The 72089-nt window shown below is 43.0% G+C and overlaps 1 protein-coding gene and 1 pseudogene across 3 annotated transcripts; one reads left to right on the plus strand and one right to left on the minus strand.

Moving 5' to 3' along the window:
• Positions 1-7775: 7775 nt before the first annotated feature.
• On the minus strand, positions 7776-48203 carry LOC142971896 (outer dynein arm-docking complex subunit 2-like). Of its 3 annotated transcripts, XM_076112627.1 has the most exons (21): positions 47992-48203; positions 47528-47685; positions 47003-47189; positions 46696-46802; positions 46039-46175; positions 44725-44841; positions 40537-40754; positions 39813-39962; positions 39474-39623; positions 38025-38190; positions 31602-31748; positions 31014-31223; positions 29744-29977; positions 29309-29419; positions 28591-28745; positions 22621-22801; positions 22445-22506; positions 20017-20131; positions 16307-16495; positions 15822-16043; positions 7776-7955 (listed from the first exon to the last, which is right to left on the minus strand). In XM_076112627.1, exons 1-21 carry the CDS (start codon positions 48201-48203, stop codon positions 7839-7841), a joined length of 3345 nt encoding a protein of 1114 aa, XP_075968742.1. In that variant the 3' UTR covers positions 7776-7838. The 3 variants fall into 3 exon arrangements, with proteins under 3 accessions (XP_075968742.1, XP_075968743.1, XP_075968744.1); XM_076112628.1 differs by lacking the exons at positions 39474-39623; positions 39813-39962 and adding an exon at positions 40367-40400 and having other exon boundaries at positions 40508-40754; positions 46696-46803; positions 47004-47189; XM_076112629.1 differs by lacking the exons at positions 39474-39623; positions 39813-39962.
• Positions 48204-59269: 11066 nt separating this feature from the next.
• Positions 59270-64354, plus strand: LOC142971830 (phospholipase D1-like; annotated as a pseudogene).
• The last annotated feature ends 7735 nt before the right edge of the window (positions 64355-72089 follow it).

Consider the following 72089-nt stretch of genomic DNA (forward strand, 5'->3'; position numbering starts at 1 on the left):
TGGACCGGACCCTCTGTGATTTTCTTGCACTGGCAATCCAAGTTGAAGTAAGTCAGACAAAGCGTGCGTTTTGTGCGCCTAAGCCTTGCCAGAACTACTCACTCATGTTAGAATAACAAAGAGGCATATTTGACTCTTTGTCATTTATAATGCCAGTGTGAAAACTTCGGTGAAACCTTTCAGTTATTTCGAGTGTCATCGCCTCTATAATTCTGGTCGTGCAATCTTTGGTTGTTGAGTGTCCAGGTATTTTTGTTTTTGTGAGCAAGCAGTTGCAAAGCTCTGAAGTATTTGGGAGTGCTTGGGCGAAGCAAGACAGCAGTGAGCTAGACTGGAACGGGGTGTTATTTATGCATTGCGCGGTGGGAAAGGACATTTATTAATGTCAGAGTTAAAGCAGGACTTTGGAAACATTGGAGTTAAGGAAGAGAACGCCACAAAAAAGAGGATACAACTCCACACCAAAGCAGAAAAATGCATTTTGAACATTTGCCCAATCGACCACCTTTACAAATATTACTCTTAATTTTGTGAAGAAACTCAAGTCGGCAGCGTGTACCACAGTTTTGTACTTTGCGCTCATGCCTCAAAGCAGGCAATCAGCTGCAGATTAAAATAGGATGTTCTATAATGCCTTGCTGATGATTTGGTGCTATTCCCCCCAGTTGCATGTCTTCCCCTCAGGTCCAGAGTTGTGATAGCTTGATGAAAAGACTGTGATGAAAACTCTAGAATAATATAATTTTTGGTGGGGTGCCATACGGAGCTCTCAGGTTGGTTCATGATCCAGCAAGGGAAACCTGGCCGGGCTTATGGTTCACAGCTGTGCAGCCGGGAGCGTGTGCCAACTCATCACTGTCTGCTGTGTGAGGAACTTGGCATTTTTTAGCATCTTTACTCGACAATATCCTTTGTCTGCAGATTAATATAACTGCCTGTTGGCTATCAGTGTGCTCTCCTTTCCAGTTTAATGTAACTGCAAGAAGGAAAGGTCCAGAAAGGCTGCAGGTGATACAAAATCTTCTGTGAACACAAAGCTGAAAAGTACTATGAACATCATCACATGTGACATTACAAAGAAGGTTGCAGAGTGAGAAAGACAGTAAATCAGCATACAAAAAATAAATGCAAACATGTAAAAAAAAAAAAAAAAAGATGCAGTTACATTTTGAGGCCAATCAGTGTGATTCCATTAAGGCTAGAGTCATACCTTCCAAGTTTCATCAAATCAGCAGTGGTGTCTAAGATTTCACAATTTCCTCAATTTCAAGGTCAGGTACAGAACAAAAAGCTATGATCTGTTAATGTGGTTGACAGGCATATCCTAACCCCCCCTCCTCCACCTCACACTGACTATAACGAACGGACATCAGATCCGGTGAGTAAAGACTGTTTCATTAGAAATGCTTAGATGTTGAGTGCCGTAACAGGTCAGGATGAGCCAGGATGACTAATCTAACAGAAGTCCCGCATGGAGCCTCCTCCAATCTGCTCAGCCTCTTGCATTAATGGCTGGAAAATGTCAGCGTTTTGATAAGAAAAAAAGTTGCTTTTAGATGTTTCTGCAAATCAAGGCCCACAGTGCTTCTGGCCGTGTCAAAGCAGAAAGAGGCACAGCAAAGTTTGTCCCGGCGCCTTTTCAAAATACGTAGTTCTAAAAGCTTGGTGACGTAGTAACTAAGGGCTAGCTGGCAAACTACTTAGCTGGTGAGCTAACCGCTAATTCGCTAGCCTGCCTGGCTAGTTCTAGTGACTCACAGTGACACTCCAAGCTTTTTGTTCCCATGATTGTACACCATTTCATTAAATAAAGAAAACAAATTCTCTGAGCTTGCTAACTGTCATCCAGCATGCGACTCCTGTCTCAGTACTGTTTTGTGTCTAATGTGCTTACGCATAGCAAAAGCAAACACACGAATCAGCACAAAAGGGATTGTTGTTGGCATGTACAAAATACAATTATTGCGTGTGTAAAACATTGAAAACATAAAATCAGAATGGAATTCAGAAAGGTACGTTTATTACGAGCCTAATGCTTGTAAGGACCAGAAGCCATTATTCATATTTTGAGACCTTTTTGGACTCTAGCAGCCTTGAAATCCAACCCAGACCCTGTGGTATTTGCCTGCATATTTCTCTGTTTATTTATTGTCATAACAGCTTGTTATTTACACTTAATGGAAGGGAATGTCAGAATTGATTAGTGCAGAAAAAAAAGTGTTTAAAAACCACTGAGAAATTCACGGGGGATCTCAGGACATCACTTTGACCCCCTTAGGAGTGCAAAATTAGGGGATATTGTGAGCAACTGCTAGACGTAAACGAATGCAGAGAGGCAGCAAACAGCGTGAGAGCACGACATGCGAGGCTAACTGGAACAGACCCGGTGGTGTGAGCATGCTGTAATGATATTAAAGCTAATTTACAGATTGAGAACAGAAACTGTTTTCACCCCCTCATCCGCTACCAGAGAGCACTGCTCTGTGTTTGGATGGAGCTCTGAGAGGCCGTTGTGTACGTGCATGTTTTTAATGGCAACATCGCAAGCTAACCCTGTGCTGCAGTTTGGTTTTATATTAAAAACGGTCCTTAGACACTGAAGGGGACGGAAAGCCACTTCTAATATTTGGAAAGAACTTTTACTGGTCATTAGTTTCTTTTATGAAATATTGCTGCAGGACGCCTGAGGAGATGTGGGATCTTTAAAAAAAAAAACTTTTCCATCCATTTTAAAACAATTGAGCTAGTATCACAATACACAGCTCACTCTCTGAAGGACTGCCTGACTGTAAAAAAATAAGCCATATATATACTCTGTCGACCCAAAATGTGGACAGACAATTTTCACGACTGTAGAAAGGACATTTACACACGTAAATCTTGTGTAATGCATAATAGAGTCCTTGAATGTGGTTGCATACATCAGCCTGGCCTATGGGAAACCTCTGTGGACAGGGTGAAGGTCAGGTCAATGGTGAGACATACCAGCTGAGATACAGGGGTGTGGCAGATGCCAGGGCCCACACTTTCCCTCAAAACAGGAGCAACAACATCAGGGATGTCCCTCCACTATTTCCATCCCTTCCGTGAAGCGATGGGAAGCGTCAGATCTTAAATGGTGACCAGAAAGGCCAGAACCGGACGTAATTGCTGCCTGTGCCGAGGCATGGAGGCATAACCTCTAATTTCTCGTGAATAATGTCCCTGTGTCAAACTGCCAGGCAAAAAAAAGTGGCAGTCTCTGTTCCTTAGAGAGGGTTTGTGGCTCGGCTAATACACTCAACTGTGGCTTTATGACCAATGGGCCGGACAGCCAGGTGTCTGAAACCAACTTGCGACTTCCTTTCAGCGTCTCCCCTGTGCTCTACAAGGTTTAACATCAGGTTCAGAGGGTATTCAAGCACTGTTTCTTTACAACAAGAGTTGTAAATATTGCAAATCAAGCCTCAGCAAGTTTTGGAGACATGATAGAATGCAAATGTGCAGAGTTCTTCACAAAAGTTTCTTGTTTACATTACATTTGCAAAATCTGGTTCTAACTCACACAGGCTGCACCCTCTACTGTACTCTTTGGGTAATACTCTCCTTCAATCACAAGTACAAATTAATTTACATAAGCATAGCGAGCCAATCAGGGCGGGCCAACCCAAATAGTACCAACAGTATATAAAGCAGCACGCACTGCTGCCAGACTATCCTTTTTGTCTTTGTGCCACTGACTATACCACTGACTGCCTACCTCTGCTGCTTCAAGAACATTGTCAGTGCCCGTTGTTTCCTGGGACGGATCTCCACATCCTAAACAGGTGCATTGCCCACAAGACGTTCCATATGTTAGCCATCAAGTGGTTACTGAAACTGGTTCAGCCAGAGGTGGTTTCGAAACACAGGATATTCTTGCGTCTTGCCCAGGGGATAGCCTGGTTGTACAAGGGGAGCAGTATCTGGGGGTTATGCTGGGCGCATGCAGGCTGAGTCCCCTCTGTCAGACCACAGACATACGGCCCTGCTGCAAGCAGTCTGCAATTGCAACTTTTTCCCGAGCTGGGAAAGCGAAAGTGGGTCTGTTTGCCAACCGACACAACATCAACTGCCTGCTGTGGCCCTTTTTGGCACAACACTGCCCAATCTGGGCCGTCCTCTCCAGGCTGGGCTCCTGAGAGGGACAGGCTGAGGAGGGCTGGACTGTCTGTACCGGTGGTGCAGACAATCCAGGTAGCAAGAGCAAGATCCACCACTGTTACAGGGCAAGTGGTCAGGGTTTCAACACTGGTGTGAAGAAAGGAGGCTAGAACCTCTGTCCTATGCAGATGGTTCAAATGTGTTTGATGGATAGAGAGCCATGTCTTCCTGTCAGGAAGGGTTTTGGAAGGGTTTTGGCGACAGACAGGTCTTTGGTCGAATCTCGTAAAGCGGTTCTTTGAAGGGGTCAGGAGACAGCGCCCGTTGATGCATGCCTTCTCCCTGAAGTGGGAACGGCCATTGGTGCTCGAGGTATTGGTGAAGGGTCATTTTGATGCCTCTGGAGCACTCCTCTCTGAACGCATTGTCATTCAAGACACCTTTGCTGCTTGCACTGACCTCAGCTAAGAGAGTATGTGAACGAACCACACTGTTGATGCACCCCAGTTGCTTGATGCTTCACGACCCCAGCGGGGCTACCCTCAAACCATATCCCTTTTAAGGAGTTTTGTCAGGTCGAGGGTTATTGTCTTCCGCAATATGTAGGGTAAAGGGAGGCAAAGTAACATCTGTTTTGCCCAATTCGTGCATTTGCATTTTATGTTGAACGCACAACCCCCATCAGGGGAAATTAACATCTGTTCATGTGCTTCAGGGATGGTGTGACCAGTGAAGCCCTATCCAAGAAACACCTGGCAGGATGGCTTTGTGAGTGCATCTCCCAAGCTTACAAGCAGGTGGGAACAGACCCTCCCACTGTGGTCCACGTACACTCTACACACATTGTTGGCAGCCTTGTTTGTTGGGGTGAGTGTCAAGAACATACAGCGGCATCGTGGTTAGCACCTTGTCCATTCATACTGTTCTATCTCTTTGACATATCAGGCTCTTTTAAGGGTCTGGGCTCGCTGGAACGACACACTACTGGTTAAAAGGGTGGGCTGTGGTACATCTACATGCCCCTGTGTATTCATCGGGATCCTACCACTGTACCAATGGAGACTAGTAGAGGGATCCCAGTACTCCTCTAGCATCAACTATGGACGTTTCAGGGAAAGCATGTTAATATACACTCGTTTCACGCAGTGTCTTTTCAAAAGAAATGTCACGTCCTCACAGGACGTTTAGGTTTAGGCAACAAAACCACTTCCTTGACGTCCTTGACCACTGCATTATATTAACTTCACTGACTAACCGACTCAAATGACTAGCGAGCTAGCGACTCATGCGAGTCACACGACTAACAACCCTAACAACTCACATGACCAACAACCCACGTTACTAACGACTGACATCATAAATGTCAACGTTTTCTTATAGTTTCTCACGGGACACAAACTAGTGGGCTCCTTGACAAGTCTTTGTGCGTGTGTTTGTTCGACCCATCCATCACCCCTCCAGTCTCTCTGTGTGGACTATCTCACACTTTATAATACATCAGTTGCTTTGAGCAGGTAATAAGGACGGGGTTGTGTTTACATTGGAGTTAGTTGCAAGCCCGGTGCGTCGCATACAGACGATAAAGAGTGCCTCTGTGCGTCGTTGCTGAGGAGCACTGAACAAGTATTTGACGTATTGGGAGTGATAACAGGTTGAACTTGCATGGTTTGTTAAATAGTTTATATTTATTATAATACTTTACTACCAAGAGTAAGATGGGTGTTCAGTATGGGCCTCAAGTTACTTTCTGAAATTAATTCTTGGTCTTCTCTAAAAACTGTTTATTTGCAAAGAAATAGTTCCAATAGATAACTCTAAAACCAGTGTGTTTTTGGTAGCTTTAGAGGTGTTGCTAGGCGGATATTTTGACTTTGTTTCCCCCTGCTTTCAGTCTTAATGCTAAGCTAGCCTAACTACATCCACTCCAGCTCTGCACTTAACACATAGATGAATCTTCTCATCTCACTTTTGGAAGGAGATCAGATAAGCTATTCCCCGAAATGTTGAACTATTAGGAAATTAGCGGTAAAAGAGAAAAGGAGCTCAAATTAAGAAAAAACACAGCATGAAAAAAGGAAACTTTAAGCAGCCACTCAAGACAAAAAACAATGTTTTCCTCCTTGTTTGTTGAAGTGACTAAAAGCTTTTCCTTCAAACAGTATCAAATTTGACACTGAGCATGTCGCAGAGGTTATAAAGCTTGCCGCATGGAATTAAAGAGACATTAATCATTGTGAGTTTATTTGCTCTGAGTGGTTTGGAGTCAGTGGCTTCCTTCAGCTCCTAGTTTCATTTTTTTTGAAGGAAGTTGCTTCTTCAGAGTAATAAGCTCCCTCATCTACCATCCTCCTTCCACGCTCTTCCACTGACTCCCGCTAACAGCTGGTAGTGTTTAAACTTCAAAGAGTGATGAAGATTTTCAACCACATATTTTCAATGTTTTGCTAATTTTCTATTTTAGCACGTGGCGGATATTAATGATGAAAGTCCCATGAGATTTTGTGGCAGCCTCTGTGGTTGAGTGCTGAGCATCTAAGCTAACTGGGACCAGGACAGTGGGATCAGAGAGACAGAGAGGCTGACAGACATGCGAGGGGGGAACAGTGGTTCAGGCCAACGGTCTTTTACCAAAACCTGCTGCGCAAAAGGCTGTCAAGCCTGACATGGCCTGTTTGTAATAAACAAGAACAGAAGACCAAAGAATCAGACAAGACCGGATCAGCTGCAATGAGGTGCACACGCACACCATTACCGTTGTGTCTAAAAATGTACAATACTGAAAATGAAATAGCCTAGAAAAAAGATATTCAGCAAAAAATAAATAAAAAAATAAGTACTTTTAGGAAAGAACAGGGCAATTTGGTGCATTTTCCCAAATACCCTTCATTAGATCTTTTATTGTTGGTGCTCTCTATGTACTTTGGTGCAGAGATGATTCCAACGAGCAAAACATTTGAGCTTTTACTGACGAAAATAATGAGCTTGTCTGTAGAATATATTTTTGTATTTATAATAAATACTCCTACAAAATCTGAAATTACTATAAATCAATTCTGAGTAATGTGCAAAATCCTGCTTAAATTCATAATATCTGCGGTGGAGACACGGCACACTATTGTATTCCTGATTGTTATCGATTGTTCTTGTATTGATGTGTTCATATTGTAGTGTGGTATTTATACATCACGTTGGTGCAGATTCCAACAGCAAGTTACTTTGTTTGTCTAAATGTCTCTTTTGCAAGCGCAGAAGTATCCAGACTATAGAAAAGCATGTTGAGCAACCCTAAGCAGATGTGGATCTTGTTTAGATATTGCGGTCTCCTGTGTATTACTTAAGGAATGTTACTGCAGAGGACGCCGAGTGTTTCACGCTGAACCAACGTATGGGGTATTTGGCGTGAGATCAAACGTGAAGAAGAAGCGTTTATTTTTATCATCGCAGTCAGAGAGCGAGAAGAGGGCTTCCTAAAATGTTTGTACCAACTCCCGATGAGGTGGCTGATGGAAACGGGGGATAAAAGTTTGCCGCTAGGACGGAAGCAGCAGCTCAAATAAATAAAGACTCATCAATCAAGGTAAAACATTTTATTGAAACACTTAAAAGCATATTCAAACCACTTATATTTCAAACACCTTTCTCATAGATTTTATTTGAAGCTTTTTCTTTTCTCCCCAAACACATTTAAAAACAAACTCTGAAGCTCAATAAAAGGGTCAATGAAATAACTCAGCCTTCTTATTCGCCAGGGCCAGCAGTCGGATGTTGCGCACACAGCCGGCAGCATGTTCCTGGAGCATCTCGTCATCGGAGCCTATGACGTGGATGAGGGGCTGTCGGAGTACAAAGGACGGAGGTTACAGTTTGCAGCAGGAACAGATTCCCAAAGAATCATACATTTCCAACTGTGTGCTCATACACCTTACACCCCTCATCTAGCGCCCACACAGGTAGCTTGCTGCACACGTTGCCATGTCAGCAGCAGCAGCCAATGCACACTTCCACCAGCACGGCCTGCAGAGATATACAGTGGCTGTGAGGCGACAGTCTCAAGCTGCATGTGTCCCTGTGTGTGTGTTCAGCATGTGTGTGTGTGTGTGTGTGTGTGTCCCACTATACCCTTCTGTAGCACGCTCCCTGCTACACGGTGGGTCTGTTGAGCACAATGACGGCAGCACACGGTTAAATGACGGTTTGCAACAATGTTCTTTATTTGTAAGGAGTCGGCCTAGCTTGGCCGTGTGCTCTCCGTGCTCGTCCCGAGCTGTCCTCCTCGCCTCCGTCCCTACTGTTGATTAAAATACAGCTGTAAGAGACCTAATCAGGATCAGTTTCAGCTGCGCCTAATTAAGTCTCTTCCCGGCACCGTTCCCTGAACCACTCCCACACTCCGTCCCCTCCACAGCTGAGCCACCCACGCCCGCCACCACACCTTCCAAACCATGCCTCGGCAGCAAAGGGGTTGCAGCTGCGAGCACACATGCTGCTGTAAATTGGTTCGGATGAAAGTCGTGCAGGGCGGGCTTGACATTAAAAACCTGAGCATGAACCACACCACTTGACAGCCCTTCCGACGCTCCAAAGGTCAGATTATATAGTGTGTGTATAGTGTAAATGGATCCAGTTAGATCTCATTGCAGAACAAGGTTTTTTTTGCGCTCCAGAAATCTGGAAGTTTATTTTTTTGGGGGTTACATAAAACCGAACATTTAAAAGATTTTCGTACGCTCTAAGAGTTGCGTATTGTGCAGAAATGAGCGAAGAAGGGAACACACAGGACTTATGGAATACCACTGAGTGGCATGTGTTGTGGAGGGGGTGAGGTTTTCTTTTTCCTCTATTTTATCTGCAGCGAAATCACTACATTATGTTTGTGGGCAGCTGTGGGGCTGAATCAAAATAAAAGTAAATGCAAGCATAAATACTCTGGTGCAATGGACGAATCTAAATGTGTTCAATGTGTGCTCCTTGGGTAAAATCACAATGGAGTGCCACTGAGGTTTCCTAAGCCACACTTGCAATTATTTCGGATGGTCTTGTTTACATCCATAATGAACCAACGGCAACATTACATCCCTCAAGTAAGCACTTAAGGACTCCCCGCTCCTAAACATAATGAAGCTTTGATGAATACAGTAACTGCTGAGACGTCTGAGGCACTACTAAGCCCCGTATACCAGGGCCTCGTTCCCCACTGAATGAAACAAAGATCATGCTGCTGCAGGCTTACAAGTGTTGTTTGAACACCATCGGGATTGTTTCCCCTGGTTTCAGCGCAGCAATGCCACATCCCCGTTGATCCCGAGCAACACAGAGGACAATGTCGAATGACTGTCGCTGTTAAAAAAAAAAAAGGAAATGATCCAAGAACTAAGCCCCCTTTACAACCTACAAAAGAGCCACTGATTTAGATTTAGTTAAAGGCAGCAGAATGATTCTCAAAGCTTCTGGCATATCTCCATTTTCGCAATTTCTCTCTTTCTTATTCAAAACCTCCCCATCCTGTTCAGCACTGGCTCGGCATATCAACATAGGAAGTGATGGGATTCCTCTGTCGGTTTCACACAAATGAAATGTCACTCTCAACTTGTGGAAACATTTTCAGTAAAGAAATGTGTGTGTAGACACTGACCTAGTCTCTATCCAGCTGATCCAAAACGTTCTCACTCGCAACTCGTCAGATACGGACGCTTGGTCGGGACCCCTTGGCGTCACTTTTTAACACTGGGTTCCCCTTTAGCGTCATTAGTTTAACATGCAGGGTAGTCCTGATAGACTTCAATGTTGTGAATTCAAACACAACTACTTAGTTAGCTTTAGGGGGGGGGGGGGGAAATACTTCATGGTTAGGCTTTAAAAAAGTGTGTTTAGAACTTAACTTAAGTTACGTAAGTAAGTTATGTATGTGACGTAAGTTAAGCGCCTTACCTAACCTAAAATAAGTCCATGTTGACTCCACAGAGGACAACAGCGGTCTTCTGGGTGAAAGTCCTGTGTTTGTTGACCCATCCCTCCATGCCAACCTCCTCCCGATTCCGACGTTGTTGCTCTTTAAACTGCGACACCTGACTTCCTCTTTTACTCCCGTCATAATTACTACGGCCACTAGAGGCAGCCCTGCACAGGCAGAACTGACGCTAGAGGGGTATGTAGAGCGCCACAGTTTGATGCGCAGGGCCATTGAACGAGCATCCGTATGTGACGAGTTGGGAGTGGGAACGGGCCGGCTGATCAGCGCCTATCAGGCAAACCTGAGATCTGTTTTCCTCCCAGTCACTACTGTGTTCATAATGCATGTCATAGAAGAGCCGAGGCCGACCCTGACCCCTCTCCACGTCACATTCAAACTTAAAAACGCCGCTCCGCACGTTTGTGTGGCTAGCAAACAGCCGGAGAAGCAGAGAGAAGACATTCCCAGTGCAAAGATAAACAGCAAAAGGAAAACAGATGAAAGATGATGTGAGCCAGCTTGTGTGTGTGTGTGTGTGTGTGTGTGTGTGCACGTAAAAGGGCTGTGAAACTACAGTACACGTCCAGTTTCAAAACTGAGAAAATAATATCCTTCCTCCTGATTATAATCACATTTTGTGGGGAATAAATTCTCCCAGCCGTCCAAGATGTCGGCTCCTCCTCAATGCGATGTGAAACATTTGCCCGCGGGTTTTATATGATTTTTTAAAAATAGCATCCAAAACACCTCCAAAAGCAAACTTGCATCCACCGGCTCCAGAAAACATGCAGCTCGCTAAACAAGTCTCTTTTGTGAAAAGAGAGGATGCCTGAGGCGGCGTTTTTTGCCAACCTCATAGCATGTTATTCAGACGACGCCAAATAAGGTCTCCCGAAAGCGCACGGCTAGGCTAAGATAAGCGTGTCTCTCTTCGCTGCTTTTCTCCCGAGCTTGCTCTTTCCCTCCCAGCTGGGATCTCTAGGAACATAATACGCCACTTGTTGGATATTGCCTGACCGTGGTAACATGAACACTTGCCCCACGTTTGAAAAGCTGAATCGTGAGTTTTTGAGGTTTTTTTTGCACTTCAGAGAGCTCCAGAAGAGTCCTGACCTCCAAGAAGGGAGCTGGGGAAGGGAACACGCCCCCCCCCCCCCCCCCGCGCTTGGCCTCCCCCCTTGGCTGAGGGGGGAGGGGGAGGGGCGGGCGTACCAGTCTGACAGGGCTGCACATATTGTTGCATTTGCACACGCGCGCACCTTATCGCACACGGAGGTGTCATGGTGTTAAGTGCGCTCTGTCGGGCCGCGTCTGCCTGCAGGAGTTTTCAGGTTTAAATTCCCCCTGTGCGGGTCTGACAGCCATTACGGCTCCATCAACCCCCCCCCTTCTACTCAAGCATCCCCATGTTTTAGACTCCTCTGTGGAGGGCAAACAGCACAAACAGACAGCAGTGTTTAGCTAGGGCTGAGGGGAAGCTGGTGAGGGAAGTCAAGGTAAACAACATTCCCTGCAGCCTCCAGTGAGCCAGAGACTGTTAAGCTGCTTTCTCTGTGTCTCTAAAGAGGAAAAGGAAAAAGGAGGGGAGGGCCGCTTTCAAATCAATGACTTTGAGGGGAAAGTTTCAGCCTGAACTCCTCTGAGCCCCTGCAACCAGGAGAACATGGCGGGGAGAGAGGCTTAAGGTCGAAAAGGCTCTGAAACTTTATGCTCCATGGACCTCAAAAACACGGTAGTCATAACAGAGCAGGCAGCACACGGCGCGTGTGTCATCTGCTCACCACACCCACAACCTGAAGTCGTGTTAAAGCAACGAGGAAACTGAAGAAGTAAACGCTGTGATGCTCGGCTTGGTTTTTATTCCTTCACCTCACTTTTGATGTAATGTGTGTCGTCCCCCCCCCCCCCCCCACAACGGACGTCCTGGCCGTGTAAGAGAGAGAGAGAAATAAAACAAACGGGGCAGAAGTGTGCTCATGCAAAATACATACAAGGATCTGGCAAAAGCTTGCACTCTAGCATACATTGGCTTGAAAATTACCATCCGCATTTTGTCATTTTCATCAATTTACTTCACAGAGTTTTTCTCATGAAAGAGCCTCTTTAATACAAATAGCCGGCTGAAGCTGTCTACAAGGATTTACGATCTCGGCAAACAATCCCCCAGTCCTTTTGGGAGCGATGTAAAGCTTGTTGATTTTGTACCTGACACGAAATGAAGCACATCCGTATGAAACTGCGAGATACCAAGGGTGTATGTCAAATGGAACGGCGAAGGGTGATTCGCCTCTCAGGCTACAAAGTTCTCTCTTCTCCTGGTATGCATCTCCTGTGAGAGCGAGCACCTGAACAAGGTCCGATCTGAGGGGGCCGGCAGGAAAATATGTTGGCAGAAGATTTACACGAGAACTTGTGAATGACTGCAGGTCGTGTCCAAAACAAATCCAAAGTGTTACATTTAAAGATGTTTGATACTATAGAATTGAATTGATTCCGGACCATATTTGAAGGCTTTGAAAAGGGGTGAACTGAAAAAACTGAGACGGGTCAGTAATGTGTTTTCCAGTGTGAAATACTTTCTCTTCTGTGCTTGATTTCCCCCTGTGAAGCTTAAGGGACTGGGCCATACACCATTAAGTGTGCTCGAGAGGAAAGTTACTTTGGAGTAAGAGAGACCTTCGCTCGTTCGAAATCGTATACGACACGTGGGTGAACATGTTTTGAGAGCTTCTCAGTGGCACAGAAAAGCTCTTTGAAATACAGTTGCAATAACAAAAGAGGTAGTTCCAGATTTTGACACGGGGCTGTAAATTAGACACAGGGCGCTGTATCAATCCTCGATAAACCCTCTCCAAAGCTATTCAAGAACTTTTGGGGATATTGTTTTAACACATTCTCTCTCACAGAAGCCTGTATATCACGGAGCAGAACACTGCAGCGCACACTGAATCCAGGAGATCGACAAGCTCTCACACTGTAATGTTTCCTCCGGGGTCAGGCAGGTAAGTTTGCGGGCCTCCCTCCTCAGACCGGCTGAGACCGAGGCCAGACTGAACAATGAGGCAGCCTGTGTTGTGTTTCCATGTCTGAGATTAAGAACAACTGCAACGCTGGTGCAGTTACGTGGCCTTCGGTGATTAAGCTCTTTAAAAGTCCAAAAATACATTATGGAGTAGTGTTGCAACTCTCAACTGGTACATTAATAAGGGCAAACACAGAGACAGATTAAAAACGGTGGCATGTCACACACACTCACGCCCCTACACATGCAGAATTTCAAATATAGACACACACACACACACACACACACACACACACACACACAAAGAGGGCATGTCCAGTTTCTGTCATGGCTCGAACTACAAAAAGCATCCAGCTTAACGACTTTTGTAAATTGGACACAACTCTTTCGGAACACCCAATGTTCAGTCCAGCTACCAATTATAGCTAGTGTTGAACCACATACACTGTAACGGCAGATCAAGCTAAAGTACACCATTTAACCTCTTAAGCCCTGAGCCGTTTTTGAGGTCTCTGAGCGAAAAAGCATAGCCCTACAAAACTGACCATAGTTCTGTAACTACAAGGTCGATTTTAATAATTCTTGTTGATATAATCAGATCACAACACCTGTGAGATAGTTTAGATAGGTAATATTGTGTATATGTTGCTGGTTAATATAGGAAAATAAGAAATTACACAGCTGAAATTGAAAATATTCAGCTTCGCCTGGAAAAATGCACTTTCATTGATAAAAGGTTATTGAAATAATGCAGTATAATCCCTAAAAACGTTACCAAGTCATAGCATAACTGATCAGTAGTTATTACAAAATGGTTAAAGTGGAATAAAGTGGAACAAAGTGAATAATAAGAGGTTTTAGTCAGGCGAGGTCATCATTTTCGAACCAGCTGTTGCTGCTCTTACATTGTACTTTTATACACTATATAACTATATATTTCACTTTCTTTATCACTCATATGATTCAATACATCCAAATACAGATAATAGGAATCATATTCATATTCATAACATCATCAGAGCCAGTTTTGGCTGTCATCTGTAGGATTTTCTCACTTCATGTGTGTGTGTGTGGCTGGATCTCAGCCTATCCTCGGTCGATTTCCAAAAACAACCCCTCCTTAGACGCGTCACAGGCTTAGGAAGACTCATGCCAAATTCGGTGGTGATCGTCAAAAGATTTCGTACAATAAAGTTGCCAGAAGTGAGGCGTGTACCCCGGCGGAAATTTCCGGTCGCCGGCAGTCTGACCACTCGCCCAAGCCCCCTTGACCGCTCTTATTCTGGAAACAAGTCGGAAGTCAACAGTATGCAGTTGGCAGCAATGACTACAGCTTTGGAACGGAAATTCCGCGACGTTATTATCCATATTTTGAGAAAACTTGGGCGCATACCCACGATTTTCTTCGGCGAAGTTCAGCATGAAGGTACGTTTGATCGCCCACCACGGTTTAGTGTTCGTACGGATCGTAAAAAAGAAGTTAGTTACGTGTTCCGCCACGTGTGCTAATGCTAATAAATGCATTGCATGACTTGGTAGCCGTTAGCATGAGGGTACAAACATTGATTTACTGTACTCATAACGCCGATTTCGGGCCAGGATTTGGTGCGTTTATGCCACGATATTTTTCTGCTTATATGAGTACCCTATATCTGTGTTGGGAGTGTGGCAGAAGTGACTTATATGATGTTGTTGTCCACACGTTGCTCTTTCATCGAAAAAAAAAAATTAGCCACATACATGCTACTGGCTAATAATCATGCTATTTTCCGCATTTGAGTTTTGAGGGGTTCTGAGCCCCAGAACCCCATTTGGGGTTCGCTCGGGCTAAAGAGGTTTGAACATGGGAAAAAAACTATCTGGCTGCAGTGGCATAACCACTTCATAATTTATGTCGCAGTTGTTATTTAGGAGGGGGAAAAGGATTTAAACTGGCTGCGGCCACAAAAAGATTTCTCATGTGAAAGTCCTTCTACGTGAAACTACAGAGGGAGATAACAGTGTTTTTACCCCAAAATGCTGAAATACGGGCACATGATCATCTGTGACAAGACATCAATTACAGCGTAATCTCCACATCACGGTCAGAGACGAACATAAACAGGCCCTGGAGCTGAGCATGGAAACAGCCAGACAGGCTCAAATGTTAGACAAAACAATGCTTGTTTCTTTTTTGGAGGAGCGCTACACAACTGCAACTATGAAGAGAGCTGGCGGATGTAGCTTTACAGGGTCGGGGGTTTGTGTTGGGGGGGGGGCATTGTTTATTTTAGCCTTCAACAGCTCTGACCCGACTCTTTGGCGTGAACCATATCGCCGCTGCATTCTGCCCTGATGTCCAGGAACCGACCTTAGCAACAGTTACCCCCAGCTACAGCCCTTTGACTTGTGCTGTAATGGCATCTAGGGTCTACCGGAGAAATGGCACTGAGCACACACTGAGCTGTTTGCGTTTCTGAATTCCCATGACGGCTAGAAAGCGGAGTCATGTTTCCGCCGACGAATAAAAACCCACTTTGTTTCTGCTCCATCGGTCAAAGGCTCTGAAAATAGTCACAGCTTTTCAAAGTTTATTACTCTGTGTTTTTCACACATGTCTAAAACAAGTGGGGCGGGAGGCCAAAGGGGCATTTTCCGTAATTATGCCAAATGTAGTCTCAAAAGCACCAAATAAAGCAGATAAATAACTACTTTGTAAAAAAGTATGGCGCCATGAATCCAGCTTACCTTGACCACCCCTCTCTCGTACATGGTAATAATATTGTTGGGGTCCAAGGACAGCTGGTACAGGGCCACAGTCGTGCTCTTGATGACCGCCTTGTCCTTTGACTTGAGGTAATGCACCAGGGGGGCCACGGCCCCGGCATCACCGAAGGACGCCCTGTTGCTGCCCCACATGCAGCAGTGGCCCACGGCCTCAGCCAGGTGGTGACGGAGCCTGTCGTCTGTCTGTGGAGAGGAGAACAGGAAGCTATTGGTCCCCAGCGGCCTGTCTTTACAATGCAGAGAATAACAAGCTCCGCTGCAGCTCTGCAAGAGACTCTTGGCAAAATCTTCTATGTTCTTCTCATTAGCTGGGTTTATGCAGCATTGAGGAGGAAAAGGCCAACTAAAATCCATTGTAAAGACAGTCATTTGTATATGGACAGTAACCACAGTGTTTTTTAATAGTAAAGCCTTGTTGTTTCTCTCCAGCAGTGAAGTGTTCTTACCGTGATCATCAACTTGGCCAGCAGCTGGACAACCCCGAGATCAGTGAGGATCGCCAGATTCCCCTCGTCTCTGGCTATGTTGGCGATGGCGGCGCAAATGCTTGCCAGCACCTCGTTGTTTGTTGACTTCAGCAAATGAACAATCAGTCCCAACCCACCGATGAGGGAGCGCACCATTTCCCCTGCATCCTACAATCAAAGAGTCTGTTACTAGCCGGTGCTCTGTCAAAATGAACGAGGAGGATGAAGAAGAGGGGAGGTTGCGTAATGACTGAGGAAAGAAGGAGATGCCCCGCAGGCATCTTTAAGCAAGGCAGACAAAACAAAGGACACTAAATAAGTACAAACAAAGTATTTCCATCAGGCAACAATCAAAGTCCCATCAGTGGAAAGCGACCAGCAGAACTATCTTCATCTGTGTAAAACAGATGCTTTCAGAAATAACAACACTGTCTCCTACACCAGAGCTGTGTTGTGGATCTGGGGCGGACAAAGCAATAAGTTTGACATCTCTGTCAACCTCTCTCCTCCTGTCAGCCTAACTTGTCATAATGAAGTCGGCAACATAGAATTTAGAGCTTAGGGGTGACGTTTAAAATGTTTGCCTCGGACTGAAACACAGTGTAGACTCGAGGCTTCATGGTTTGAGTTCATGGCACCAGCTGGCACCACAGGCCTCTCAGCCACTTGCGGGGCGATGCCCACCAAACCAACGAGCTCGCAGGGAGCGCTGGGGGAACCACAGCGGAAGAGCCGGCGGAGACGCCGGCTTGGCACATCAGGCCACTGTTTTAAAGTCACGACTCCAACGCATCGCCAGCCACGGGAGAACACATCAAGGTGACCCAAGTCTGTAATGTTCAGCGCTTTGAAAATAGAACAGGAAATTTGTCAAAGGGGGGGGGGGGTGCCGGGGCCAGGAGCTGACCCCCCTGACACACAGGAAGCCCTTCCTCAGGAATACTGATGTCGGCTGGCCCGGGAGTCCCTGCGACAGAGGAAGCTCTCTCAAGCCACCAGCTGCGATAGACTAGCCAGAATCTCTTTCATGGCCTGGACGGGCCCCCAGATCTGAAAACCGCAACATTATGAGGCTGCACACGGAAAGGCCTTCCTCGCTATCCTCTCCCTCTCCCCTCCTCTTTACCCGGGATGAAATGAAATAGAAAACACATTATCTGCTGTGCGTGATCTCAAGCTGAGAGGAGGCATGCCAAAGTTGGGAACTGACCCTGACCTCCTTCTCCGGAGCAATCAGACTTCTATAACGTCCATGGCTATAATGTAAAAGGAAAAATAAATCAAGCATCTAAATGCGACTCCGTGTCCGGGCAAATTAATGATACACCCCATTACGTGCGACTGGGAGGGTTGTACTTCCCTGATTGGAGAAAAGAGATAATTGAATGATTCACTACTAAGTCTGTACGGTACTTGTATGGTACTAAATGAGTTTAAGTTGTGGACCTGTGGGCACAGAGCAGCAGCACTGTATGGAGCATCCAGCAGATGCATTGATACCACGTCTCTCTCATAAATCCACGATGGAACTGCTAACACGAACCACATGGGGTTTTTATCTAAATAACGACTGCGCCGAAGCAGCTGTATCAGGTTCCTCAACTCCACGGGCCGAGAGCACTATTTAGCTCTTGTCATTGCCCCTGTCCCAGGAAAATCACCCAAAAAGCATGTTCATGAATTTCCCTCAAAATTGGCACACTGACGTCCAGACAAACATTGTCAAACTTTGTTAGCGCTCAATGGAGGGTCCGCAGTCGTCCCCCGCCCCCTTCTCGCTCCATATGGTTGCCATGCATCATTTTCGCTACACTTCTGGGCCAGAGAAATTCCAGCCAGAAAAAAAAAAAAAAAAGAGAGAGAGAGAGCTTCACCCCCAAAGACACCTGTCTGGGCCCAATATGTCTGTTTAAACTTAACCAGATTGTTCCACTGACAAGCTGTTTACCTTAATCACAGCGATAATCTAATAGAACAACATTACGTTTGTCGTTGGAAATGATACAAGCGCACAGCGGATCAAAGACCTGTTAATGTGGAACTGGAATGAGAGTTGACTGACAACACTGCTGAGTAAGATGATGCTGAAGGCTTGTGACAACGGCATAAAGGAGTTTTTTATGTTTTAAAACAGTACTACACCGATTTAGCATTGCACTCTTATAACAAGATATCGTCTAGCCTATTCCTACTTATCCTGGCACCTACATTACCCACAATGCAACCTGACCACTGACAGTAAAGTCTGAGATAATGTTGTTTCGATTTCAATATCGGCGAGTTCACGATTCTATTCACTGATCTGATATCACTTTATCATATTCAGCTCCTTTACGCTGCACAGGAACAACAACACGCGTCACTCACGACCTGATCTGAACATCCTGCCCAATCAGTAATGCACATATGCATATTAGTACTACACATCTGTGGTTAAACACTGTCGTGCAGCCTGTTGTTTCCCTGATAATGCTGCATCGTCAACAACAAATCTGCGTTGAAATCGTCAGGAGGAGAGCTAGCTAACATTAGCTCGTAGCAGTCGGTGGGCAGCCCAGTCCTGCTTGGCTACATTAATATGCATTCAAGCTCTATTCAGCATTGGGTGAAGGTAAAATGTATCTTGCTGCAGTGCTAAAACTGCGCGCAGTTGGCAACGTTACAATCACTGAGAGCAGCCTCTCTAAACATTTAGGTAAATCATTAAAGAAAACAGTGATACGTCAATACAATACATAACTACTAGGAACTAGTAGAGGAACTAGTACTAGTACTACTAGGAACTAGTAGAGGGGGAGTGAAACGTCCATGCAGGTCTCTAATTCAGAGAAAAGAATTCAGTCTGGGGGGTGGTGGGTGGATGATTTACGCGTACATGTGGATTTGGATGACGTTAGAGCTGATCCGTACGATCGGTAATTGGTAACTGACGATACACAAGTTCGGGTATCCGAATCCGTATCGGAACATCTCTAGTCTGGGTGTGTTAGATAATTTAGATGAGGAGTGGGCCAGCTCCCACTGGAGACACAAAAGACTTATATGATTTTACATTATGAAATAGTACTCACTAAGACTTACAAACAGGCAGTGGTGAGGTTTTCTTTAAAGAAAATGCTTCCTGTTGATGGACCTCCAAACGTTTAATTGTATTCTACGCATTTCCAAAACTCTGTAAGTGGTATTCATGACCATGTTGTGCGTTTCTCTGCAAAGCATTGGAGCAGTGTTTTCATTAGGGAAGTGGGTTCACAGAAACTATCTGGTACCCTGTGCTCTGTGTGTAGATTGTGTCTCTGTAACTAGTAGCATGTTGAGGGAAGTTTTTCAGCGAGGAAATCAGAAGCCACGGCACAGGATATTACTCAAGTCTTTCTCCCTGCCCTGCTTCCCGATTGGCCAATGTCAGTGTGCCAAGGCGGCTTCTCTGCTTCGTATTAGCCCGGGGTTCATGTAAGCCCCCTCTGACACAGCCCTGCCCCTGCTAACCTCCCAGCAGCAGCAGGTTGGAGGGAGAGCTTAGGAGACAAGCATGGTGATATAAGCAGGCTTCTGTTTTGCGAGTGGGATAACCCTTCATCCTGAAACGACACGAACCCCGCAGACCTCTTTGATTTAGGGGCATTCTATGTGCCTTTGGTGTGCTTCGCTCGCACAGGACACAGGACGGAGGCAGAAGACAAATGTACCTTTGCATTCTTGATGCATGGACAAAGGGCCCATGCAGCACTGGCCTGAACATCTGCACTGGGGTTTTTCAATAAGGACCACACCAGACGGACTCCATCAAGCTCGTCGATGATCCTGTAGGGAGAGAGGGACAGAAAGTAGTATGAGGTAAAATAGAGGGAGGGATGAACAAGGAAAGAATAAACAGAACTACATTATGATTTCATTCAGATAAAGCATAATTATCTGCTTGAACGATTTAAGAGGAACTCATTTGATCATGTTTGTTTCCCGTCTGGTCCAGCGGCAAGACAAAAAGCGTCGATGGATTTCAGCATTTGTTTTTCATCACAACTTGCCTTCAGTCCTTCTCAGTTCCTCTCCAGACCTGAAACTCACCCACTGTCTGCTCACTCGAATCACTCTCCGTGGAAATGCTCAGCATTGCCAGGGCCAGAGGATAGTGCTTCATACACAGATGTATAAATAGAAAGTGAGACAAACTTACACTTTATGTCGGTGGCTTGTTTTTCAACCAGAGCCAAAAAGAGGACCTCTTTCCAAATCAAACAGAGCCAGAGACAGGTCGCTCTATATTTCATTGGGCCCTGAGTGAAGTTTAATTAGGCATGAACTTTATTTCATGTCGCATACATGACTGTAGTCAAAAGTGCAGTCAGGGTCTGGGAACCCAAAGAATTACGCCACAGTGCACCCGTTGTCTGGTATAAATAACATGTAACGTGTTCCCCATGTGTGCTTCCACCAACAAGGCCGACATTGAATGCTGTCATAATTACTTAAACACTCCCTAATCACAGTATCTCCGTGACTGGCAACGAGCGAATACTCATCAGGGACGTCCCCTGCGCCATCTGTCTTCCCTTCGCACATAAATCAGTCTACAGGGATCATAACATCAGATTCCAGTCCACAGGGCCTCCTAAATCCAGTCCCGAAAACAAAAGTGAAGCGTCACATCATCCGCCAAAACAGCTCCGTCTTCCCATGAAGCAGGTATGAAACAGATTAGCAATGAAGTTGCAGCTGACAGTGATGGATTAGAGGAGGAGGCCGCAAACCCGGGAGGCATTAAACAACGTGTGTTCACTCTTGTAGCTACACAGGATCCTTTGGGGGAAGCGCTATGTCATTAACCGCACACTGCCTACTGGTTAAGAATGAAAACAAACACATGAGTATTTCATGGAAAACTTGAAAGCGATCAGCGTTTCTTTCTCTTTTTTTGGGACTTTCAGTAGTTATGGATGACCTGCATCAGAATGACGACGAGGGAATGATTGTGCTGATCAACAGAAGGCGGTATAAGAGGAAAAAAATGAAGTCATGTTAACTGGCAAGAATGTTGTAGCTGACTGTGTGGTGTACATCATCATCATATTTGTTGGCTCGCCAAATACCATCTAATTACTGGGGTTCTGGAAAAACAGGGTTGGAGCCGGAAACAGAGTTATGTTAATTGCTCAGCAAACTACTGTACACATACATGTCTCAAAATAAGCCATCGCCACAAAACATACACAACGCACAAGCGGCCGTTGAAATGAGAGCTTTCTGTTTACAGCCAAGTGTGAAGGCTGAAAAATGACACGCTCCGGCCGTCATATACATAACGTGAGAAAACACGGAGAAAGCGGCGAGCCGGCGTGAAACACTTCGCCTCTTGTGTGAAGTTCAGTGGCTTTATTTTGACATGCTTCGCTGTTTTATTGAACCCCTTGGGTGTTTCCTCTGAACAAATGTAATAGGCTCGCACGGCAGCATTAACAGCTAAGTAACAATGCAAAGTCAGACATTAAGTTGTGTTTGTGTCCAGTGCTAATTAAGAAGGATCTCGTAGTCCATAACAGCCTTGTAAAAGCAATGAGGCACAGATGGAAGCTCCACAATGTTCTGCAATATCGAGGGTGAGGTTAAATGAACACAGAACAAAGACTGCTCTGGACTGTGGTTCACTGTGTTGTGTTTTTTTATTCCCAGCCATGTAGTCTTGGACAGGGTAGGGCGTTAGGTATGCCTGTCTGTCCAGCTCAAGTCCTGACAGTGACCACAAAGCTATAGTAAAGCACTGGGAATTACACCACAACCATATTTAACACAGCAGGTACAATAAACAAAGCTTTTAAAATCTGTCATTAAGCCGAGGATGAAAGGGAAAATTACCTGGATAATTACAATTTAAAAGAACATAGATTTCTTTAAGCATCAGCCCATGACAGGTTAATGATACTGTGTTTAGATCCTGGAATTGGTGTCATTCCCTTATCAAAACATATGACACAAGAACATGTGTTTTTGGAGGTGATTCAGTAATGGCGGTGCGCAAGCCACTAACGATGTTTTAAGAGACACCTCACATGTGGCTGTTTGCCTTGTGTAAACTGTACTCTGAATGTCAAAGGCCGCGTTAGCTGGTTGGAGACTTACGCCATGTTGTCCATATCAGTAGCACAGGCACCCACCGCCTTGGTTACATTCACAAGCAGCGCCTGGTAAAATGACACAAATAAAAAGTACATGCATTCGATCAATAAACCCTATTAGACGTGTGGGTTGAAGATGAGATGAATCTTTATGCAGCAAGAGAAAAAAAATCAACATGCCTGGTTTCTTCCAATCAGCAGGTTAACTAGCGACTTGATGCCTCCACACTTGCGGATGGTGGCCTTGTTGGCAGGTATCTGGGCAAATTCTCCCACGGCTCCGACTACATTTACCAGAACTTCTTCGGGCTGATCAGTCAGGAGGCCAACCAGGGTCTCCAGGGCTTTGTACTCCTGAAACCTGTGGAGAAGAGGTGCAGGCGTGATATTGACTAATCGCTTCACGTTGTTTGGTTTTATTTCTTACATCAACTGATGGAACAAGAAAGAAGAGTCTACAGCTGTGCTGCAGGCCCAGCGGTGCTTTGAGCTAAATGCTAACATCAGCATGCTAACAGTGACAATGCTAACATGCGGCTGTCAAGCAGGTATAATAGTGATTAGGTTCACCAATTTAGTTCAGTGTGTTAGCGTGCTAGCATTTGCTAATTAGCAAACACAACACAAAGTACAGCTGAGGCTGATGTCTTTCCTGGTGTTTGGTGACAAATTGAAAAGTTGACCTCATGATGGAGCGAAAGAAAAGGTTAAAGGTTAACACAATTCATTCTGAGGGGGGAAATGAGTGCATGTACCAAATTTCATGTCAATCCAACCAACAAGTTGTGAGGACATTCTACTCAACACAACAAATGTCAACGTCATGGTGACGCTACGTATGTGAAAAGGTTCGGATATATCCACTGGGCACCATGAATGCCTGTTTCAAATTTAGTGAAACTTTGAACGTGGTGCCAGATGAACAGTCAGGGCATCATCAAAGTCATTAAGATTCATCCTCTGGCGACCACGAATGTCAGTGAAACTTCTCTGGCAATCCATCCAATAATTGTTGAGTTATTTCAGTCTAGACTCGAAGTGGTGGACAGACCAACAGACCGCCAATATAGCCATCCCTAGAGCCACACCACCAGTGTGACTAAAGATGCTATTAGCTGTAGCAGCTTCAGTGCCCTCAGCCACATGGGCATAGAGCTCTCACTGTGACCGGCACTTTTCCCACGGCTGCTCACAGTTGTCCCCTGTACGTACTTTGCATAACCAAAGCTTTGCTGCGGCTTGGAAACTCTCCCTCCCTCTTTTATTGTGATTTTTCCTTGTTTGCCAGTGCTATAGAGTGGTAAACTACAGTAAACATTTAAAAGGGATATAATGCGGTTGCAAAAAAACCTCAACAAACCTCTGATGTACAGTTAAGGTCTACGACTGTTTTTATTCACAGCTACGGTTGCTGGCAGCACGGGCCGTGAGCTATTGTAGATGGCCACGGTCATTTGGTTTTTGGTGAGTGTCCACCGACACACAGCCTATTCTAGCGAGTGAAAACACTGCTAATGAAAAGAGGAGCTGCCAACGTTAACTTCAGTGATGTTTCACCATAAAGGAAAACAATGGGTTTCCTATGCCATCACCGAAGTGTCATCCGCAGTTGACTACAGTAGAATTATCTTGTTATCGCAGTCAAAACTTTTGATAGATGAACGGTAAGTCGTGAGGATTTTTTTATGTGAAAACCAATCCCAGCCGGAGTAATTACGTGATGGCAAGAGTAACATCACACAAGGCTGCCTGAAGCGGCTTCTACTGCAAACACTGAGCTCCACACAGCTCGCTAAGGCCTGTCGGAGGACGAAGCAACCACAGTGGGGCTTCTGTGCAGCAGATTTGTTGATTGATTGTCTGCCTTTTCCTTCTCCCATTCTTCAATGCTAGTCACACTCGACTAAGTGCAGAAAGCCAAAATGCTGCCTTTTGTACTAACTAGGGCTTTGAGGAAGGCCCAAGTGAAAGTAACACATTTTAGAGACCCAGCGATGACAATGAAGAGAGAGATAGCTGCTCGTTCAACCTGAAATTGAACGGACAGATTGATCCATTTCATTTGAAAGGAAACTTAGGCTGAGCACAGAACTTTTGTGAGGTAGGGAGAAGTATCATTTGGAAGGGTAATTCTGGCTCATCATAGGTCTGGAGCAGAGGTAAGATGGTGGGGTAGTCAGGAATTGGAAGCGAAGCTCGCAATCTTCACCCCAAACATTACTGCGATGGCAAATTCAGCTTGAGACTTGGCAGTCGTGACTTTCCATTGCGAAGTTCTTCCCTCACTCTTTTACAGCATTTTTGTGTGACCATAGCACCTCGGTATACGGGCTCGAGGGACAGCGTATCAATGTGTCCATAAATCTGCTCAAAATAATGTTTCAGGGTTTCCAAGCAGGACTTTTGCAAAGGCATTTTCATGGCACACATAAGCTTGGCAGGTAAAGACCTCTCTGTTATATTCTATAAAAAAAAACACTCGCTTATGTGGTCTTTAAACAAACACACTTTAGTTATAAATGTAATTATATTTCGGGGCATCAATCACCTCTCATTTTGATGCATCATTAATCAGGAAAATGGTTAACACATGCTGCTACTTGTCTCGAGTGGAGGTCCCCGGACCTCTATACTGTCCAGACCACGCAAATCATCAGCGACATGAAAGAAAAAATGATGTTGTTTGCAACGGGCCACGAGCTCTGTTTCATTTGACTGTGTACTTAATGAAAGAAAGAAAAAATTCCACTCCTCTCCCTCTCGCTGTCGCTGTAGCAAAATATATTCCGAAATGATTTTCATTTCAGCGCAGCGCTCAGCTTATGATTGATTCTGAAATGAGCGCATGGCCCCCGAAACCCTGTTACCATTAGCCGCCTTTCCTTTTTGACAGTAATGACTCGGTCACTTCATCCCGAGCTTTTGCCTGACCTCGACATTCTAAGTGATTTAAATAAGCCTGAGAGAGTACGAAAAAAACAGATCCACTTACACATTCAAGTGTGCATTAAAAACATTCGCCGTGCATCATGCCGGTTTCCTCCGGAGGAGGTGGCCACCTTCACTCACACTCGACTGCCCACATCGTCCCAAAAAAACCGAAATGAAACATAACACACACACACACACACACACACACACACACACACACACACACACACACACACACACACACACACACACACACACACACACACACACACACACACACACACACACACACACACACACACACACACACACACACACACTGTTTTGTAGTGTTTGTAAATGAAGTGTCACTAAATGTGGTTTACATGTGACTAATGGCATCATCATAATTATTTCTGTTATTATTATTATCAGTAGTAATAGAAGTATTTTACATAGCAACAGTGTGACAAGTCATTACATATGGCAGAGAGCCTGTACTGGCAGCAAGTGTTTTAAACTGCCACATTAATCATGACAGTGTAGTTCACTTTTATCTCCACGCCAAGCTGCAGTCAATAGGGTTCCCTATCTGTGCCAATTCTGTTGTTTTTTTAAGAATATTTGATGTTAAATAAATATTACAAAGCTTGATTTGTGTACCGTCTTCAGAGTAAAAGACATGCCATTGGCTTTAATCATTTAAAGATAATAATGTAAACGCACAATATGTCTTTGGGGTAGCGAGGGATCATGGGAGTTGTTGTCTTCACCGCCATTGTCAGCGTCTCCCGGTCAGGATTCCCTCTGTGTTCATCGTTTAGGAGCTTTTTAACGGGAGCTAAATTATCCACAGGGCCCTCCTTCTCTCCAAAACAACGGCGCAGGTGATTAAAACCTGATAAAAACACTGAATAAAACAGTTTCACGTTAAAATTCAGCATTTTTTAGATGCTGTTTGACGGACAAAGGTCGCCCCGGCTCAGCTTGTTTCTCTGATAACTTAAGATCCAGATGTTTGATGACTAAAATCCTTCATCCGGTTAAAATGTATAGTTTAAAACAAGCAAGATCGAAAAAATAAATGGTCAAAATGTTCAATTAAAAATCAATTAATGACAGCTTCTGGAGGACAACCACGCATGTGCAAAGGGGATATGACGCTATTGACAGGAGGCCAAATGAAACGTACCATTACCTTTATTAAAATAACACCTTTCTCTGGGTTTGAATATTGTTGAACACATTCGGGATAATGTGAGTACACAATAAAATACATACAACTGGTCTTGTGGTTTTTTAGATATTCTAATGCTGAAAAGTGACATATTATACCTTTAAATAAATTAAATTCCCCTCATGATTTTCTCTGATGACGTGAGTTAAATAGACAGTGATCTGGTCGGATCCATCTTGCCTTAAAGGAATGTTATTGTCATGCTTCTGCTCCTGTAAAGGAATCCTCTCTTAACTCGATGTGGCAGCAGACTCTCAGTTCCAGTTGGGAGGACTTAACTTAGACTTTAAATGTAGGATATCATTCTGTCAGTTACGATATATGAAGTGAAGACAGATCCTCCTGAGTTCTACTGCTCCTTCTTGTATTTTTAGGATTCCATCACATTTTGAACTAAGCGGCGTTTGTGAGTCAGAAGAAAATCATTTTCACATAATCTCACCTCAGCGAAAGTACTCAAAAATGATTCAAAGACAATGTATTATCAGTTTCTTGGCTACAACGGGGAGAATAGGTTTTGAATTGATTCACATGTTACCAAGGTGTTAAATTACTGCATGTGGGTTATATATTATGTCCCCTGGCCTCACACTAAATAAGAAAATAAATACACCTAAATCATTCTCTCAAGGAGCACTAGTGGAAATGTATGGGGCTGCCAGGGCACGGTCCCCCGGCATTATTTATTTTAGAGGGAAAATGACTGACTTAAAAATCATCTGACACTAAAGTACAAGTCAAAAGACATTCCAGAGGTGTCACTGCCGAATGAACCAAGCCAAATGACACTTAAATAAACCTCTGCTTTACATGACAAATGATTAAAGGCTCCGTCAGCCTGCGTCTTCTGACATTAGAAAATCCCCATCTCAGGGCTGATTATTTCGACATGCCTGTGTTTGGTTCGATGCTAACAGGCCCCGACTAACGCATCACCGAAGTCTATAAAATCAGCGCGTTGACTTGAGCCTTCGCTAACGGGGGAAAAGACTGAATTCGACTCGCATAAAAGATCAAAGCAAAAAGAATCCGTTCAAAAACTTTACATTTCACGCAAGTAATCACTCTGACCAGAAACAATGGTAAAGAAAAGGCAGATATGACAGCAGCATACAATGAGAGTGGAAAAAGCGACACAGCCAGCCGTGAACGAATAAGAGCCCCCCCATAAAAGTAACATATGTGCTGATGGCATAACGACCATAATGCACGCAAGTCGGCGGAACCCTTTATTGGTGTTCTGTTTTCACATACTGCAAGACTGCTGTTAACCACATCATCTCAGGAAACATATTTTCCACAAGTTCGATTGGTACCATCCCCATTTCCAAACTTCGTTATGGTTAGAAAACGTTTCTTGGGAAGGACGTAGGCACTTTGCACCTTGGCTGCAACACAGAGGCAAAGGACCCCAATGTCCTGATGATGTGGTCGAGATCAGGATTGGAGGACCTGGTGGGGTTACAGGGAAGCCCGTATACAGCCCTGGGTGTCCATGAGGAAGTCAATTGTCAGACTACTTTGGACACTCAGTGAATGGATCTCTCCAGGACCCTGAGGGACATGTTCATCTCTGTGACCCTCAATTTCCTGCAAATGTATGTCGACTCCCCCCGCATCCATCCATTGTTACTGCTGGCCTCTCGCACCTGCAGTTCACTAAGGCAATGGATAATCGGGCAGAGACTTACCTGCAACACATGGAGGATCTGGCGGGATATGGTTCCGTCACGATCGAGAGCTTTGCACAGGACTTGGCCTAAAATGCCTCATTGCTATTAACCCCCTTTTACACTGGGGCTCATTAGACTGTTGATCCTGTGGATAATGATTGATTTATCTCGGGCACACTAATCTGTATTAACTAATTACAAACACATCCCAAAAGATATGGCAACAGTACGTTTTCTGTATCTCTGGTATGTTAAGTGTGGGCGTTAATATGTGTGTGTGTGTATGTGTTAATAAGATGTAATAAGTTGAGACCCTGAGTCCCGGCATACTTAGCCATGTTCTCCATACTGATGGAACACTTCCAGATGGCTCCGGTGGCGGCGGCCAGGAGCTGCTTGTTGTCCGCCTTGCTCAACAGCGAAACCAGCGGCTGCAGACCTGAGTACTTGCGCACCAGGTCACGAGTTAGTTTGTCCTCTGCACACTGCAAGGCAAAAGAGAGGGTCAGGATCTACATTAAGTCATCTAGAGACATAGTGTATGAAAGATGATTTTCCTTTCTCCTTTCTCCTTTTCTACGGAAGCCCTTCAATGGAAAGTGAGAGAACAACATTTCTGGTGATCCATTTTCTAAGTGTAATCTAAATTGCTTTCCCTCCTGTGTTTAAGACTTAAGAACGGGAAAAAACGGTTTTGACAGGATAATCATTCCTTTTTTTATTTTTTTTCTCCGTGAAACAGGAAATAGAGGCTGAAGTGCAACACTACCCCGTGTTCTAAAAGGCACTAAAAGCAGTCTCTGATTATTATCATTAGAAAAATGATCATCGCGACTGCTTTCTTTATCGCCTGTTTCACAGAGATGAAATGTCTTTTAAGAAACTTAGAAAGATTGTCCAGACAAAACCTTTTCACAAGGATCACCAGAAAATGGATCACACACACATTCATTTTTCGGGGGTTTCCGTAATTTTCTCTAATTTCTGTTATAGACTTTAGGTCGATGAAAAAATTGTCTACAAGCACAGAAGTGTGGAAAACAATTACCTTGAAGATTGCGCTGGCACAATGCATTTGTAACTCATCGTTGTCACTCCTTAGGTTTTGGACCAAGTCCTTGATCATGCCCTCAGTCTGAATGGCAACCCTGAAGCTTTCCTATAGTGACAATTAGCAGACCACATGAACAACATGGACTAATCTCATGTCACATATGTACCGGTGCTGTTTTTTATGATTCCAATGTTCTCCTAATTGGTTTCATATGGCAAGTATCATACTTCTCCCACCCTTAAATATTTCATAATTTTATATATTATCTTTAATAATAAACATATTACATCTCTTTTATATGCACCATTGTTGGGATTCTGCTCACCCTGCTGCAATGGCTTTATGATAGTTTTAAGGATAAGGCTGTCTTGTATCAGACTTGACAACTTGTTCCACATTCAACAACATAGAGTATGTGCCCCCTCTCACCTCAGAGGCACACTCCTGCAGGGTGCCCACCACAGGAATAAGCATGTCCTCATGTCGGGACTTGAGCAGGCGTCCCAGCAGAAAGACGCCCCCGGCCTTACGGATGGCCTCCTTGTTCTTGGTGCTCTTGCTGCAGCTCCACAGCGCCAGAACCCCAAAGCGAGCCACTTCCACGTCCTTCTCCTGGTTTGCAGTCAGGCTGGCTAAGTTGGGGACACAGTCCAGCAGCTTTACCTGAGAAGAGAGAGAGACAAAGACTAACATGTGGATGGGTGGATAAAAACATGTGCAAACAAGCAGACAGACCGCACATGTTTTAGCAAAAAAAATACTCTTCCATACAAGCAGTTACACAAACTCAGTGAACTTGACATCAATTCAAGGACTCTGAAAAGTCGATTGGAGTAATAATGGAGGGCTCCAGATGAGAATCGCAAGTTGTTGGCCGTGATTAAGGGTGTAATTAAAATTCTATTACCACTGAGTCTGCGAGGATGAAACAGCCAGGGATGCTAGGAATGGAAAACTGTCAGGATAGATGTTGATGTTAAGCCTGAAAAGCCCAGTGTGACGGTTTATGGCCATCATTCAGGGTTCTAATCCATAGTTCCTGGCCAGTGAGACAGAGCAGGCAAAGCTATTACACACAGTGCAGTTCAAAGGTGGTCTCATAGCGTGAAATTAATCTGCCTCCGTGAGTGACTTGCACATGAGAACATCCGATTTGGGGCCGAGGAAAATATACAAGGCATGGAGGCTTTAATCACAGATCTCTCTGTCAACAAACATGGATGCAGGTCAGAGGATGTAGGGGACATTCTATCTGTTTTACCACGGCACCCACTCTGCTCTGTTCAAAGACCGGGTGAAAAAGGACGGATGGGCCACTATCTGGAAAGTTGCGTACAGTGTGAAAAGGGAATGAATTTAAATTGCTGTGCACCAAAAATGTAGTTCAGCAATCTGGATATGTGTTTTACACTTTGAATAAATAAGCAATGGTAATATGTGGATCAAATCGAAATAAGGCAGCATCCTGTTTTCCCAAAGGTTCCAACGTGTTTGTGGTTTAGCACAAAAAGTTTTCAGAAGTGTTGTAACGGAAAATCTGCAATCGTAGGACACAACGTTTTTATAACATCAATACAGAAAGATCAGGTTCTGGTCTGCAGTTTTCTCTCCTGCAGCTCTTCATTTTAGGATTACAGAGACTTTTGAGTACATTTTTATAGAATAACCTTAGTTTATGATGGCCTTTGCTTATGCTCACCAGTTTTTTGATACCGTCATAGCGCCTGACGGTTCTCCTTGCTCTGCGGAACCTGGCCACGTTAGCAATGGTCTCAGCAGCTAAGGCCCTGAGGTCCTTGACTGGCGAGTCCAGGATCTTCACAATTCTCTGCAGGCCTCCCATGTCGACAATGGTTCGACGGATTTGCACGTTGTGACTTATCTTCCTCAGGATTTTCAAAGATCCAATCTAAAAAAAAAACACACACACACACACACACAATAAACTTTAACACTCAGTAAGATATTTGAAAAAATGATTTATGGAGAAGAAACTGTTGTGTCTATGCCAACATGAGGCCTCCATCTGTGCGAAGGGTACATACAGCGATATCTAGTAGCCAAACATTCACCCACATTACTACTAAAAATAGACAGGGCGAAAAGCCACAATAAAAGCAGGTTTAAAAAGCGCCCACAAGTCATTTGGCGCGCTGGAGAATAATTGCTACCCTGTGTCTTTAAAGGCATCCTCTCGACACAGCACTAGCGTTTCTGTAACTAAAACACACACGCCTCTGTTCATGCCCGCAGGCCATCCAGGTCCAGCTTTGGCACAGCTACTTACTTTGCATTTGACTTCATCTGTATCCAGCAAGTTAATGAGGACTTCAAGGCCACCTACGTCCCGGATGGCCAGTTGGCACGTCTCCTGCATCAAATTAAAGTCCATCATGGCGCACAGAGTGAGCACAGTGGCCGTCTGGTCGCCTACCTTTTGCCAAACATGAATGAAACATGAATGAATGAAAAAGGGAGACAAATGGGAAGAGAGGAGGACAACATTAAACAGTAAGCATTTGGAAAAGGGAGGAGGATACAAGCCTCCCCCACTCCCCCACCCTCCCTCTCCCTCTGTTGTTTCCCCCCCGTAATACCACTCCTGCTGGGGCCTTTTTGTCTATACCACATCCTGGTAAGTGTTTGGCTTTGTGTCAGTAAACACTGATGGAAAGAAACAACTTGCTAACAGACAACAGCGCCAAGACATTGCCCCGAAGATGAAAACGAACACTATTAGCGCTGGAACCCTGTAACTAAGGATGAATTAGCATTTAAAAAAGCAGATTATCTTTTGACAGTAGTTATATACACACATATCATGTTAGACCTGCACCCCAGCAATTAGAAACAGTAGCTACAACACTACTAAGTCAACAAGTTTTTTGAGGGCGGGGGGGGAATCTGATCGTTGATTTAAAGTCAAGTCCCTGAAGCAGAAAACAGATTTTTTTTGTTTTACTGCCACACTATGTTCACTAAAAAAAGATAAACCCAAAGATTTTAAATTGCATGTGTGGGCAAATCCTGAATCGGACTTTATCTTAGTGTTTTCTCCTAAATTTAGTGTCCAAATACATGTTGTCCTTTTTCAGATTCCCCTCACAAGTCATAAATCCACATAATGTCCCAGCTGTGGATGGATGTTGACAGCATTACGGCACTTAAAATACCAGTCTTCGGGTTGGTGCTTTGAGATGGTTCAAATACCTTCCAGGCAGGCAGCAATGGTGTTTTTATATCACCATATTTAGTCTGTATCATGCATAACAAACTTTGCTGACATCCAATGGTTTTGATCATGAGATGGGATGGGGAAAAATAATAAATCGGTAGTCAGATAAAACAGAAGCTCGTGACACGCAAAAGCAACAGTTAGCTGCTGTAACTCTAGGCCTGCTACATGGCTTTGATATGCGACACTGAAACGTCCAGTCCAAAATCTCCTGGCAAGTAAACAATCAAATATTATCCCTTCCCTGCAGTGGTTTGAATGTGCCACAGTTAGAGTACTCATCCAGTGGATTCAAGGCCGCCTCTACCGTTCCCAGCTTCAGAAGCCTTTATTAGCTGCACACTTTTGCAAACAATTTGAGCCGTCAGGACCGCCCTAAGTGGATTATTTCAAGCGAACATAAGAATGTAACACGTCCTGCTATCAGCTACCCATATGAGTAGAAAATAGCCCGTCACTATGTAGAAGGCTGGGGCAGTAATCTGTTTCATGCAGCTGTTGGAGGGGCCAGATCATCAGTGTAGACCTATGTCTGAAGTGGTGTTTGATCATATCTCACTGGCAAAGCAGCGCTCCGACAACAGCAGGATAACGGCCACATGTGTTCTCCATATCACGGCGCTATAGCCTAAATGTGAACCATTTGCCTATTAACAGCAGTGGATCTACGGCTTCCTTTGTCTCCTCCATTCTCACTCTTCAAAGGACTCGGCAGGCGAGGTTCATACCTTGTAAAAACAACCGAGAAAAAAAAAAAAAAGAAGCTATGTTTCGGAGTGATAGCTGGGAGAACAGAAAACAGATCATGTGCTTTCATTTTTGTTGGCTTTGGTCTTGAAGTATTGTCGACATTCTTTAAAACATTGACAACATCTGACAATCTTTTATGGTGAAAGATCTTTCACTCTCTGAGCATGATGGGGCAGACAGATGCTCAAAGTGGAACCAATTCAACCACTATGTTGATGAATGTTTTGGTAGGTTTTTCTGGCTATTCTGACCCACAATCCTTTACGCAGATGAGCAAGGGGGTCAAAGTTCAAGTTACTATGTTATGAAAAAGTAGTGTGTCGCAATTGAATGCATACTGCATGCAACTTTTGAACTAAAAGTAAAAAGAAAAAGTATGCGATTTGGAACGCAGCTTTAGCTTAACCTGTTGGCATGCTAACATTTGCTAATCAGCACTGAGCATATCAGCTGAGGGTTACACAACTGTCCACATTTGTAACAAATTTTAGAGCAAATTATCCAAGAGTTGTCGAGACATTTCACTCTGAGCCAAAAACACCAACCTCATATGGTGATTCTAAAGTAAAAGACAGTGGATCACCAAAGTCTTAAGGGCTCATCCTCAGGAAATCATGAATGACAAGCTATTTCCATAAAAAAGTGAAAAAGTTGACTTGCTAGTGGCACTAGACGAAAAGTCAGAATATCACCAAAGTCATTAGAATTTATCCTCTGAGGACCTTGAATATTCGTATCAAATTTTGAAGACTGCATCGATAGTTGTCAAGATATTTCACTTTGAACCACAGCCTCATAGTGGTGCAAGAGGAAAAGTTAGGGGGTCACCTAAATCTACTCTGGGGACTATGAATGTCTGCACAAAATGTCATGGAAATCTATCCAATAGTTATTGAGATAAGAAAGTCTGAACGTGTGGATAAATGCAAAATACTAAAGTAGAAGAAGTGACAGAAAATGAATAGCTAATGACAGGGTGTATTGCAAAATATATCCCTAAATAGCAATACTTATGCTACTACAGTCACCTCTACAATAACACATCCCATTAAGACAATTCATAGGAACACCGCTATGGAATTTGCAGCATGCTATTTATGACGATAATACTCATTACTCACAAGTTTAATGGCAGCTCATCTAGTAATGATCAAAGATAGTTGTCTGATGGAATGACACAATAAAAAAATGGATTTAGAAGAATTGAAGCAGCGTGAGGGATCAAATTCCATTCAAGAGGTGAACTCAACATCAGCCACTTAAAGATGCTTTACGCATTTTGTCTCTTCCTTTACTGCAGGTGTCTCGGCCTGACCTACTAAATAGCCGATGCATTTCCCACTACTGAATGGAGGTCTTATTCTTGTCTGGTTCCTCTGGAGCTGCAGACACAAGCTGCCCTGCATGAGCCACTCCAGGCCTATAAATCACAGCACTAAGCACGTGGGAGCAGGGATGGGGTTAAAAGGGCTGTCAATGGTACCCGGGTGACCTCAGGCCCTTTTTTCTGAGTACAGGGTTTTTTTTTTTTTTTTGGTCTATATTTTATACGTGAGTGTGTGTTTTGGCTCGGACTACATGCCAGCGGGGCTAAACGTGCATATTGAGTATAAGTGCTCAGATATATAAGAGCGCATGTCTGCAATGCTGGACTGGTGACAGGTGGACTCGGGCCACTGCCAGAGCTTAGTGTAAGAGGGAAGTAGTGGCGTCTTGGCAGAGGTCGAGCCAGAGAGGATGCATGAGGTTTCATACGTCTCTGCAGTCTGCAGCAGACTTAGAGGGAAGGCTACTAATGACGAGAACAAACCCAATCTCCTGCTCTATAATGGTAAAAGGTACTGTAGGGATATAATGAATGATTACTGGTTGCTCCTAGCTTCATATTTGACATAGGATCTCCTATAACATAAAACTTGATCACTTAATAGGCCTTTCTGTCATAAAATGCGTGCAGTGCGCGCTGAGCAAACGTCTAGTCGGGTCCTTGGATTGAAAAGTGGCTTAACTCATGAGAACGCAATGATGCAATTATTCTCCAGATTAGACATGTTGTAAATGCATCACAGGCACTAAAAATCTAATGTTTTAATTGAGTGCTGTAGTTGTTAAAACAAGTATCAAAAAAAACTACATAATTAGCTTAGAAATTCACTTCTGTTGAGGAAGTGAGCCAGTACTGGCTCTTGCACACTGGAGACAGGATTAGTTTTAGTGTCGCAATTAGCAGAACGGTTCTCATGAGGGGGGGGGGGGGGGGGGGCAGGGCAGTAGTACTGTGACTGCCCAGCAGAGGGGGAGCAACCTTAATGAGGGTTGAACTCAATACCATGTGTGTCAAGGGCCCAGCTCAGCTTGTTTAGCTGCAGCACTTTTACATTTGAGGTAAATGTACAGCAATAGAAACACAAACTTAAAGCAATGGAGAAAGGCTCCGCTCACAGGGACACGCTTTAAAAAGCAGTCTGCTGAATTATTTCATTGTGACTGTTCAAGAAAAAGAGGATTAAAAAGTCATCCGCTCAGTAAAAAGAAAATAAATCAAACTATGAACACTCGGTATTGGAATGTTTCATCAGGTAAGTAGTAACATATTGTGTATCAGACACAATATTTACATCTGCGAGAATATGAAAATTGTTTTCTGTTGAGAAAGCCACAGGCCGACCTAACTGATAGCAGCTGGAGAACGTTTCCTTTTATTTGAAATGACACAAAATACTCAAATAACATTTTGTGGCTTGGTTGCTCAGCTTACCGCTTGAAGTGATTCAGTCCTGAGCAGTAAAACAGCTCTTTATTCTCTTTTAGCAAAGCTGTCCTGTAACTTGTTTCCAGTCTGGTTTATTGAAGGCCTGCATGCCGTACGTATATATCTATATTTACAGAACACGGCCTTTAAAATGTATATAGCTTCAAATATAAAAGTATGACCAAATGTTTGCTTGTACTGTGGCACTGACGCATTACAGACTGGGATTAGGAGGATGAATTATGTTATGTCGGTGTGTTACAGACACACACATGTAAACGCATGCTTTCCTAGACACAGACTCAAATCTGCATGCTGGAATTTTTGCGTGCGACCATGTAAACCGTTTTACAAGCACAGATCTCCAGTCATACGAGTACAAAAACAAACACATCGGAACCCTAGGCAAACATTCCTCCATAAATATCATTAAAACACAAAACAGAACATCCGTGTGTCGCTTTATGAAAGTGTTCGACTTCCTAGAGTAAAGACGGCTGTCTATAGAGCGAGGGGAAAGGGGAAGGGGGGGGGGGGGGGGGGGGGGAGATCTCCTCCTAAAATAAAACAGATATTTAACTTGGCTCATGGTAAGTTTCAGAGTCTGATGGTAATGATATTATAAAATGACTACTGGACAAACCCCATAAATAACTCTGCTGTGTGGTTTCCAGACAGATAGAACGCTGGGACATGTTGGTTACTGCAGGGCTGCATATCATTGAAGCAGGAACACACACACACACACACACACACACACACACACACAAGCCTAAAGCTCACACCACAATCCTGCTGAAAAGCACAAAATATACAAACCAGTGAGGTTTTTTTTTTTTAAATCTGAATTTGCCTCTTTCATATCATTTACATCTTCTATTTTCCCTCTCTGGAAAGCAGTAGCTGCATGCTTTCAGAGTGGGAATTTCCTCCCATTATATTCTATTTTGCTAAGCTATAAATATCTATCTGGAGATCTTAAACTTTACAGCGGTGTAAGATTTACTCTGAACGATCCTATTTGAGCCACAGAACACAAATCTGCTGGTGATATCAAGAAATCTCGTACTGTGTGAAGATATGCAGTGCGGACTACTATTACATGCTGAAATAACATCAAGCAATTCAATTTGAAGCAGCATTTAAGGTATTTTTCGCCGTTAAATAGAAGGGGACAGCTTTGCAACGTGCGAAAAAGCAGATTCCTGTCAAAATAAAGTAAACGCAGTCTGTTTTAATAAAATCGGTCTGAACGACACTGTCCAGATAAATAGATAATAGTCTCACTGAGTGAGTAAGGACGGACGATCTCGAAGTCAAGTGATCGGAGGTGTTCCCAGCCAGTCTGGGTCAGTGGCGTTTTCCTAAATTTGCTTGATCCTCTTTTCTTTTCCTTCCATGTTTTGACACATTAATATTCACCATATGCCCTGTCAGACCTATCACAGGCGTGCTTCATTTCCATGCTTCTGCGGTGTGGGCAAACAGTGCGTACAGCTGCTCCGGTGCCGTCAGACAGCTCTTTCCCCTGCGCCTTGGCTCACATTTGCAACCAAACAGGCCTGTGTCAAAAAAAACAGGAATCCACGAGCAGAGCCAACCACTTCAATAAGCATCTCCCTACGAAGCGCCGCTTAATAGAATATATGTACTTTATCTGATCTGACATCCTCTTTTTTTTTTTACTGAGTGGCACCTAGATATGACTGAGGTTTGATTGGAAAATGATACCAGCTGTTCAAAGTTTTCCTGCATTGCAGCTCTGAAGAGGTTTTTGAAATTTGAATACTGACTCGGGACAGCATCAAAACTGTTGAACAGACGACTGGAAAAGAGCATGGACGTTACTGCTTCCTGTCAGCTGTGGCCTGCCGTAGCCCGCATCTGTACGGCTCTCTGTACGAATCACTATTTTGGGGTTGCAATTCATCAAGAGGAAGGAAACAGTGGTGTGCCAGGTAACGTTCCCCTACCTTGAGGTACTTGACCAGTTCCTCGATCTGCCAGTATTCAGGAGTCAGGTCTGTGTTACTCTCTGCACGGCGCTCTGGCTGCTCCTCCTCCTCCTCCTCCTCCTCCTCACTCTCAGCTGAACTCTCGCTGAAAGCGTCCACTGGCACGGATGCTGCTGGGGTCTTACTGCAAAACAATACATAAAAAGAGCAGATAATAGTACACTTTCGACCGCAGATAACGATCCACAAAAGTGTGGGATAGTGTAATGAGTAAGACAATACATAACCGGACAAAAGGAGGGAGTATGATATTGTTAAATCCCTTTTCCGGTGTTTTTAATGGGAAAAACAGCATGGTCATCCCACACAACGAGACCCATTAACGATTTTGAGATTCAAGTGTCAAGTTTGAACTTCCTCACAATCTAAGCAGCAGGAAAATAAAGATCGTAATAATGTCATGGGAGGACTGGAGCCGTCATCACATACAGAGGGCCATTGATGCAAACAGAAGTGCAGATGGCTTTTCCGAGCTGCTCGGGCCACTTGGATAACAGTATGCTGAAGGTCGGGAGCTGTGGAGCAATGAAATTTGGTATATACATATTCAGATGGGGCCGCTGAGAGACAGTTCCCATGTACGCACAAATAGCATTTCCAGGGGAGCGTAGTATCAGAAGGAGCCAGCCCGGTACGAGGGAGAAACATGAGAAACACCGGACACCGAACGAGGCCTACGCTCTGTCCCGGGTGGTGTGCAATTCACATTCACTGTGACTGAGTGAATGAGCCCCGGGGGTCTTTACTGCGTGTAGGCTAACCGGTGAGCACCAAAGAATGCTATCGGTGAACAGCGGCTATGAGTGGATTTATGATGCTAGGAGCCTGTATGCATTGGCAGACGCAAGTGTGGAGACAGCTGAGGAGGTGTCGCTGCCAAGAGCCAGAGGAAGAAAAGACCTTTACACGGGTTCTTCATCAGTACAATGGTTAGTGTGAATGCAGGTTACACTTTCAACAACAAAACTTGTAAAATGACACTTCCTATCAGTTCCTAAATCTTGTATCCCCCCCCCCCTGTAGAAAGTATTCCTTACAGATTGTGATAGACTGCTTTGGGACACTTACATTTTGTGGGAGGACTGGCGTCCAGGTAAGGAGGACACAGAGAAGTCTGCTTTCATCTTGCCCTTGGCTCTCGCTCCCAGCTTTCTCTTCTGTATTTCACCAGACTTCTCCTCTCCGGAGCTCTTACTCGCTTTCTTTTCCTCTGCTTCACTATAATGATGTGAAATAACGAGTCATTACGCCTGCTTCTATGTTGAAAATGGTTATTTTTCTAACATAATCATTATTTAACAAGCACATGTGACGGAGGCTTTGGCATCGCCGTCGTTTGAGGCTCATCTCCTCAACAAGAGGAAAGTATTCCTTACAGATTGTGATAGACTGCTTTGGGACACTTACATTTTGTGGGAGGACTGGCGTCCAGGTAAGGAGGACACAGAGAAGTCTGCTTTCATCTTGCCCTTGGCTCTCGCTCCCAGCTTTCTCTTCTGTATTTCACCAGACTTCTCCTCTCCGGAGCTCTTACTCGCTTTCTTTTCCTCTGCTTCACTATAATGATGTGAAATAACGAGTCATTACGCCTGCTTCTATGTTGAAAATGGTTATTTTTCTAACATAATCATTATTTAACAAGCACATGTGACGGAGGCTTTGGCATCGCCGTCGTTTGAGGCTCATCTCCTCAACAAGAGGAAAGTATTCCTTACAGATTGTGATAGACTGCTTTGGGACACTTACATTTTGTGGGAGGACTGGCGTCCAGGTAAGGAGGACACAGAGAAGTCTGCTTTCATCTTGCCCTTGGCTCTCGCTCCCAGCTTTCTCTTCTGTATTTCACCAGACTTCTCCTCTCCGGAGCTCTTACTCGCTTTCTTTTCCTCTGCTTCACTATATTGATGTGAAATAACGAGTCATTACGCCTGCTTCTATGTTGAAAATGGTTATTTTTCTAACATAATCATTATTTAACAATTCGTGACAAGGGTTCAGCGGCATTTTTTATTTTTTTTTTAAAGCAATTGAGATACTTTTATCGTGAGCCAGTTTCTCCTCAAATGGGTATAGTTATCACAAGGTGCAGCTGCAACAGCTCAGCCCTCGCTAGATCTATTTATCAATCAAAGACCATATGTGACAGATCTTTTTGGGGATTGTTTCTAAGACTTTTTCCCAACATTTCTGTCTGTAATAGGGCAGAAAGGGTTTCCACCCTGTGAACGTATCCATTAACGTAATCATTGTGTAATCAGGAACACTTTCACTTGCCCTTAAAATATGAAAAACCATATAACGGTCTCAGTGTAATGTGCGACTGCTGGCAGACACGGCGAGCACATGTGACGGAGGCTTTGGCATCGCCGTCGTTTGAGGCTCATCTCCTCAACAAGAGGGCCCCCCCCCCGGTACGCGGTAGCCTGAAGATATTTCAGGGCACATCTTAACGGGAGGAATCATCACATACCCGCACAGAGACACGAGACTCAGATTCTTCCACCACGGACATAGTTCATATTTCTTCCCGCCGCCCGCCTTGTTCGGCGCATGCTGTTGCCTCGCCTTCTCGTGCACATTCTTTTCCTGTTGCTCGTAAGACCTCTGGGGTTGGCCCTGTTCCTCCGCATCAACCGGTTCCACATGCTGGATCTTTTGCGTTGATGGAAGTTCTTGAACTGCAAAATCCTGTTGGTAAGTGGAAAAAGACAACGACCGGAGAATGAGAGGGGGGGGACCTCTTTCAATTTGCACCGAAAGTCTAGCTGTGAGATGTACAATACATGATTGTTTGTAAAAATAAACGTTTGTGCCCCGGTTGTGCATTTCTCTGAATGATGCTTATTAAAAGTAAATACTCATTCTGAATGTATTTTCCACCTAAAACCTGGCAGCTTGGCACAGACAAAGCAGTGCCTTTGTGTCACGGTTATTCACTTCTGATTTGATTTTATTCTGACGTCTTGAAGGTCTTTGTACCAAACTTTACAACCTACATACGAATGCCAACAAGACACATATGAATGGTTTGCAGGCGGGAGAATTTTTAATCACAGACACCTGCTCAGCAGAAATAGCTTGTGATTTGTTATTAGGGGGCTCAACCGTTTTTAAAGGGCAGGGAAAAAGAATTAGGAGTTAAGTATTTATATGGCTCGTATCGCCAAGCATGCCCGAAGACTTGTTTTTCATAAAACACAAAGTGACCTGCCATTGGAAACATACAAGTCAACTCACCGCAGAGCCACAGTCTGACTTTATTAGCCAAAGCGACCTTCTTTAATTCTACTGTATGGGACTCCATGCGCTCACACAGAGGGGAACATTCCTTGACATGCCACGGTAAAAAGTCCTAATACAGGCGCCTCTCTGCTTCTGAAAACACTCCAGGCCTGGACAGAAATGCTTGGACGCCTACATTTGTAAACTCAAAAAAACATTTTAATAGCAGGTGATATTCAATCCCTGGCACTTTTCTTATTTCTTCATTTGACTCCTAAAACATAAACTCCAACTATTTACATGTGCTTGTGGCTCGACTAGATCTAATTACTTGATTCGCACTGATGGAAAATCAGCCGGGCAGCAAATGTGAAGCCACCGGCCACAAAACATCTGTCAGTGGCGAGATTCAAGCGGCCTCTGCTGACTGACAGTGAGGCGGTCTATATTAATTTCAGGATGTGAATAACAAAAACAAATCTCTTTTTTTCGCTCTTCAGTGAGCGTCTTGTGCATGCAAATACGCCGCATGTCCAATTCCCAATCACGCCGCCATGTCAAAACAAATCCACAACACCGAACAGAGAGGGCGAGTCTGCTTCCTCCCCGTGTTGCAGGCCTCGGCTCCTTTTGGCTCGTTTGATTGAGGCTGTCTAATCTAATAGAACTGTTCAAAAAAAAAAAAAGACCTGCTTCCTCACTTTGGAGTCGAGCAGATACGTTTGGAGATTAGGTGTTGTTATCTTTGGCTATCGCCTTCCACGCTTTGCAATCAGGGAACTGAGCCGGAGTCATGCGAGGTTGTGTTTCTGACGGACACCGCCCGCTGTCGCTCTCCCTGGAATTAAAACTGGAATGGATCATGTCCACGAGAGCGACCGCAATTACTTAATATCTCGGACGCGGGATGCACGTTTGCGCCGTCTGATTGCTGTCGTCAGCAATCAATCAAACGAGTTTCAAAGCGCTGCGTTTTCCCCCCCGTTGACCCCCATCATGTGAGGGTGATTAGCTCGAGTGGAGGCAGGGAGAGTGAAACAACGTTTACGGGACACAGCGAGCCACATATCAAAGGAGTTTGAAGAATCCAGAAGAAAAAGATCTCGACAATGATTTGTGCCCCCACAAACTGGTTCGCAGCGATTTTTACTGCGGCTGTCCGTCATTTTTTTTTGATGGTTCAGACTCGAGGCATCACTCTTCACACAGTAGGGCTCGTAAAACATAAAAGCCTCAGTGTGTTTTTTTACACGCTTCAGCCTGGCACTACTCATTGGTTTATTAAAGGCTTCACTAGCCCCATCCCAGCTTACTGTACCACGGACCAATGACAACTTCACAGATACAATGGAGGCGCTATTCCACTGTGTATGCTGCACAGTATAATCTTCGTGAAGCTTCACAATCACTCCTTGTTCACTCAGTCACTATTCCCATAAGCTAGACACTCAATAGGTTAAGGGTCATTTTCTCATCCATAAAATAAAGAGCGTAGCAATGTGGAATTGTCAGCTGAAAGTAGTAGTACATGGTAAATGGACTTGTATAAAGCTTTTCAAGTCTTGCGACCACTTAAAGCACTTTAATACTACATCTGAGCCAATGCTCAATATAACACTAAAGCAACAGCTTTGTGCTGCGTTTCAGACTAAATTAAAGCTGCATAATGCACAGCTTTCCTCATTTTGTTTTTGTGTGATCAACCTGCCACATACATGCCATGCACACTACTTTATTTTCTGTCCATATGGTGCTTACATGGTGGATGGAAGTGCACCATGCAGTGAATAGGAAGTGATTTCGGACACTAAGAGTCTACAGCCACGTTAGCAGTGCTTTAAGCTAAATTCTGATGTTTAGCATTTGGTCATAAATCTACGAAGTCTTGAGAGGCAAGTCAGACAAACGAGTCTGATCGAAATTGTTTTCTCTCCTGTGTTTATGACTTCAGAACAGGTGCAAAAATGCTTTCGCCAAGATATGTTTCAAAATAAGTTCCTCAACAAAAGAAATCATCTGTGAAGCAGGTGAATAAAATGTGTATAGTGTTTGTTGTTGCAATACTCATTTCTGGCCACAAGAGGCTGAAGTGCATCACAACCTCGTGTTCTAAATAGTTTTAAAAATAAATCATGTTTGCGTTCAGTTTTAATTTACATAACCTGGTAACACACAATATTGTCTTGTAATGTTTCTTAATACCTTGTGTTTAGCGTGCATGGAGAAATAAAAAAAACTCACCTGGAAGAAAACATTTTCAAACAATCTGTCAAAAGGTTGTTTTTTAAACTGCTTTCACAGATGTGAAAACTTGCAGGTGGCGTTAGAGGAAAAGCCAGGAAATCACCAAAGTCAATAGGATTTAATCCTCTGGGGACCATGAATGTGTGTTAAAAACAAATGGCAATCCATCCAATAGTTACATAGAGACATTGAAGTCTGGACCAAAGTGGTGGACCACCTGACTGACATTTCCATCCATAATGTTTGCAAATGAATGTCTGTTAAAGACAACTTACATCAATGTACAGCAGTGATTGAATAAATGAATCCTTGGGACAATTCAATAAGCAGTTTTGTTTTGTAAAAAGCATTTCTGTTGTCTTCTGTACTGAAGGCATTTCTACTTACAGAGTAGTTCTGTGAAATCTTCTGGTTTTGAAAAAGCATTGAGAAAAATGCATCTCCGTGTCAATCCAGTTGACATCAGTAAATTCTATGAATCAGACAGTTCTACTGTATATTTCATTGAGAATGACATGATAGCAAATGGAAAACAAAAATCTATAGGCCTACTACGATTCTTTAAAGACACGAGATCGATACAAAGCGGGCAGCGAGCGGAAGGTGGTCCGTAGGTGTTTCGATGATGCTACATTTTCCAACAAACATCAGCGTGAGCAAAGAAAAAAAAAAAAGAGATCAGATTTTTAAATGATTAACAGATTTTTGGAGCACAGCTGGAATCTATTATTGAGGCGATTTGTTATGTCGTCAAATTACTAAAGCAGGAAATAGCACTACTGAATAAATCACGCGTTTTGCAGTGTCTGGAAATGAGCGCGGGTGTCCGTCTGTCTGTGCATGCGTGTGTGTGCCGGGGGGTGGGGGGGGACGGCGTGCTGTTTTGATGTTGGAACAAGGAGGAGGTCGGCTTCAGAAATTTTTCAGCACAGTGACAACCAGACACTAGCTCACTAGCGTGGAGCAGCACAGACACTGATTACACAATCCTCACTCTGTTTACACATGTGAGTCACACGCCGTCAGCGATCAAATCACAGGTTTCGGAGAGAAGGACCTCGTTCGTGGGACAAAGAGGCATTTCAACACCCACGCGTTCCCGGCTATGGGAGCTAAAACTCAAGGCTACGAAAAAAAAAAGAGGCCTTAATGCGTTGATGTTAATTGCATCTGCCCTCGTGTTCCACTGTACCTGCTCGTTTGTGTTCCCGGCAAAATGTGGAGATGTGCTCTTCAGAAGAGTTCCCAGGTCCTCGTACGTATCACTCGCTCGCTCGTAGCCGCTCTCCTCCCCCCCCTGTTTTATGCCCTGTGAAAACACAGTGAAAAACAGCTTCATTAATTCTAAAAACCACAATTATAATATGACCCACATGTCGGCTGGAATAGCTGAGGGTTAGAAAGCTCGGAGTATCTCCAGGCAGCCTTTAGCGAGGAAGTGTAAAAACCATGTAAACCGCCGAATTAGGTTTAAGACACTGCTGCTCTTTGAGGTTTCATTTGCATCAATGTCACCCGTTTCGGGTTTGAGGTTGTAGTTTTTTTCACCTCGGCCGAACCATTTCCAGGTGGAGAAACAAGAGGCAGGAGGCCTATGGCTTGTCAGCAATGTCAGGGAAGAGAGTGAAAGGTGCTGCAGCACGCAAAATCCTCTCTTAGAGATGATTGCAAACACATTCAGAGAGATTCCTGGAGTTTGGCAAGTATTTGGAAGCTCCGTATGCAATAGCACACTTTTTTTTGGGGGGGGGGGGGCGACACCTAAATGCCAGATAGGAGATTTTCTTTTTACCCTGCAAATTGAAGGTATATTTATGAACATAATAGTTTGAGTTTGTCCCCTGATCATGAGTAGAAACACAAGCCTTACACAGAGATTATATTAAGAGACTTTTAACAGCATCAGAAAACATAAGTAACTTAGACTTTGTTGTTGTCTAGTGATGGCTTATTTTGTATCGGCAAACTTTTCTTCAACTTTTGTAACGTTATTGGTGATCTGCTCTTAATGACTGCACAGGCCCAGTGGTTGAAGATGTTGGACGCTCTACATGATATTACTGGGTGTGGTTGTCTTGCAGACCCACTGCACTTTGTTTAAACACCGCATCCAGCTGGAACAATGTAAAGGCGGACTTACAAATGTCATAAGTGATTACTCTTCGTGAACTCAAGTCAGTTTTTAAGGATGTGGACAATAAAACTCTTGCTCCTAAATGTATTTTATTTCTTGTTTTTTTTATTTTGCTAGTTTTGGAAACATGTAATATAAACTAATATAGTTTAATCTACTGCAGGTTATAACACTGACTATGGATAAGTACCTCGTATAACCCCACTTTAAAACAGCCAAACTATGACTGACTGACTGTACAGTGATGGATCAGAAATTACTTTCCAGCATGTAACCTCCATGAACATCTCCTCACACAGAAATAGGACGCAATATCGGGTTGACTGTTGCAGCTGATCCACAGTCCACAGTGCTTCATCTTCCTCATCTTACCCCGTTGAGAAAGACTCCAGCTGTGCTGCAGGTGATGTAGAGGGTCTCAGTGTCGCAGGGCTCGATCACAAGGTAACAAATCTCATTAAGGGCCTGTCTCCACGGAGGGGCGCGGCAGCCGTTTGAAAACACATAATCTAAAAGAAAAGCAAGGGGAAAAAAAGATGGCAGTTTGGAATAATCTCGCAGAAACCTTGACGTAAATGTAATGTAGCCTGACAGCAACAACACGTCTGTCTCCAAAGGAAGAAGGAAACAGAGAAAAACAGTGGAGCAAAACAGAGAAATTATCACAAGTGCCTGGACCGCTAAAGAGGATGACGTGGCACACCGATGAGCACAGGTCTGAGAGGTAGTTTCACTTAGTAGTGAAACTATCATATTTTACGGCTGGTTGGGAGAGTATTTTCATCGACTTCATAGAATTCAACATGAGGACTTGCTTCCACCACTTGGTGTGCACATGCTTTGTGAGGCCTCGATGAATACGAGCACTGACTAACGACTTGGTAAACTGGAATCTGACAAGACATAATGACTTCTGCGGCGTCAGAACACAGACCTTTTTTTTTTTTTACGCTTTGGAATATCCAGCATTAGCGTTAATAGCAACGGCTTTCGTTGCAGCGCAGTGAAATGTGGGGAGATAATTCAAACCTGATGTGTATCGAACCGACTTCAACACCCTCTTTTCCCCCCCGCTGCAGAGCCGCTTCAACAGCTCCACTTCACTCTTCACCGCGCCGGGGTCCAGCCCGACTCGTTTGTGATGAAAGTGCAGAAAAACAAAACAAAACAAACGTCCAATTCGTCTCATTCATTCACGGTTTCCCTTTTTGTCTAAACCCGCTGCTTCTTCCAATCAAAAACAACCACATGTTGCAGGGAAACTGGTTAGGTCTTGAGTGGAAGTGGGGACAGCCGTGGAGGATGGATAGATGATGGAGAAGGAAGAAGCACCTACCCGTCTATCTCTTTGAGGCACTTGCTGAGGAGCTGGTTGTCCATATTTTGGAGCAGGAGGAACAGCTTGACCTTGCCTTGATCCCCCTCTTTGTCTTCCAGACTTAGCACATCTGTGTGGGCATCATGTTTCTCCAGGACGCTGGCAAAGCTGGGGCCAAGAATCTTAACCACGGGGTCTCTATTTTCTGAGTAATGAAAGAGGTTAGCCATAGCGAATCTTCAGATTCAGAGGCCGATCACCCAAGAATGAGAGCTACAATTCAGTAGGCCTCATATGAACTGTGTTTTTCCTCTTTTTTTAATGTTTTTTACTACATTAATCATGTATTCCCGTCATTAACTTATCTTTTTTTTGGCAGCAGACCTAAACTAAATGCATATATGTAAAGAGTCACCAATGGCAGCATAATTGCGTGGTTGTAGACAAATAAATGAAGTCTGTGGGTTATGGAGGTATGTTGGTGGCTGGACTACTTAGGATGCAAATTGGATTCAAATCACCTCCTGTGTTCATCTTGCTTACCTTCGAGACATGCTTGAACCTCCTCCAGCTTCTTATCATCTGCCAGATGAACTAGTCTAGAGAGCTGGCTGAAGCTGCGCACATAAACAGTAGCAGGGGAGAGCTGCAACAATGGACGCCCTTCGCTGTCTTTCTCGTGGGACTGTACATCCGAGTCACTGAGGAGAAAAACAAAAAAAACTTTTATCCATATTATTACTTTTTCATACTAGATTAAGTTTTTGTACTTCTCCGCTTCCAAGCTACGGGATGCAACGCACACACTGAAAGTCGACCAGAACTTCTGATGGAATAAAAAGGAATGTACTCAGTCTAACTGAAGCTAACTGATTAATTATAGCCTACTGCTTTGACTAAAGCCAAGGTAAAATACATTTGGACACCATGGTGACAGCATATCCTGCACAGGCACGTCATACTGAAAGCACCGGCCAACCAGCTGCCGGCCTCATGATTAGACCAACCTGATGTCATAGTTGGTTTTGAAATCAGATGCCACTAAAGCGGTACTCCACCGGAGAGGCTCCTCGAACACGTGCTCGGCCTCCTGTGGGTGTCGGGAGCTGAACTCCTCCACAAAGCGCAGGACCTCTTTCAACAAGGACTCGTTCATTGGCGTGAGCTCAAGTTTGCCAGAGCTGGTCCACTGGGCCGCCCTCGTCAGTGATGACCCCATGGCACCGGCTGGGATATTCTGAAAGTAAATATTACAAACAACATCTTAAACAGTGTGTGGCTGATGCTTCTTAACTTTACACTTTTGATAAATTTTGTGCTCGGGGTCCCATGTGGAGATACTAAGAAAAAAGGCATTCGTTTGATATATTTTCAAAGCTGAAACGATTAGTAAATGAATTGCTTCACAGACCGACATGAAATGAATCTGCAACTGCTTTGATAATGCTTCTCAAGCGTGAGGATTTGCCATTTTTCTTTTCTCTTAGTGAATTGAATAATTTTGGGGGTTTGGACTGAAGTAGTTGGAATCTTCAGTAGCTCAAATGATGAATTGAGAAAATAATTGTCAGATTAATTCATAATAAAAAAAGAATGATTTATTGCAGAACTATTACATTTTCTGTCAAAAATGAAACAAGCTGTGCTTAACATGTGTGTAATGTATGCTTATATACCATTAAGAAATGGCCTTTAATAGCATGTCGTACTAATATTTATGTGACAACTTAAACACTGCTAAGGTTTAAGATCTTCAAAATGGGTCAAAGAGCCATGAAAAGGTTTAGAAACTCGAAAATATAATATCCTAAATCCTTAGGGCTTGTCAGTCAAGCACATTCTAACAAAACTATAACCCTATCACCCTATTTCACCCGGGCTTTTACCTTTAAGTAACTGTTGTGAGACAGGTGTTTTCTCACAGCACACCTGTGTTTTGAGAGAGCTGGTAACGTTATATAGAAGGGCTACACTCTGCATTTAAAGCGTAAATATGAAATAAATAAATAAAAACTAAAGTTAGCTATGATGACGTTATGTTCATGGTGAACATTTTAATGTTGGGAGTTGACAGTAACGTATTTACTTTAAATTAACTTAACGTTTTTCTAGTTATACTGTTTGAATATTTGCGCACATAGCGTTAAGTCCCTCTTTACGTTAATGTCAACGTTTAGCGTTATAGCTAACTGTTAGTTTACGTTATAGCTGTTAGTTTTACGCTTTAGCCCCGTTAGCACAGCTGATAAACAGCCTCCAGCTAACGTTACTACAACCAGTTACCACTTCCCCTCGTCAATAACACACGCGGTACATGTTTCTGATAATTTGTTACGTTTACACATCTACATTAGAGCAAACTTACCGAGTATTTCGAGCTTCTTTTCTATTTCAAAACTTTTACCGACAGTTTGCCCTCATAGGTATCCATGGAAACCACACATCCACACAGCTTCATCCGCCTCCGTTGGCTGTTGCTACGATACAACCAAAGCGAGTTGGGTCAAAAATGACCAAAGCCAAACTTTGAAATATCTAAATGTAAACGAAACTGTATAACTAACATGAGTTATTTAATAACCCACTAGGTGTAACTTAACACGTGCAATGTGGTGCAATGCAACACAGAAACTCTACCTTTACTGTGTTGTACTGTGTTTCTTTTCTTTTTTTTTTTGGACTGTTTGGAAAGCAGCATATTGATTCGTGGATTGATTTGTTACATGCACATACAATGTGTACAGTGACATGCAGGGTGGGTGGAAAATATATGTTAGGAATACAAATACAAATATATACAAATTATAAATATATGTGCACTAACAGCAATTGCAATCTACCTGTGTGAAGTCTAACTTTGGATGTGCAGGTGTTGGGACTTGCAAGGCCAGAAATTCTAAAATGTCAAGTTAAACGTTGTCATAATAATAAAAATCCCTGTTTGCTTTCCTTTTAGAGTGTCTACATGACCGCGTATTTGAGAGCCTATTTCCTCTATCACTACTGGTTTGGCAGTGTCCTGCAGACAAACATTGGCTGGTGAACACTGTCTATTTGTGTGGATACTCTCTGTTTAGACACAGAATATGAGTTCACTCAGTTCAAAGTTAATAAGCCTTATTCTTGACATGGAAAGTCAAAGGTAAATAAAAGCCACCAATACAGACATCTGAATGTTCAAATAGCAATACCTATAATCTCTCTTTCACATGTAAAATGAGCACATTTCCCCAAATATCCATTTAAAGTGGATGAGGACAGCAACTTTACATGGTGGCTGAAGCCCCCCTAAATAATTTATTTGAGAAAAGTTCATATTTGTGTTGTCAAATTTCACTATGACCCTGAAATTCTGTCTCTTGTGTTATCATATACTGAATGCAAGCAAAACTACAGAGCAAAATCACCCTCTTTCTGATTGAACCAAACATGCCACTCCCCTTGGGGCTAAGCCCCCCCTTTCTTTGAATCCTAGAAACGCCCCTGGTGATACCAAGCATTCTCCCAGATACATGACGTCTTTTCAGTCAGTGATTAAATCCCTTCCCTCTTAAAGAACAAATGTGTGTCCTTATTGTTCTAGCTAGCAGCTGCCCACCTACGATGTCCTGAGGCTGACCCGAGAGAAAAGGTGTCTCATGGCCCGATGAAAACCACTGATTTCCTTTGGTACTTGCTTCGTCTGGCACACTGTCCGTCAGGAGCGCCAGTGGCGCGGAGACCTATCCCTTTCAGCCTGGCGCGCCTAGCGGCACAGCAGGTGGAACTACTTTGTCTCCTAAACCGTTGGGTTAAGTTGGACTGAGCCTGCGTGTAAATCAATCACCAAGGATCCCCCAGGAAGTGAGGAGAAGTAGTAGCTCATCTCTAGCATCAGGAGAGATCCCTCTGGATGTTGTTGTTGTTAGAGGAGCGGATTTATGAGTTTGCCCCCCCCCCCCCCCCATTTCAGGTATTTTATTTGGAACAAGGGGGAAAGCTGTCTCCTCTAAATTAAGAAGCATTGAGAATCTGCCTGGAGCTGGGGGGGGGGGGGCTGAAGGCAGGTGGAACTCAGACACAGACAGAGCTGACGTAAAGTATATGTGCATCTGCGTGTGTCCCAGTTTGCCCGACTGACGCAGTGAAAAACAAAGCGAAGGAGAGGAAAAGGGAAGGAAAGCAGGATAAACAAGGGTCTTAATACATCTAACCCGGGGCCTCATTAGGGAGCCTAATTGCTGTTCGTTAACAGGGAGTAAATGAAACGCTCTCCCCAGCCTGGGCCTTTCACAAAGTAAAACAAATAAGCTCCCAGCTCAAGAAGCACCTGCTCGCTCTTTAGATGTCCTCTGACTCAAACTTAATACGGCATAATAAACACAACTGCTCGCCGTGCTTTTTCTCCAATGCTTGAGTTCAGTCGCTGATTGAACTGCACGGAAACCCCGCTGATGACACACTGAGAAACGGTACCGACCCGGCCTCTGTACACATGGACATCGTGATTGCATCCGTTCGCAAGTGTGTCCAAATCTCCACAACACTCCATTAACACTCAGAGTAAACGCACACAAAAGCTGTGCGTGAGTAGCAAGTAGTGATGATGAGGGGGGGGGGGGGGGGACGTGCCGACTAAATTAAAGTTTAAGTTATTCTGTTGTGTCTAAGGGCCATTTTAAGAGTTTTTAAACATATTTAGATGATTATCTGGATAATATTGTGAGTCGCTGTTATTTTGGCCATGATAATCACCATATGAAATTTTCATATCGTCCCATGCCAAATCTATACGTTATATAAATTAATTAAAATTTATGAATAGGATCAGATGACTTGGAGTGCTGCAGTCACTTGTATTGTTAATGTGAAGAAGTCACACTCACATAATGCGGCTGCTCTTAAGTAACAAATGTTTTCTGAATATTTTGATAGAAACTCAATCAAAGTCATCTGAGAATTGATAGGCCTGACAGAACATGATGTTTTTGTTTGAGTGTTTTCTTTGGGACATATTCAATTAATTTACGAACCAAAATTAATTTGGAACTGGAAAGTATTTCCAGTTTTCTTTGTTATAACTTAACTCCTAATGGCAATGCAGTGATGATTAAAGAATTATATTGATAGTCAACCCTTCAGAAAGTGGATGTGACTTTCAAGACAATGCAAGAGCTGGAACGGAGACAAGCAATTAGTTTCGTAATGACGCGAACCAAACCATGCGGTTTTTCAACACTTCTCCCCTAAAAAGTATTTCACCATTATCTAAAGTCTTGAAATTGTACATTGTTACAGGAAAATTACACCACCATATCTTTGTATGTTTTCAATGTGCTGCACCTGTATGACAAAAAAGAAAACAAAAATTCTATTTTCAAATATTTCTGATAGATTGGTTGCATTCCTCCCTTGATCCGGAAGTTGCCATAAGCAGCAATTCCCCCCTCCGGGTCATCACCTGTTTTGAAGTAAGACATGCAGTGTGAACTTGGGTTTATTTCAAGACAATCAGCAGAAGTAGATAATCTAGATATGTAACTCCTGTTACTTAGTGCCTCTTGCATCACTCATATATGTGGTCTGACATGTATACTGTAACTTGAACAGCTATATCCTTCTCGTGTGCATTTCTGCACTACAGCATTTCTACATGATCACTATTCCTAAACCTCAACAGTTGGAGATCACTAAAGCACTAAAATAGATATATAAAGTTAATCACCAATTACAGTGTTAAGATGTAACGTTAGTAACCTAACTTGTGTTTACTTGTGCTCTTATTGAACCGATAGGACCGCAAATAGGACGATTATCAAAAGGGAGCGAAATCGCCGACGTGTGTTCAAGACGATGAACAATTAAGGTAACGCTAACTAACGTTACCTGTGTGTTATCTCAGGAGCAACACTAAAACCAGATCAAACTTATTTTAGTGTTGAACGTTAGTCCATTAGCTTAATTTCTGCACCGAGTGGAAGTTCCTCAATTGCAGCACTTTGCTTGAAAATTTGAAGACCTAGCCTGCTTTTCTCAGCTTCCTGTTAGAGATTTACAAAAATGTTGCAGTACATTCATGTGTGCTGTCGATGAAATTCATACAGTGTGATCAATGACTTATGAATACCCTTTTACAGAAATGTAAGTTTTTTTTCATTTCACAGGAAAAAAAAAATCATCTAAGATGGAAGAGGTGATGTCACCAATCAGGAGCAACATTTGAATCACAATTTGATGACAATTGACGCGGTTGTCGAAGTGTTTTAGTGTTAAACTCATAATTAAAGCTAAATGATGATTGTTGCTTATTCTGTCATAAATATGTATCCTATTATATGGAGAAATTCTTAAGTTTTGATGCCAAGCTTTCAGGGGCTTTAAATTTGGTCATTGAGGTGCAACCCAGATATGTACTAAATATGACATTTTACTGTAAATACACTAATATCAAGTAAGACATAAATGTAATGACCATCAACTGCAAATAGACAAAAACATAATACAGCAAAAATGTTGTAACGGGGAACAACAGCCAATAGCCGGGCTGCATCTTAGTACACCAGTTCAATTTAAATACAAAGTGACTTCTACTACAAAGCCAACAACGCACCTACCAGGAGACTCTGAGCCACAGGGCTCTGAAGAGCTCACAGTCAGGGGAGCAGAGTTAAAAACCAGACAAGCCACACCAAAATGTCACAGGAGACTGTCCAACGAAGTAAGACAATGGTACAAAAACACCACGTAGAGTCAAAGTCAGAATCCAGAACCAAGGTCCAAAATAATAGAAAACTACCCAGAAATGATCCCTCAACCAGTAAAGACATGAACAGACAAAAGAGAGCACACACACTGAAAACACAAGCGAGGAAGGTTTATTAGACACAGGTGAAACTGATCAGGGCCCGTAAGGTAATCACAGTGGTGGGAAACACACGAGGACAGGAAGTGAAGTATCTATAAGTGAATACCAAAATAAAACAGGAAATAAGAGAAAAACTGAAAACAATAAAAAAATAACAAGACTTTGTAACAATATTTAGATTAATCAGTGTACTGTTATTAAATCCACTATAAAGAAAGTTATTTCTGCATGTAATAATCAAGGAGGGAGAGAGTATTTCTCTACGTATGCAACAAGCTCTTAACAATTTAAATAATCAGTTACATCTCATAATATGCATTGTCGTGACTCTAAATGTGTCATTTCTTCATTTAGAATACTTTCATTTAATCATTGGCTGGTAAATTAATGGACGTTGTGGTATTTTCAGAATCCAACAGTGGTTGTAGTACAAATGTGCACACAAGTGTGTGAATTATAGCTTTATTTTCCATTCGCAGGAACACCAGCAGTGATGTTTTGACCCACCTTCCATTAACTCCTCCTTCCTTTCACAGTCCATCTTGGTTCATAGACCTGTGACTTCTGCATTGACCTGGTCAGACAGCACGGCTGCACTGAGGAAAAAACACTCACTCCAATGTAAGTTGATATCTGCTACAATCAATCATTTTAGGATCAAATGGTAAATGGTAGAAAACAGTCTTTCTATATCTTTAATATTTCTATTTCTTCTAGTTATGATATATTTAATTCTAGTTATTCATCAACAAATTGTCTGATTACTTGTAGCATCAATGCAGAAGCATCCAGAGGACTGACTAGCGTTTTACTTGTTGAACTTCTGTTTTCATATTTAAAGGCACAGAGAACAAAACTGTGTGTCAGGACTCACGGGTGGATAAAATACCAATGAGTTGTAAAGAGTAGCTGCTCATCTGAGCCTTTTCCGTATTATTCATGCCATTGAGTGCCTTATATTGTTCTGACTGCTTGGCGAGTCCTTTTCCTCTGCTTCTCATGGATTCCAGTATTTTCCCCTCTATGTTCCTTTATGAAGGAAAACAACAACAGATACAGTTTCTGCAATAATCTGTGTGAAACTGGCTCCTTGATGGGACATTTTCATGTTTTTCTTTTTAAATATAAAACAGAATAATCCTGACCTTTTGTCTGCTGGTGTTTATCAAATGTACTTTTTAAAGATTTGAATAGATATTTGAGAGAAGAGGAAGCAGAATGTTTAGCTATTGGGGTAAATCATTTATTCAATGATGAAATTGTAACAACACAAATAAATGTTTGTGAGGTTCATCAGTCCTGTGATGCAGAGCAACAGAGATAAAGCTCAGTGTGATCCACAGTGACTGTACTCAAGTCACTGGCTGTTACATGTTCTTATTATTGTTATTATAATTATTGGGATATTTGCAATATATAAAGATTTCAGAATAAATAGACTCACAGGATATGAGTAGTTAAGGGAAGAACTCTGATAAAAAATAAAACTGCACTCGCTCTGTGTTCTTAATTCAAAGGAAGTCGACTTGATGTTGAAGTACGACAGCTAAAAAAGGGAAGTTGGATTGTTGGACTGTTGAAATTCATGAATTGCATTATTTTCTCTTTAAAACCACCAACCAAAGGATCTATTTGTCACTCTCTTGTTGATGTGGGCTTCTTTGTTAAGACAACACTCATGGTTTTATTCTCATCTAACACTCTGAGTCGTACACATTTGCAGCCTTGTGAGCGGTGGTCTCTTAACACACAGTAACTTGTGGTTGTACAGAGCATGTTGAACGCTTTGTAAAATCCACTGTTGTGTTTGTGAATCCAGGTGATGAGTGTCATGGCAGTCCGGTCTGTGAGAATGGTGACAGCCAACATGTTACTGAGTGTCTTCTTTCTCTCAGGTGAGCTTTTGGTTCAGTCACTTGTATTCCTCTTGAATCATTTACTATTTGACACATATCATTGTTGGGAACATAGAGGAGCGTGTTTGGTTTATCAGCATCTAAGAAATTAAGTTCTTGACATCAATAGAAATATTAATGTCAGTAACAATTATTAATGATTATTAATAACAACGGGGCACCACCCTGCGAACAGGGACCAATAACCAAACAATAAAACTAAGTCTCATAATTAGCGTTCACTCATAATGTCAATAGTCTGAGTACTATTACACGTTCAGAGTGAAAGTGAAGGTTTAAGTTCGAGCACAGGCCACTACATCCAGTTATTATTACACACATATACACAAGTAATCACAGACGACTGCTCTTTAAAATATAACAGAGTTTATTAAATAAAATAATAAATGATCAAATCAAGTAATATCAAAATCAACAAACACTATCATACAATTATATGTCTAATACCTAAAGTCAAATGAATAAAGTGGGGTAAGGATATGTATATAGATATATGTACAGGTGTGAGTGTGTGTGTGTGTGGAAACAAAGGGGGGGGGGGGGCCTACTCAAACAGTGATGGTACGTAACCTAAAAAGGGGCGTGTGAGCCTACAAGCAAAGATGGCGGAGTCTAGTGACCCGCGACAAGATAGCTGAGAGGTGGCTACGTGTAACCACGTGGGGCGGCGCACAATGTGGGTTGAGACAATAGATTACGCGACCACGTGTCTGAGAGGTTCACCCAAAATCAGTGAATCTAACTATGTGTGTGCGGGTTAGTAGGAAGAGGGAGAGAGGGAGAGAGAGAGAGAGAGAGAGGAGCTCTGAGCGCGGTGCTCCGAGCTGCAGTGAGAATGTGAGGAACAGCTGATCACTCGTAAACTCTGCGGTCGGATTCTGAACCGACCGGTCACGCTTGTACGGTGATAGTTGCGGTTCTAGATCTCACTCACAGAGCCGATTTAAAGAGGAGAGAATAAAACCAAAAACAAAATAAAAGAATCCCCAAAACAAACAGATCTTTATCACTGCGGTGAGATGCGAGTATTGCTCTCTTATCACCCCGAAACTCGGTCGGCGAGACGAGGCTCCGCCACCGTGGTTTTGGTCTTTGAAGTGATAAAATCACAACCTCCACATCCACTAGCAGCGACGGATCTAATGCAAACAGTTACAGCAGGAAATACACAATATAACGGGACTCCGTGGTCCGCGATGCTTGCGCAATAACACGTTATAACACGACAGTAACTTAACGTAACAAGATGCAGGAATAACAACGACATAACGAATAGGCTAAATGAAGCTAATGCTAAGCTAAGCTAGGCCCAGATACCAGTAACTCTTACTTGTAGAAGCTTCGTTCGGTAGGGTACGTTTCCCGTGGTGGGGATCACTCGGTCCTCGAGTAGCCGCTGGCTCTCGGTGGCGCGGCCTCGGGGCTGGCTGGCGCAGACTCGGCCTCCTCGCTGCAGAGAGGGGCTTTTTAACTTCGGCTGAGGGACGAGGTTTGGGTCGTCCTTCCCGGAAATCTTCGGCGAGGAACGATTGTTACCTTCTGATAGGATTTGATGAGGCCGCGGTTCCTCGTGGATCTTCTTGTCCCCTGGACGAGTCCGGAGTGAAGAGGCCTTGTGGACCTCCTGACACCAGCGCGTGTCCGGGGTGAAGAGAGCCTTGTGGATCTCCTTACACCAGCGGTGTCTGGACGGAAGAGAAAGAATTCTAGCTGTGCTCAGGCTTATAAACCAGGTGGCACAACCAGTGGGGGGCCCTTTCTTGGCCAATGAGGGACCAGCATCAGGTTTCTGCTGTGCTGGGAGGTGTAGTCATTCATCTTGGAGTTTTCCATCAGACGTTGTATGACAGGAAGGAGCATGGGTGCTTCTAGACTAGGGCCAGATCCCAACATCATTTTACCCTAAATTCATGTGAATGTTACAATCTGTATTCTCTGCGTCAGCTCTTTTGTCACTGAGACGAGACTGACTTAGTTATTTGGAGATATAGACGGGTTTGGTCACCACTGGGGTCGGCCTCGTGGGGGATAGTTGTTGTAAAACCAAAAACATTAATCAAAACAAAAACTGTTCAGGGAAAAAAAGACCAAAATGCAAAATATTACTGCTGAAGTATATTTCTCTTCATGTTTTTGTTGTTGTTTATTTACACATGTTACTCACCACTGTTAATCATTAGTCTGTTTCACAGGTGCTTTGACTGATTGTGATAGGGATCCAGCTCTATTCATTACTGCACCTCAAGAGATGGAAGCACTCACTGGATCTTGTTTGCAAATCCCATGTAACTTCAGAGATAAATCAGAGGAGAAATTCAACAGCACAAGAAAAACCTTCGGAGTGTGGATTAAAAATGACCATAACTTTGGCCCAAATCCAAATAATGTGATTTTCAACAGTAACAGGGAGGATAACATCTATCCAATGAATCTAACTGGAGACCTGAGTCAGAAAAACTGCACCACTTTATTTTCCAGTTTAATCACATCATACACAGACACGTACTACTTCAGGATTGAGAACCGACCATTTCTGGCAACAGCTGAATGTGATCCTCTTCAAATAACAGTTCGAGGTAAGAGAGTTTTGGTTTTTATCAGTCAGTCTATGATGTTATTGTTTAGAATAAAAAGTGATATCAGTTGAAGCTAACCTTCAATGTGAATGTAAATATCTGCTACAGAGACCAACCAGAGAATGAAATGTTTACACTTCATGGATCAATAGAATATTTTTTGTGGAATTGTTTTTTGTGCTCTACTATTAATAGTCCCATGATGAAGCTGCCTGTTCATGCAGACCTTTGCATTTAATGCTTGAAAAAGGGGAAGTCTCATGAGTTCAGTATTTTATAGAAAATCTACATTAATTAGTGCAAGTTTACATTTCATGTTACCCCTACAGAGGGTCACAAGATAAATCTGAGGGGTCGTGAGATGATTAAACCAGTCACATGTGGTGTTATTCTTCATTCTGTAATGTCTTTGTTACTGGCATCAAACAGGAGGAAACAGCATTTGTTGGGGACTATTTTCAGCGGCGGATTAATCCACATTTGGCGACTCCTCTGGTTGTATAGAAGTCTATGAGAAAATGACTCTACTTCTCTCTTGATTTATTACCTCAGTAAACATTGTAAACATGAGTTTATGGTCTCAATCTCTAGTTTCAAGTCTTCTTCAATACAGCATGATGTTCATTTAGTACATTATGGTCCATTTAGAGTCAAACAGACCATAAAGCAGGGGATGCTTTAGGGCGGGGCTACACGGTGATTGACAGGTCTCTACCAGAGACGTATACGGCGTCTCTACGTCACTCCTCCTCAGTCCAGATATGGTCACTTCCTGTTCACTGGTTGCAAGAAAACCAAGATAGCGACGGCCAAATCGCTTCGAAACATCAGTCCACAAACCAACGGGTGACGTCACGACGACTACGTCCACTTCTTACATACAGTCTTTGAGAAATACATCAGATCACCCCCGTTTTAATGCATTGCACTGCTGATTAATAACTGTGTGTGTGTGTGTGTGTGTGTGTGTGTGTGTGTGTGTGTGTGTGTGTGTGTGTGTGTGTGTGTTTTAGGGAGCAGCTCAGTGCATAGTCAGCATACGGGGGTCGGGGAGTTGTTGGGAAACACACGGTTCTGGCACGGAAAGGACTACTGCAACTTTGTGTACAAGGACTGGATTCAGCTGGAGAAACCGTTCGATGGTGAGAACACCGTCACGCTCACAGTTTACGGAGAGAAGAGGAGGGAAGAGAGAGAGATTTATTCCACTCACCCGTCCTCCTCCTCACATTCCCGTTGTAGATTTCATAGACAGACACACGACTCCCAGAATGCCCTGGCACGACATCTCCTCAGTGGTTCACGGGAAAGCAGCTCGGGACGTGGCCAGACACTTCATCCAGCGGTGGAACTTCACTAAGGTCAGAGGTCCTGCTGCTGTTGTCTCGTCACCCTGATTCTATCCTAAATGAATAAAAGTATTTATAATAATCTGTTTTCATGAGACATTAGTGTCACAGTTGTTACTTTTTGTGTACTGCCCTTTCTTTCTGAAGGAGAAAGCTGGTATCTAGCACCAGACTATAGCGTTCAATTAAACTGATATTGATTCTTTTAGGTGTCTAAAATACGTCCACAGCAGAACATTGATTACTCCGACCCTTTAAATAATCTCCTTCTGGACAGAAGTGATGAAATTAAATATGTGGAAGAAGCAGAATATACCTGGAATAAAGTATAGAGTGTTTTATTTTCTCTGATGTGACTCTGCAGCCGACCACGTCGCTGTCTCCAGTAAATTTGTGACCCGTGTTTTGATTTTTCCTCTGTTTGTCTTCCAGCTCGTGAAGCCAAAGTACCGCTCCCTGTCGTACCCGTACCTGCTGCCCAAGTCTCACACCACGGCCAGAGAGCAGCGGTACCAAGTCCCCAACTGCATCCAAACCAAAGTGCAGGTCGGTGCTTGTTGCTTTTATTTTAACACGGCTGACTTTAAGACGCCCCTTTACATCCTGCAGCTCATCCTCACTGTGGGTTCAGCTCTGACCTGCACTGGAAGAGGGTTTTTAAGTGTGCAGTGTAAATCTGGTGTCCCACAATGCAATGCACCAAGGAAACAAAGCTTTTCACGGCTGGAAAAAAAAATGAAAACAGATTTGGCGAGATGAGTTCAGGAGGTTCCCAGAAAACCAAAAAAAGTGGTTCAACACTTTGCATTCCTCTTGTTTAGTTTCATTTTCAGAGACATGTTGTCTCGTCACCTTTTTATGAATTAATTTCTGTTTATTTGCACTTTAGAAAGTAGAAATCGTAAACAAGTTGGAACATTGTGTAGCAGAGGTTGTAGATATCAAAAGTCATATTTGAAAAAACAAAACAATAAAGAGACAAACGACAGATTTATAAAAATGTTCAAATGACAGAAGTTTAAGATTACAAGTTGAGATACAAGAAAATGTGTGAAGTGATATAAACAGCTGCTACTTTAAGTTATTTTCAGATGTTTTTGGTACAAAAATCATAAAATAAACTCAAAGTACATGAAGTACAGATTAAGTATATTATATATATTAGTGGACGAATGGTAGTTGTTGTGTACTCTCACGTGTCTCAAGACTCAAACACAAACATCCAACTTTCCTCTTTGCAAAGTTTTTGTTTTCACGTTTGTCTTCCTGTCGTCCCTCCCTCCATTTTTCTGGAATAATTCACGTTAGAATATTCTAACCAGCAGCAGAAGTAAAGTGAAGGTCTCAGTGAAGGATCTAGTCTCAAAAATCATAAGACGATTATTTATCACTTGCAAGTGTCACGAAAATGTCTTTATTCAAACTGCAAAACATGTATTCATGTTTGAACCGTTCAAAATACTGATTAACTAACAGTATAAATGTCTTTTTTAATCGTTCAAAAATAGCCAAAAAATACACATTACCAGTTACATTAATGAACACATTTCACATTTGAGCCAAGTCGTAATATTTGCCTCCTCAAAGTCACCAGACTCCATTGACGGAAAACGTCATCTTACCTCCATGATCGTCGTGAAACAATCTTTTCAAACAAACTTCGACAAACAAAACAAACCTCACAATTACTTTGTGAGTCTTTCCACTGTTCCAACAATCACCAGCTGTGGTTCAGTCAGAATATATCATAAATTCAGAGTTAGATGTGAAAAGAAACGGACGTTATTCCCTCCTCAAAGCCAACAGACTCCATTGACAGAAACAGTGATATTGTCGAGTTTTCCCGTGTTTAAAAAACCTCCATATATGCTCTAATAATTTGTTGGAAAAACAGCATTAGATGGTGTTTGTTCACCACCTGAGGAATGTTCCAGTGTTACCTTTGTGACCCAGCCTCACTAACACTGTTTGAACATAGTTATTAATTATAATAATGAATCTGTTGAGCTATCGATCCTCCATCGTCCTCTGGTGTTCTTATCTTTGTGAGTCATTCGGCGGTGAGATATCATCCTTCTCTTTCTCCGTGTCATTTCAAACGTTTTCAGGGAGGGTAAAAAGTACCGAGTGTACGTGGTGACGCCTCTGCTGCCGGGCTTCGAGGAGACATCAACAACGGAGGAGGCAGCGCCATCCAGGCCGTCATGCACTTCAACTACAGGTGTGTGTGTGTGTGTGTGTGTGTGTGTGTGTGTGTGTGTGTGTATGTGTGTGTGTGTGTGTGTGTGTTTGTGAGAGACAATAAAGCTGCCTTTAACCCACCTTCTGTTTGAGTTTGTCTCATGCTGGTCTGCTGGTTTTCTAAACATGTTTGTGTTTTTGAACTAGAACTGAACCTTTAAAGGTTCCACATAACCTAAAGCAGAACTGCGGTTCCCAAACTTCCCTTCTGACCCTTTAAATGAAGAAATGTCTGAACTGTACCGTAATGAGATATGGTGTGAAATATGTGTCGGGTAACAGATGTTTCTTTCACACAGATAACTGTAGAGCGCAGCTACAAATAACAGAAACTAAAATATAATTCAGTGTAAATAAAACTACATCATTAAAGATTAGAGTTACCACAAGGAACTTTCATTTTGTGTCTGAAACAACAATTTAATAATAGAATTCTGTAATCGTTTCTGTTATTTTGTCCAGCTCCTGTCTACAGTGACATAAAGATAAACATAACTATTAAATATAAAGGACATCATTCACTTCCATGCCCTTGATATGAAAGTGAAGACCCATTTATTAAGTATTTAACAGATCTCTTTAATTATTTTTTTTATATACATTTCTTTGGACTATTTAATTTCCTGTATTTTACTAGTATGAACGTCAGCATGTAGTCTGAGCTCAGGCGCTGCAGCGCCCCCTGCTGGCCGATTCTGGGATCGCACTCATTTTGTGGTTCTGCAGGTTCTGCCAACATCAACGACCGGAGCATGCTGGGAAAGAGGGACAGCGAGGTGGTGGTGATCGTGGAGGACTCGGAGACGGTTACGGCGGTGATGGACGGGCAGGAGTACCAAGCTGGAAAATACGCTCTGCAGCTCCGCCTCGAGTGCTTCAAGTACTGACACATTATATGAACTATTTATTCAACCAGAGCTTCTTTACAGGCTGTAAAGACATTTAAACATGAAATAAGAGAAAGTTAGGAGTGAGAGAAAACTTATTCTGACACTTTTTAAATTAAGATAACTTATTACACTATAACAATATTTGTTTCATGTATTTTTTGTTCTTTGTCCAGGGGGGCCCCTGACATGTTGGGCCCCTGGGCCTGTGCCCAATATGCCCGTTCAGTAATCCGTCACGCAACCGTCTCTAAATTTGAGGTTTCAAAGGGGACATATCATGAAAAATGAATGAACTCACATACATTTGGCTATCTGGAGTTCTTACCAACCCACAAACTGTGAAATAAGACGACCCAGTCAGTTTTTTTGTGCGCTACCTTGATCAGAAAACATTAGAATAAACCTCCCCATAAGAGTATCCCCATATGAGCTTCAGAACCACATTTGCAGAGGATCGCCATCATTTTCTAACAAGCCAATCAGAGCAGACTGGGCTCATTTAAAGAGACAGGCGCTAAAACGGAGCGTTTCAGACAGACGCTGAATACTGATGTATTCAGACAAGACTGTGTGAGAAAAATAGTTTTTTAAATGTAAATCTAATTTATTTATTTATTAGAGTTTTTTGTACTTCTGTTAAATTTCCTCATCACGTCTTCTTCTCGTTGCCAAATATCTCCGCTCGCAATATCCTGCAATGTTTCAGCATTTCCTCTTTTCTGGTGCCGTCAGCGTTTCTTCAAGTTTCTCCTTACCCGCCTCCTCACCTCTCCGTCTCTCTCTCTCTCTCTCTCTCTCTCTCTCTCTCTCTCTCTCTCTCTCTCTCTCTCTCTCTCTCTCAGGATGATTTTGGGCGCCAACACGGATCCCTCCATCGACGTGTCGGATCCCGTCAGTGACCAGTTCTAAAAGGAGGTCTGGATGACGACCTGCGCTCGAAACGCCACCATCTACCAGAAGGTGAGTCCGACACGACGGCTCCGTATCGTGTTTACAAATAGGATTTCAAATCATGAAATGTCAGTTGTATTTAAAATAGTCTTGATTGAGCAGATCATTTGTCATTAAAACACTTTTGTTTGTAATAAATTTATTCAGGACCAGTTCTGGACACCAACCCCTGGTTCTCTCTCTGACTCCGTCCTGTTTTCTTTTGTTTTTTCTCTCTTCAGGTCTTCCGAAGTCTTCCGCCCAGCGACGTCCGTAGCATCCTGGAGCTGGAGGGCTACCTCGCCAAGCCGGGCCTGGACAAGGAGGACCCGGCCCGGGCTCACGAGGAGCTGAAGAAGATCCGCGGCTTCCTGGTCCAGTTCCCTCTTCAGTTCCTGTGCGAGCAGAACCTGCTTCCCCCCATGGGCTGCAAGGAGGCCATGGTGCCCATGGAGGTCTGGACCTGAGACCGAGAGGGACTCGCCAGTGCATTCATGTGTTCACGCACAACATCAGGAAGGCTTTCAGGTTAATGAGACCCACTCTGGTGCCATTTTGGAGGTCATAGTGGCTGAAAACAGCCTTTTTGTGTTTTTAATAAACTGACAGCTGTATCTGATGACATGTTAGCGTTGCACTACAGTGGTTCCCCTCTGCAAACATAATTGAATAATATTTTCTAACCAGTTTGTTTGTGCTGTAAAAATCCTTGACCTTGGTGCAGTCTGTCTGTGCTGCAACGCTCCTCAACATGAGCCACAAAAAGTAAAAGTTAGAGTTAAACGGAGAGTTTCTTTGGAGATAAAAACCTGGTGTTTGGATATAATTGATAAACGTCTGATCTACTTACTTTTATCTTTGTTGTAGTATGAAAGTGATCACAAACATCTGATGTAATGGATCGTTGCAGTTGTGTCTCCATCATTGGTTCTTTCGGTTGTGATAATAATAATAGTGGAAACAAACGTGAGCAAACCGATTGTAAACAAATGCATGTGGACGAGAAAAACATAGTTTAAATGATTCGAAACGTCCTTCACAGTTGACAGACGGTCTTTGTGGTTCAACTGACCTGCTGTTCTTACCGTAGTGTAGGCTTTCTTCGCTTTATTATCAATATTTAAACTTTCAATTTGACCGTGAAAAAAGTTGTTTTAGATAATCTGGAATAATTCAATATAATTCATCATCTGTCAATTGAATCACATCCTGATACATAATAACCCCGTCTATATTGATAAGAATGAGCACATACTCCCTTCATTTAATGAGAAAGTACTCCGTATATATGAGACATGGTTTTGTAAACTTATTCGTGAATTGAATACAATTTATTTATTTTCAGAAAACTTTCTATATCCTAAAATATATCATTATCAAGATATTTCAGGTGATTAAACACTAAAGAGAACATCATTTTAAACATAACATTCCCTTTCTGCCGATAGATCCCCTTTAATGCGACGCGCTGGCCCTTTAAGGTAACCTGTGTGGTCACAGCTGCTGATCCTAGAGAAGATGGGTTTTAGCTGCAAAATGACCTCCAAAAATGGCGTCAGCTGTGGTTGTGAACAAAGCCTTTTGTACCAGCGGTGCCAGCGGATGCACGTGATTGCCGTTCTGTTTTTTTACTGCATAACTCTCAGATTCATGCATGATAAGTTTATTACAATGCTGCGTTTCATTAATGTCAGCAAGCAGGAATTCTTTAGCAACAGCCAAGTTTATACAAACAGGCAACATTAGTTTGTTGGGCAACGATTGAGCGGATGCAAGTTCCTTCAGCACCTTTGTTTCTGCTGCCACCAAGTGGCCAAAATAATCTATTATTGCAGCGTTAAGATATTTATTAGTGCAGTTTTAAGGTTTTTGTAGTCTTAAAGATATACTTGAAGTTTAAGTTTATTAATAAAATTAGAAACGATGGTCTGCAGCCTTCACGCTGTTAAACTCAACGTCAGGTCGTCACAATTTTGAGAAAAAGTCTCCGATTTTCCGACGTTTCTGGAACGCAGCATCAATGTCCCTCCGTGTCTTCCTCGTTGGTCTGTGAGTGATCTGCATGACGCTGTTTTGTGCTATAAATTTGACCAAAAAAAAGACGATACCCGTAGCTGACAGCATGACAGCTGCTCATTGCCATTAAACATTAAACAGATGAAAGCATGAAGCTGAACTGGTTGCCTTTTTAAAAGCCATGGACGTTATTGATGCTAAACGTTGTGCCTGTGTGTCGTCCGGATGCACCTGAAACTTCTCTTCTGTTGTTATTGATGGATGCTCTTCTTTTTAATCGTCCTCTCTACCTGCCTGTGTTTCTACGTCCTGCTTTTTAAGCTTTAAAAATCAGGAATATCTAAAGCTAACCCCCCCCCGAAACATTTTACCAGGTAAAGTCATCTGAACAGGCAAAGAAAAGGTTTGCTGTTGTGTGCAATGTCAGACTGTTTAAATCTAAAACATAAAGTATATTGACAGACAAAAACTGAATTCACCCTTCAGAAATGGGATTATGTCATCAGCAAAGAAGTTGATTTTTGATGGAAATGTTTTCTGTGCATCCGGAATAACTGACTTTAAACCCAGAAATGTTTATGTCATTTCTGAGTTATCAGGAACACAAACATATTGTGTACATGGAGTCACAACAGGTGTAAATGAGTATTGAAACCTTCAGCGGTCGCCTCATTTTCCTCACACCTGACGTCTAGAGGTTCAGAAACACGTCCCGTTTCTTTTCTCTATCCAGCTTTTAATCACCGTGTCTCTATGAAAATGCACTTTTTTGCACAGACTGTTTTCTTGTGGCGACCTCTTAAAAGATCTGCATGTCATTTGTCGCTTTTTGTGAAATGATGGAATAAATAAATGATGTAATAATAAGTCATTAAAATGTGGTCTTCTATCGGAATGAGCCATTTACACTCATCGTATGAAGCTGTGTTCATCAAGTCTTTTGCTAATAGCAGGTATAAAATACTGTGTTCTTACAGTTTAGCACAAGTACATTGGTTATGTCAGTGGTGGTAGAACTAAAAATCATAATAAATGTGATAAACCTCATGACAAACTGAAGAACCACATCACCGCTGTCTGTGATTCGATGGAAACAACTGCTCAATCTGTTGGCAGTATTTCTAGACTCAGTATAATTGAATAAAACTACTTTCAGGTCAAATAAATACATTATTCACTATTTCACCACCAGGTTATTCCCGCCAGCATTTACTTTGCAACGGCGTCTAGACTTTAATGTTGGAAAAACTACATTTTACTAGATCTGAGTTATTTTACTTAGAAACTCGTTTGTAAGCAGTTGTTGAAGAATGTTGATTAAAGGAACTGATCCATTAAAATTCAATTTACAGAAAATAATGAAAGGTATTAGATAAAAATATAAGAATCTAACAGCCAACTGAATTCCTCTTTACAATGTTTTTAAGGCCAGTGTGTAGAATTTTGGTGGATTGTAATAAAATATTCAGAACTATGTTTTCATTAGTGTATAATCACCTGAAACTAAGAATCATTGTGTTTTTATTAACTTAGAATGAGCTGTTTATATCTACATAGCGAGCAGGTCTTCTTCCAGGAGTCCGCCATGTTACTACGGCAGCCCAGAACGGACAAACCAAACACTGGTTAGAGAGAGACTTTCATGTTTTTACGTTACCTGAAGGCCACCGTAGTTCTCCACACGCTTGTGAAACAGCGGTAACGAGAGCTACAGAGGGTGAAATTGTGGTATCACCAGCCGCCGTCTGGCTTTCTTTGCTCCTAAAGAAGTGATGCCACGGGTTTTCATTCTGCTCACGTTAAGGACTCTTGTAAAGGGAGGAGTGGAGCAGAGGGGTATTCAGTTGGTTGCAATCTACAACCTCACCACTAGATGACACCAAATACTACACAAAGTCCTTTGAACATTCGGCTTATTTTATTCATGACACAGATCGTAAAAAATAAAAATAAACATTTATCAAAACAATAAGGGTTGTAGAAAGGAATCTGAAAAAGAATCAACGGTATTGAAATATTTGTATTTTATTTATTTGGATATTTTCTCCTGATTGTCCTTATTGTGAGGCAGCAGCTCGAACCACTGAACCCAACAACATCCTGTATTATGGCTGCAGCTGTCGATTACTTTAGATTATTTTCCATCGATAAATCGAGCAGTCGGATTAGAAATAATTACTTTAATAAGGTATACATACATCCGTGCTATTTTTGTAGACTTGTTGACAATAAACACACTAATATATTAAAATATTTCATGAAATACTACACTGACTTTTATATTAAATACTATACTATGACTTTCATATTACATTTATATGAAACAGTATACTGTTATGACTCCCAGAACGCCTTGCTTTTACAGCATTATACAGTATTAGCACAATACAGTAGGTAAATGTTAGAATTTCACTGTGAATTTACATCAAAGTGTTACAATGCAGAGTGTTGAGAAACGTTCTATAGATTATTAAATCAATGCTGTGATTGTTTGAGAGAAAGCCAACAGGAAAGATTCTATGGGTTCTATTGCGGAAAGGTATTTAGTCTTCAAAGGCCGTCATGGAACCTTGTGAGAGAAACAGATAGAAAACGAGACTTTGACTCATTCAGAGTGGACATGTTTTAGTTAATGATTCATATTAGCTCCACATTAAACCTGGGGCAGGGAAGAGGAAACAATATGTTGTGTGTATTATTCATGTATATTTTATTATACTGAGATGCAATACAAATATCTTTAAAATGTATGCTACTCACCTTCTATTGTTCTTTGTTTTAGTGAAGTGGCAAAAATATATTAATTATATTAGTGTTTACACAGCATTAACCCCTGTGTGACTCTATATAACAACTTTTATAATGTCTGAGACATATGAGCCTTATGTCAGTGAGTATGTAGTTATGCATAAAGTAGAATTAGTGAACTGGTACATTATAAGTAAGATAAGTTTCAACTCAACACATTTGACAAACTGTCCAGACTGTGTCTAAAATCTCCCTATTCACTACAAAGTGAATGATATTTACAGTCCGAGTGTTGAGTGCAGCGTGTGTGAGCGCTGCTTGTGATCACCTTGTACCTGCATTATTAGCAAATATCTGACTTCTGTAATTCTATAATATAATATAATGCATTATAAAACATGAAACTGTTCAATCAATAATTGTTTTTCACATTCAATTCAATAAATTTTTGTTATAACCCAAAATCACAAATTACAAATTTGCCTCAGAGGGCTTTACAATCTGTACACATGTAACAGACGGACGGACAGACAGACGGACAGACAGACAGACAGACAGACAGACAGACAGACAGACAGACAGACAGACAGACAGACAGACAGACAGACAGACAGACAGACAGAGAGAGACAGACGGAGAGAGAGACAGACGGAGAGAGAGACAGACAGACAGACAGACAGACAGACAGACAGATGGAGAGAGAGACAGACAGACAGACAGACAGACGGAGAGAGAGACAGACGGAGAGAGAGACATACAGACAGACAGACAGACAGACAGACAGATGGAGAGAGAGACAGACAGACAGACAGACAGACGGAGAGAGAGACAGACAGACAGAGAGCAGACATTACATTACATTACAGTCATTTAGTAGACGCTTTTATCCAAAGCGACTTACAATAAGTGTATTCAACATCGGTTTTCAAGACACCAGAAGTCATAAGTACATCTCCTTTTTCAAACAAGCATCTAAGAGCATGAACCAGAGCAAATGTACAGTGCAGAAACAAACGAATGTAATAATAATAACAAACTAATACGAATACAATAAGTGCTAAGCGGAAGTCTCAGGGTAGTACTTCTTGAAGAGGTGAGTTGTCAGCCTGATGAAAGATGGGCAGCGACTCCGTTACCGGGGCCTAACAGAGGGAGGGACGCGCAGAAGGAGCGACTGACCAACAGCCAATAAGGTCACGCGAGGGCGATCAGCTGACTGAAGCCAGGAGGAGTCAGCTGGATTTAAGCTAATTGTAACTGAGACAGACATGTTATGACTTTTACGGACTATGAAAGAAGATTCAACGGAAGTGCTCGTTCAGTTCGTCACATTGCATCCTGCAGGTATTAAGCTTCCTGGTTGGAGCGTGTGTGGACTCTTTTCCGCGGATCATATTTCCATCGATGGTGTAAATAGTGTAATTCACTTTGCAATTGTTTTAGCTTCTGTAAGATTAAATACTTTTGATCAGAATTTGAACCGGCTGTGTTTTTGGCACGGCTGGATGACGTGCGGCTCTCCCACAGTTTCGAGAGGTTCCTGTCCCTAACATGGGTAGGAGGAGAGGAAGAGTGGTAAAGGACAAAGGAGGAGAGGAAGGAAAGAAGAGGTTCTAATTTATCAGTCTGGATGTTAAAGTCGCCGAGCAGGATGAGTGCTGAGCCATCATCATGGAAGTGTGAGACTAATGTGTCTAGCTCCTCCAGGAACTCACCAAGAGGGCCTGGTGGGCGATACACAACAGCAATGGTGAGTGACAGGGTTAGGGTTAGTTACTTCGTTTGTGTGACGCTCGAGAGCTGACGCTTCCGACCACCAGCAGTGGTTAAGGACAGCTATCTACTGATTGCTACCAGGAGTGCAAGCTCCTCCCTTTGCAATCAGCAGAGCTATTCAGCAGCAGAGACTATGTCACACCTCCTCAGTCAGGCAGAAACTCACAGTCCAATCACAACTGAGGCAGGCCTAAGTACAGCTATAAAGACAACTTAGTTAAAGCAAGAATAAAATACTTCAGATCATCATCTGGGTGAGTCAGAAGTTCAGTTGTTGCTCCAGAAGATGAATACAGTCAGACAGATACAAGACAGAGAGACAGAGAGACAGAGAGAGAGAGACAGAGAGACAGACGGAGAGACAGACGGAGAGAGAGACAGACAGACAGATAGACAGACAGACAGACAGACAGACAGACAGAGAGAGAGATGGGCAACTGTGGCTAAGTGGGTATAGACCAGGGGTCGGCAACCTGCGGCTCTTTAGCCTCTCTGTTGCGGCTCCCTGAGGTCCCCAACTGGCGCACCGGATCCGGACCCAGGAACGAAAAACCGATAGATAATTCGGAATTATACATATTGAGCACCAAGTTGAACCTTTAACCGGCGCCTCTTATTCAGCCGTTACGGCACTTGTTCGGGGGTGCAGGAAACACACCAACCAATGCATTGCAAATCACATCACGTGATGTAGCAATCAAATATGAGTATTCTGACAAGTTTCCTGACTCCAGCGAGGTTTACACACACGTGACACACCGGGCTGAGACGAGGAAATAGAAAGAAGAGCAGGAACATTGTGCTAATTGAAGAAGTCATCTCACATGACTCTCCAAAAAGAGAAACGTGTTCAGAGAGAATATAATTCATAAGCAAGAATGAACAGACTCTTCTATGTTAATTATAGAAAAGGTTGCCGACCCCTGACCTAGGACAATGGGGGTAGGGTAGGATGTGGTGTGACTTTAACTCCACACCACTGTAATTTGGGCATGGATGGGAGGAGGTTGATCGTCAGATACACCTTAGACATACTCGCTGGCTTTCTGAGCGTGATGCGAGTGTTTCTTGACATGGACGCACTGTGCCTGATCTGAGGGGGGGGCTGGCATTTTTTAGACATTGGAGGCAAAGATGTCTTGCCTCCAATCTCCAACTTTACAGTCCTTAGGTCAGGAGTGAGATCCTTCTTCTGCTCTTTAACCTGAGGGGGGGGCTGGCTTTTTTTTAGAATCTCCAACTTTACCGTCCTTAGGACAGGAGTGAGATCCTTCTTCTGCTCTTTAACCTGAGGGGGGGGCTGGCTTTTTTTTAGAATCTCCAACTTTACCGTCCTTAGGACAGGAGTGAGATCATTCTTCTGCTCTTCAACCTGAGGGGGGGGCTGGCTTTTTTTTAGAATCTCCAACTTTACCGTCCTTAGGACAGGAGTGAGATCATTCTTCTGCTCTTCAACCTGAGGGGGGGGCTGGCTTTTTTTTAGAATCTCCAACTTTACCGTCCTTAGGACAGGAGTGAGATCATTCTTCTGCTCTTCAACCTGAGGGGGGGGCTGGCTTTTTTTTAGAATCTCCAACTTTACCGTCCTTAGGACAGGAGTGAGATCATTCTTCTGCTCTTCAACCTGAGGGGGGGGCTGGCTTTTTTTAGAAATTGGAGGCAAAGATTTCTTGCCTCCAATCTCCAACTTTCGCGTCGTTACGTTAGTAACCACTTTTTCCCTCTCCTTTTTAATCTCCGTGTACAATGCCTCGTACATTCTGGAGTTTCCCTTTTCAGCCATTAACTTCTTCCTCAGGTCTCGCTTGTCCCACTCGGA

The sequence above is a fragment of the Anarhichas minor genome, unplaced genomic scaffold (genome assembly GCF_050575085.1).
Source record: "Anarhichas minor isolate MPS153535 unplaced genomic scaffold, ASM5057508v1 ptg000050l, whole genome shotgun sequence".
Lineage (NCBI taxonomy): Eukaryota > Metazoa > Chordata > Actinopteri > Perciformes > Anarhichadidae > Anarhichas > Anarhichas minor.

What these genes read in the sequence shown, in the direction of transcription:
- LOC142971896 (XM_076112627.1), bottom strand. Translation starts at nt 48,203, where the DNA reads ATGGGGTCATCACTGACGAGGGCGGCCCAGTGGACCAGCTCTGGCAAA. An exon ending in AGTCTCGTGTCTCTGTGCGG is followed by an intron (nt 39,963 to 40,536) that starts GTATGTGATGAT and finishes ACATCAATATAG; the next exon opens with TGAAGCAGAGGAAAAGAAAG. An exon ending in ACGAGAGAGGGGTGGTCAAG is followed by an intron (nt 7,956 to 15,821) that starts GTAAGCTGGATT and finishes GTACTCCGACAG; the next exon opens with CCCCTCATCCACGTCATAGG.